This window comes from Vigna umbellata, chromosome 10, assembly GCF_029865625.1.
Source record: "Vigna umbellata cultivar VRB3 chromosome 10, Vumbellata_1.0, whole genome shotgun sequence".
Lineage (NCBI taxonomy): Eukaryota > Viridiplantae > Streptophyta > Magnoliopsida > Fabales > Fabaceae > Vigna > Vigna umbellata.
This window is the reverse complement of record NC_142174.1, coordinates 11,941,909-11,996,040: the sequence shown is the minus strand read 5'-3', so window position 1 is coordinate 11,996,040 and position 54,132 is coordinate 11,941,909. Positions and strand designations below refer to the sequence as shown.

The following is a 54,132-nucleotide window of genomic DNA, read 5'->3' as shown; positions in this document are numbered from 1 at the left end:
AAAAGTACGTTATTCTTAATGCAATTTTAAGATAATTATTATAACATTATTAAACTTATTATTTATTATAATTATAGTTGAATAATGAAAATACATTTTTTTCCTTTATCAAATTATGTTATCACGTTATTAGAATAGGGTCCCGTATTTTACTTCTTCTCTCTTTAAAGATTAAGTGTGTTTTATTTATTTTATTTCTTCTAAAATAATTGTTTATTATATTAATTTCTTCAAAAATTTTACAAAAAAAGGATTATAAGCTTATTAATTACAAAATATAAACGGAAAGGATTTGACATTAACAGGAATTCAATTATTATATATATTGTTATCTTATATTAGCAATCAATGTTGACTATTTTTCAGTTTAATTTAAAATATTAATTTTAAAATCAAAAAGTGGCTTTTCAATACAACGATTTGGGTGATTAGAGAAAAATACGTCATTATATTCTCATTAAATATGATTTTGCAACTTACAATGTTGGTATAAGTTTGTTTTTTCTAAATAACTATAAATAGTTAAAGTCATCGTTTTGTTTATTGCTATCTTGAAGTAATCCACTCACGGGTTTCTTGGACTTGTGATCAACTACGTTACTTCTCTGGTGGTTTTCATCATCTTCAATTTCATCAGGTTTGCTTCATTCGATCAATCAAATTTCCACTTTCACGTTTTCCCTCATTACTTATCTGTACTTTGACCATTATTTTACTATTATCTGTTAATTTTATACTTTTTTATTTCTTTTCTGATATCCATTTCTCTAAATTTTTCAAAAGAGACACTGTAGGTAGGAGATGATCATCTTTTTTAGAACTTATTAGGGTTCCTTTTCCACTCTATGCAAAAGCAATTGTTTTCGCAGATTTTTTCCTGTATCTCCTTCTGCTTCTTGTTTGTGTTAATATCGTCTGACTTATAGAGTTGCTCAAGTTTTGGGTTTTGTTTCGTTTTATGATGTTTCTAACTTGTTTCATTGTTTATTATCTTTAGATAATGGAAATGATTTTGAATCTTTGTTGATTGGTGAATTACCTTTTCTTTGTGAGATTATGGATATTTTATTTTAATTGAATTTTGTTGATTCCAATTTCAGCAGGAATGGCAAGGAGCTACTTCAAACAAGAGCATGATCTTGGTAAACCTTTTGCTTCCTCTTTTTTCCCCCAATTGTTCGAAACTTTTGTTGTGTGCTTGAGATATAGGTAGGTATTATATTAATAATAGTTTTCTTTCCAGAGAAGAGAAGAGCAGAGGCTGCTAGAATTAGAGAAAAATACCCAGACAGGATCCCGGTGAGAATTGCCAATTCTATTTTTCTTTGCTACTGTCTAAATACTTATGCATTTTTTGGTGATAGCTGAGGTATACATTTTTGCAGAAGACTTGTTCTTTTACGTGTTGTTCTTTTTTTGCTGCTTGAGTAGGCTTTACTTTTTTGTATTTATTATTGATGAAACCTTGTTTATTATCTATAAACAAATGCATTTAGTCCTGCTCAGTGAGTCCTGTTTGGTGAACGTAATTTCGTTAGGCATTTTTCTATTCTTAGTTTAATGGATTTCTCACCGTAAATATCTGCTGTTCCTGTTAGCGCAGTCATTTCCCCTTGCCTTGTTTTACTTTGTTTCCAGGTTTCCTATTCTTACCTTTCCCTTTACTGAATATAATATCTCTGTAAACGTAGTTGTGTTCCTCATGAGAAGGGTCTGTATTCTATAGCGTGGAAATTTGTACTGTGTTTTAGATATCTTTTAAGGAAAAACCAATTTGGACTGCTATTGTGTATAAGTGACTAATATGGAAGTATTCTATATTGGAGGTTAAGTGATTGATTACAGAGTCATTGAATGATACAATGAATTCGAACTTAAGAAAGATTATTGGATGAGCTGTACATTTGTGAACGTTCTCAGAGGCTGGATACTGAGAAGGAAGCATCCTATATTCCTATTACTTTGTTGCCATTAAACATAGTCAGACATCTAGGTTAAATTTGATTACAGAGTAATATCAATATCCATATTTAAAGATAGGTCAATTTTAACTTTCCTAGTAGATACATTGTATACGTATCAAGGTATGGTATTTTAACTTGTATTTTGCTTACCTTAACTATCATTCTCTGAAGTGCATGTCATTGATATATCTGAAATTTTGTGCTAAATTATTCTGGATATGCCTGAAGGTTATTGTGGAGAAGGCAGAAAGAAGTGACATCCCAAGTATTGACAAGAAAAAGTAAGCTGTTGCCTATATATTTCTTCTTGTGTGGAAAATACGATATTATTAGACAAATTTTAACCGGTGGCCTAAGGACTTTCTCTTTATTGATTTCTTAATTGAGGCCCTCATACACCGTTAAGTATGACCCTATTAAATATTTCCATTCTGATGTATGGAATTTAAAGTTTAGCTTAGACAAAAAAATACATTTTATTATTGTTGGATTACTAACTGTGTATAGCATACCTGTTAAAAGTGTTTCGTAATTCCATTTGGTTGCCTTAGAATAAATGCAGGATCTTATGCTTGTTGAACTATTCTAAAGTGTTGCATAAATGTGATACACAATGATAAAGCTATATTGATCATAATCACGGTGTGTAACCAGCTTGTATAAATTGAACAGATGATATACCAAAAATGGATAAAGACGACTTAAAAATTTGGCATGAGTGACTATTAGCAATACTGCAATACTTAAGAAAATGGATGATTTTGGTAGCTTCAAACAGTAAACGGACCTGAATTTTAACATGGGTAAACAAAATTATGAATTACTTTTCTATTTCTGAAAGCTTGGTTGTAATGGTTGTGTGTCTTTGCTTTTGTTAGCTAATAACTAGATTTTAGGGTGTAATGAATTTATCATTGGCCGTTGTCTTATGCCAGACAACGTATTAAATTTGTAACGTGGTTGGCAGCCGTATACTGTGTATTATGAATCTGAATGACAACATTGCAGGTACCTTGTCCCTGCTGACTTGACTGTTGGACAGTTTGTCTACGTGATCCGCAAAAGGATCAAGCTAAGTGCAGAAAAGGCAATCTTTATATTTGTGGACAACGTCCTTCCTCCTACAGGTGAACTGAGGCAAACACATGCTCATTCTCTCTCTTTTAGTATATATGATTCTCTAGATTTCTAATATAGAATAAGCCTTATCCTATTGCATGACTTGATAATTATCAATTTCTTCAGGAGCAATTATGTCTGCCATATATGATGAGAAGAAGGACGAGGATGGGTTTCTCTATGTTACATACAGTGGCGAGAATACCTTTGGGGATTTCATTTCCATTCAGGAGCCCTTATAAATTAACTGCTTATGATTTGGTCTCTCTGGTCTGTCAGATAAATTCGTTATAGTACTTCTGTCAAGAATCTTATTCTCAATGTTTTGTACAGTTGTATATAAATTCCGTGAACTTGATTAATATTAAAAGTTCTCCCATTCAGTCTTTCAACTCCTTTCTCGGTTTACATCAGGCATATATTGGAATGTTCATTGATACAATGGATCAGTAGTACAAAACTTGAATTTTAAATATCTTCAAGATGGTCCACCACCCATTGTCTCTTGTTTCCCCTTCTTTCTATCTGGATAAATGGTTAATTAGAATATGCTAGAAGCAGGGAATTGAGTCGTTCATTATATGGCAGAATAGGGGTCTAATTCGAAATGAAGTATTTCATCTTTCATTAAGCACAAGAAAAAGTGAAACTATAATAACAAAACTACTGCGTACTTATTTTGCCCTGTGAAATATTTACTTATGCTGATCATACTACTTTACATGATTTACATTTATTAATTAAAATCATGTTGCATTACAAACATGTAGAGGCATGCATGTCGGAGACAGTAGAATCTGAAGGATGTGTCATTGCATTGCTACACAGAACCTAGAATTTGATATCTGGTCCTTAGTGAAGCAATGGTTATTGTGACAATGCGTTGCTTTTGATGGCAGATGGTGTACGTTCCATGTGGCATGCTCCTTGGCTGCTGGGAAGAGAGTTGAAGGTGACGGTTTAGCCATGCTCCCTTGTCTCTAAAACTCCTCGTCCCCATTCCCCACTCCTCTGTAGGTCCCATATGTTGTCATTGCCATTTTCATATGCCACTTGAGCTTTGAAATAATGCAAGAGAATTTCAACTTCGAGAAAAATAGGATTTGCTATCGGTAGCCTTCAACTTAAAGATAATGTTTTCAATTATCTTTTATTTTATTGTGAACAACTATAAAAGTGTTATTTTGTTTTCATTAAAAAATTTGTTTTTATAAGTTGGTACATAAATTATTAGAATAAGTTTTGTTTTTTTATTTCTCACATTGCTTTATGATTTTTTTTTTATAATTATTGTTAAAGTTTTAAACAATAATTCTTTTTCTTACAATGCAAAGGTCCTTAAGAGTCCAAATTTTCTATTGAAAAACGGAATGAATAAAACTCAAGGGAAGAACCTGTTTTTAATCTCTACATTTTTCTCATGGCCGATGAATTTAATGTCGACTTAGAACGTCTATGAATTTAACTTGTAAAAAAAATTTGAATTTAGTTTCTATTGGATTTATTGTGTTGTTTAATATTAAAAGAGATGGAATCTATACTTTTTTAAGTTTGAGAATTTGATTTGTTCATGCGAAAGTACACATTTTTTAACAAGTTTAACTGATATAAAAACTAAGTACTTTTAACATGAAAGAACAGAAATTTGAAGACGTTTATCTGAAAGAATAGATATTAAAAATATGTTCATCTCTTGTATCAACTATAGCTATGTAAAGTAATTTTGATGTTTTTAGCTTTTCCCCTATTATCAGGTCACAGTCTAGTTTTGAGCCCGAATTAGCCGAAACTACTCGATCTCGCTTTCATTAAACCGACTTCGTTTTGGTTTGTCTCTAGCCAGTTTTGTGATGGCATCCTTTTCCTGCAATGAGAAAACCATCAAACTTCACCGGCCTAATATCCAACATTTATCACTCGTCTCTTCCTTAATTAATGGAAAAACCTTGTCCAACAAAACAATAAGAAGCTAGCAGTTAACGCATTCATGCAATTGCAATTTTGGCAGCATTCTACCACTACTAGTTTTTCAGCATAAATGCCATGTAGTCACTCCTTATTTCTGTCCCTTAATTATTTTGATTAGAATCTTAATTCCCCAAGAAAAAGCTAATAGTTCAGTCTTTGTGGTAGGGATTGCAAATGGGGTTTCTGTCTGGAGTGATTAAAAATAACCGAGAATAGGGGTAAGGGGACAAATGTGGACCCTTGATATCTTCATTTTCGTTTTCAAGGTTCATCTCCCAAACACATGCATGTTCTCTTAAAGAACGTTCTCCATCCCATACAAAACCTGCATTTAATGCACCCTCTATTCTACCATTACATATTTGTGAAAACCTTACTCTATAAGTCTATTCATAAGAACCTCACTCTTTCTCTGTTCCTAACTTAGACCCAGCAAACTCATCTCGGCATGACTCCTCTTTCTCTTGCCATGATCCTTCTCCTTAGTGTTTCTGTGCATGCATGCACTGCCCGATTTCCTAGTCTTTCTAAAAAAGACACCCCTCATAAGGTTGGGTTCCTAATACCAACTATTCCATTTCCGTATGCCATATAAGATCACATTGCATTAGTTCTCCGTACGGGACAGAAGATATTTTGTTCACCATATTTGGAAGCATTTGAAATTATATACAGATAGAGACTAAGATTTGTGATTATCTACAGGAACTACACAAGGTCAAATTATTGGAGACGTTAACTGCATCTAGTAGCTTGAAGGATTACAGGCTACAGGAAAATCAACAGCAGCAACAGAAACTCGCGAATAATGAATTGAACACTTGTGAGAGTTGTAGCATGTCATCCACTTTGAAGGAACCGATCGTAGAGGCAGCTTCAGGTGCTTAATTTTCTAGAAAATCTATCCTTTCCCAAACACACACAGCAGCCACGAGCTCAAGCAATAGAGAAATGAAACTTCCAATGTTTATTACTGTTCATGGTTGAAAAGGTTACTCTAAGCAGTTGTTTAAAGAATTTTAGTCATTTTCTGTTAATACAAAACAAATGAAGTTTGCCTTTATTTTCTCAGGAAAATTATCTAAAGTACGTCTACCTTACATGTGAGGTGTCATGTAACTGAGTTATATATATATATATATATATATATAGGTGCATTAATGTCATTTTATCTCACCTTCTCTCTCAGAATATAAATCTATAATTGTGTAATTTCTTATATAAATTACTCTAGCCTTATGCACCCTTTATAACAATAAAGTGACGGTGGTGGAATGGGTATGCAGGGACATCTTTTCAAATGGATTCGCCATCCTTTCACGCAGCAGAGGTAATATACAGTAAAATTTAGCTAGATTTTTGATAGAGTTATTTGCCTCCCAAATGAGAGGGGCCATATAATGGAAATGGTTTTTATTTAAAATCTGTGAAGAAGTTTATAATAGAGAAAAGTTTATTAAATTTTATAAAACTTTAATCTGTTTGAAATATGTTTTGTCCATGAATATAGATAAAGAATCTAGTTATGATAAATTCATGTCTTTCATATATTTCTGTTTCTGTTGTTCTAAAAGGATTTGTTGTGGGAGCGATACGTGTCTCTTGCTTGTGAATATTTATGAATATAGATTGTGAATGATAGAAAGCAATGAATGAGACATATAGGGTTGTGTAGGATGAGAGGGGGCCTGCACGGTCAATGCTGGGAGCTGCTCAGCATCATCACGTTGAAGAAACAATGCTTACAAAGGCCAGTGACACTGCAGAGGACATAGTTGAAATGGACTATGCTCAACCTCATCGGAAACCACCCATTCATAATGAAAAGCCTTGATTGCATGCATGCTTAGTTAGTGATTTATCGTCTGTATTTTTCGAAGAATGTTTATGCCATGTTGTAATTGGACCAAAGTATGATTACGATGTGTGCTATTTTACAAAAACATGCTGTATATTTTCACGATGATGTTTGGCATAAAGCAAGTGATGGATAAACACGAATAATATAATAACAGCCAGATTCGTTTATTTAGCATTTACGTTAGTCAAATCTACAGGCTAAAGACACCAAGGCACATGCAATGCCTCGGTGAAATGTCAGAATTCCCAGTTTTTGCATCAAAATAATTTGATTCACGTGAAAAGTGTGGACTGGTACGTAGACATGGATTGAAATAGAATAGTTGCCAACTTTTAAGGCGTGTATCAGAACAGTTGGTATTTCTCTTAAATGCTGGTCGTAGTTAAAGTCTGTACCCAACTTCCGTTTACTGTCCTAAGTTAGTTAACTCTATTCTGGCTCCAACAAATACTATAAAGCCAATATTTTCATTACTGTAGGAATATAAAAACATAGTGAGAATTGTTTTTACCGGGATCCGAAGGAAAAACCTTCGGATAGGTGATAAGATTTGATATTAAGAGATGGAACAGAGAAAAAAATTATCTCTAAAAAGTTCTCCAATGCTAAGATTTGATATTAAGATCTGGGACAGAGAAAAAATTTATCTTTAGAAAATTCTCCAATACTGAAGAAAAAAAATTGAATCTTTTAAGTAAAAAAGAGGAACTATGAGAATGTGTATTTCTTGATAAAATATTATGTATATTTATAGAGTTTTTGGATAGATAAAATTAATAAAACGATAATGTAACATCTTTATTTCATATTGTCTGTTTTAGAGTTTGTACTTCATCACATCTACATCTTTTTAAAGGTTTTCGAAGGATAAATGGAGAAAGAGTATTTAAACTTCTCTAATCTAATCTAGACTCTTAAGTGATATAAATTGGGCGTGATAGGATTGAGGAAGTCTTAAAAAAATTTCAGCCAGAGGTAGCCAAGTTGAGAATAAGAAGTCCATTTGGTCATATATGTACGAGGAAAGACCTAAAGCTCGTATAAAGTTTTAGTAATATAAACATAAATCATTCAAGTTGAGATGGGAATAAATGTTCATTTTCAATGGAGACTTTAAAAGACTCATGATTCGTCTTAGAATTCTTGTATTGATGTTACGATAGATGTCGATCCCAAATTTATTAAGTAGCAGTTTTAGGTTCAATTACTTATCCACTTTGAAATGTGTTATGAAGTAATTAAAGTATCTTTAGTATTCATTCCTATGAAACTATTAGACTTAATATGAAGATAAATATATTAATTAATAGAAAGGAATAAATTAATTAATGCAGGAAGCAAACAATGCATATCTCACATGTGGTGTAACATGCCTACATCTCTAGCTTTTAACTAACTTCTAACGGGTACTCTTTTGTCATGTTGTATTTAAAAACTTCAATAATTTCTTACTTTAATATTAGTAGAACTACTTAGATTTTAATACGAAGAGTTACAGATAACTTCCAACCGCTTTTAACCGACTGGATAAGAACCCATATCACTGTGTCCAGACACTCTATCAAGTTGCGAATTGAAGCATCTAATTCAAACATTCTCATATTCATCAATAAAACCTACAAACAAATGACTCCAGAAATCTAAATGGAAAGTAAAATTTTCAACAAATATATAGAATGTGAACTTATGATCCTGGTTGTAATTTATGTCTCCAACAAAACATAACGAGCACACGTTACAAAATTAAGCTCTGTATATGCAACCTAAATTCTTTAACAATCGCAACAGTCTTGATTAAAATCAGGTTAAAAATGATATGGTAATTCTCCAGTTTCCATTTATTCAAAAAGGTAATCTTGAGTCATTTAAACTCATCTACCATGACTTCACTCTGCAAAAGAAAGGAACATATCATCATGTTTAATTTTAAAGCAAACATCCAAATATCAGTGAAAACATGAGAACAAGTCCTGTATAAAATATTGTGTTGGAAAGTCGAATTGAACCTGTCTCCATTCTTAAGGTGCATCTTGTATATTGTTGAAGAAAGTTATGATTTTTTTAGGGTTCCTCCGATAAGTTTGGGACCAAATTTGAAACAGACCTAAATGAGAATTGTGGACCAATCCAACAGCTAGGTGAAGAAAGTTTCTGCAGTGTTTGGACCACTTCCTTTCTGAGCGTACACTGATTTTGAATGAGATCCAACATCCTGCGCAGGAGACACTCCAAAAGAAAAATGGACCATTTGCCAACACCACTGCCTCTACCCTAACGTAGACTCCAGACAAAATCAACTTCACTCATGTGCTTTTTCATCCTTCAACTTCACAATATATAATAGAGACATTAAAATATATATATATAATAAATTTTAAGTTTAATTTAACTTTACATAAATAACAAAGTATCACAATATTTCTTTACTTAGAGATTTATATCTTGTAAATGCCTGTTCCTATTTTTCATCTGCATGATGTGTTTGTTTCTTTTCAGGTGACATATTCAACGGATGTTCTTTCTCCTGTTCTACAAGCCGCAGTGTTGCATTCTTTCTTGTCATCTCAGATTGTGCTATGAAACAGACTACAACAAATGCTACTAATACAAAAAAATTCCAAACACAGCTTATAAATCAAGATGCACACCAGACCAATCCATCTCAAGTTAAGGCATCTGAACCTGAGGCCATTGAAAATCCAATTAACCAGACAAGTAAAAATGCTCGAATCCAAAAAGGAAAACCCTCGTGACTCTTGAAGGATTCTGTACAGGGCTTATAAATCACAATGATGTGCCTTCTAGAGCTGGCAAATCCACAGTAGAAAAGCCTAGGGATCCCACAAGAAGGAACACTGAAACAGGTTCAGCTCGTTCAATCCAGACAGCACATTTAAATGATGACGTAACCATGACTGATGTGAGAGCTTCTAGACAACCACATCAACCAAAAAAGTATTATTATTGGAATGGTATAAAGTTATAAATAATTTTTTTGTGCCGTTGAAGGCATGGTTTTTAGTTTTGATCTGCAAGCTGTTGACGTAACCACACTGAATTTTTGAAGTCTCCACATTTGTCCACAATTTCTTGCGATATTGCTTACCATGGTTGAATATGTAATTCTAGCTGTACAATTTTGGACAGTTAACAGGGGCTTGCTATGAAAAGATCTGGATTAAAGCTAATGTAGATGGGTCTTATAAGCTTCAAGAACATCTTACTAGCTGTGGTGGAGTTTTCCGTGATCACACACGTTAAATCTTGGAACATTCTGTTTCGGGTAACTCTTAAATGAAGTTAATTTAAAAATTGTGTTTGGGTTTGTAGCGTAACTTTTCGTGTGTATTTTAAGTGTGACACTGCAATCTCTTATTTTTCTGTCAGATCATCAGATCCAACGTCTAATGGCTTTAGTGTGCAATCTGAACTGTGGGGTGTCCTGACTGCCCTGAAGCTTGCTAAGGAGAAAAGGATTTCTCAGTTGTGGACTGTGTTCTGAATAAACGGGCGGAAAAATATGATCTTTATACTCCTCTTGTTCAGTCGATACTTGAGTTTATTGAGGGAAATTGGAAGGTTCGAATCTCTCATTGCTATCGTGAAGGAAACCAAGTTGCTGACTGGTTGTCAAAATTTGGGCATAGTAAGGAGATAGGTCTCCGAGTGGCTGACGCGATTGTTATTTTTAAAGTTAAATATAATTCTGTTTACAATCAAATGATTTTATTGAAACTTTCATTATATTAATTTGTTTATTGAAAGTTATTAACAACTGTTTTCAAGACAATCTAATGAATTTTTTTTTGACAAATTGCTACATATTAATAAACGGTTTTTATCATTATTCTCATTTATTTTGTTTTGATCGTACTATTTGTAAGATTTATGTTGTTTTTTTAATGATTGTTGATCACTACTAAAAGTCAAAATCATTTACATGATCGGTTTCATTACATGAATTTTTCATTGTATTATAAGTCATTCTCATTTAACACGAGATGACCTTGTTTTCTATTTGATTGTTGATTTAAAGTTGTTTTTTGCCCGTTCTAAAACAACTTATAAATTTATATTATAAGCTAATTAGCATTATATAAGCAACTCCAAAATTTATATTTGGCTGATTGATCCAAGTGAGTTTGAACCTTTTTCGCATGACATTCTTAAATTGTTGTAGATCCTTTTGTCAATCAATTTATATCAGCATCAGTTGCACTTCATTATTACTGATTTGAAAATAAACCTTTTCTAATATCTGAAATAGGATTATGAAAACTTAACAAAAAAAGTAGTTCCACCAATCTACGGCTACTCGTTCCGGCTACCAGAAATGCTGTGAAGAAGAAATAAAGGAATGGAATGAGACTGATTTCTATAATACATAAATCAGTATAGACAAGGAAAAATACCATCGTCAATACCCAGAATTCAAAATACTTGAATTCAAAACACATTATTAACTTTAAAAAGATTTATTCAAAATTATTATAATTACTCGTGTATAAGAACATTTTTTATTGACAAAAATAAATACGTAGCGTTGAACAAGCTCGAAATGAATTACGCTAAAAAATCACTATTTCCATTACGAATACATTGTTGAAGTTGAATTACAAATTCATGATACACAACTGTATAATAAAGAAAGAAAAAAGTTCCATGTTCACTTATCTGAAAAGTATCGATGGTAACAACTTTGAGGTAACCATATAAGTCGAATATTTTTTAGAGGTATTAAGCATAGGAACTGACTGTAAATTCCGTATCAAGCTTGGCAATTGAAATCGAAGATGGAACTGTAAATCTAAAGTAGGCTAAAATATATTGTCAAATTACAGGTTGTAAGAAGTTACAAGATTTTTATAGCCTCGTGTCTATTACCTCATGACACACAAGCTGTTGAAGTTTCGCTTATTTCTGCCAAATATACTTCGTATCTCACTTTTATATGCTCTCCCAAACAAAGTTTCAGATTTTCAACATCTGAGAATGGTCAATGTCTCCAGTAAACAAATGCGAACAAGAAAATGACAGTCAATAACATTCCTGCATATTTGATCCATTGGTCGACACGGTTTCGTCTCTCAATTAGCCTCAAAACAGAGTTAGATATCCCAACTGTATTGAGGATGTCCAATGCTTTTCTATGTGCACTCTGCATCCCAGATATATGTCCAAATGAAGAGGTATATCAACAACAATATAATGGATTAATAATGCTCCATTAATTATCACTAAGAAATTAAAACCCTAAAAAAACTGGATGCGATGAAGGTTAATAATATAGAAAACAACATGAAAAGGATAAAACCTACACTTTTTCAACAAGAGAATACGACAATGAAAACCATCAAACAAACTAAGTTTGATTCCAATTTTCAATGAGTGAAGCCCAAAAAAGAAGAATTACAAGAACACACTTTCTTGGTATTCCCCGAAATGGATTCTTCAAGAGAGATGCACTCAGTGTAAATGGAAGTAGAAGTAATGGTTCAAATTTAAAGGGAAAAGGGGACAAGAAAGTGTTATGTTTAAAACCTGAACCATAAAATAGCATTAATGAGAAATAGAGATAAAAAGCATAATTATATTTAACGTTACTAATGACTTAGTGGATATGTTTAAGAGGTGAACATCTGAAACAGAAACAGCACGAAAAGAACAATAAGATAGGAAATTGATATTTTACGCAATTACAATCTAAATTTCTTCCGTAGAAAAACTACAATTGTAGCCTATAAACAAACATAATATTTAATTTGACACCAATAATCACAAAGATATTATTCTAGCTAACCCTAAACTGTAGAATATAAATGTTGTCACAACAGAAATGAAATGAATTACCTTCAAGCGTTCTCTTTGACCATGTATTGAAGAAAGGATGGCTTCCCCAATTGCATTTGCATTTTCTAGTTCCCTGGCAGAAGCGCGAACTGAATGTAATGCTTGTGCCTCCTCATCAAAAATTCTCAGAACATGAGCAGAATCCCCATTCTAGCAATTTCAAATGAAGTTGTTATCAGCAAATGACGATAAAAATAAGCCACAAAACTAGAGCATGATGGTAACAACATACAGCTCGTCCCAACAGTTCTGCTCTCTCATTAGCTTCTCTCATTCGTTTCTGATGCCGTAAGTTATATTTATCCAAACTTGCTCTTAGTGATTCAGCCTCCTCAGCTATCTGTTCCACTTTTCTAAATAAGAAACATAATACCTTTAATGAAAATCCTCAACTAGAATACTGCAATTCCAGCAGCAGAACCCATTATAGCATAGATATAAGCAGAGCACTTCGCGTGCTGCTCTTGGCCCGACCCTGCCCGAGTGCTTTGTCGCCCAAGGTGTACCTGTAGCTCTCTGGTCTTGACCCACGGCCTAGGAGCTTTTTATTTCGTAATGTTCCGTAGGCCTCTCTCGAGTGACCTAAGCATTTAGTACTTGGATCTTTTTATCAATTAACGACGTTTGCAACGTCTAGCTTTGAGAACAATTTTGGGAATTTACATTAACATACATAACAAATTGCAATAACAAACAGAAATCAAACAGACAGAACCAATACAACATCACTCATACATTTCGAATCACCAACCATCTAATCCCTAGCACTTTTCTACATTTCGAATCACCAATCATCTAATCCCTAGCACTTTTCCATTCCATCCCAAATAACAACATTTCGCATTGAATTTTAATTACTCTCCCGATTAATTCCAAACAAAATATTGGCATCATTCTTCAAATTTTCAAGAGGCGCAACTCTGAACTCCAATAATATGGACAAAAAACACAGTAGCAATATCATCAGAAAAAGATACGAAATTGTCTGCATTCTTCCACAATCAAATATGCAATTCCGAACTCAAACAACCACCGCGCGAAACAACATGCACAAATTATTTAAAGCAATTTCCTCAAAAACACACAAATATCCTCATGAAAACAATTGATTCAACTGAGATCGGGATCGAAATCGTTCACCTTTTCCAGAGATCGCGTTGAGGTTTTGCTGTGACGGATCGCCAGAGGCGCTCAATCTCCACGCAGAGGGATTGGATCTGAGTGATGTCCTTCTTCACAGCGAACGAAAGCTCCGTTTCGGCGCCGGTGCCGGCGGTGGCAGAGTACTCGAGGCGTTCGAGACGTTCAAGACCGTCACGAGACCTAAGCAGAAGTTTTTTTGCGGATTGGTGAATCTCCGATAACGTTCCTCCACCTCCTTCCATGGCGGCGACGGAGATGGTAATGGCGATAACGTTTCTCCGAGAGGTTGCTGTTCAATTTCACAGGAAAACAAAGCAGAATAAAGTTGGTTGGGTTGGGATATTTTTCCCATTTCAGACATTTCAATTGAATTTATTTTGTCTTATTAAATTAGTCAAGAAAAAATAAAATAAAATTGTACTTTCATTGTGATTTTAATAAAATAATATATTTTCTAAATTTTCTAAACAAATATAAATATATATATATATACACGCGCGCGCGAACCCGTGTTATTTAACTTTTTTCTATTTTTGCTTTATTTTATTTATAAAATTCTTTTTTGTAATTTTTCAGTTCTATTTTACTTTTAAATTTTTATATTTTAAAATTTTAATTTTCAAAATTTAAAAGTTTTTTCAGTTTTAGTCAACAATATTTAAAAATAAAAAGCAAAATAGATTATTTTGTATAGAAGATGTGTGTCATTTATTAAAATCTACATGGATTAATTATAAAATAATGATTTGGGAGTATTCATGACTTTTAACAATAAAAAAGTTAAAGTTATAAATAATCTTTTTATTAATCGAATTTTATTTCATAAGATTACCATATATCTAGTTTTTTTTTCGAATTTCTTTTCAAGTCTTTTTCTATATTTCTAAACACATTCTTATTTTTTTAAGATGAAGAAAGGATAAGATCAATCATAATAAAAAAAAATTACATACCCAGGTTCACTTTTTTAAGATTGTTTTGGTTTTTTGAACTACGTGAAAGTTAAATGTTAAATGTGCTGATTATTTATAATTATGGGATATGTTTAATTTTTTATTTGATCTTTAATTTTATAGCTAGGTAATTGTAATACCTAAAATTTTAAAATATTATTATTTATCATATATAATATAGTTATATTATATATAATTTTTATTTCAGAATATATATATATATATATATATATATATATATTAATATAGTCTTTATAAATTATATAATATTATTCATGAAGTGTGAACAATTATAATAATAAGTGATAGTAATATTATTTTCTAAGAGCATAATAATACAAATAATTATAGCCTTTATCAATAAATATTTATTATAATATAACATGTACTGTTAAAATACAACAAGAGGAAGCATCACTCAAAAAGTTATGAGTCAATAAATATAATAATACGTAGCTAAATTGTGAAAAACATGTTATTTTATCAGGTAGGGTGTTGAACAATTTTTTTAGTCGCTTTAAAACCAACAAACCTAAATTCTTCACTGTATAGAAGTAAACATAATTATTTATTTATTAAAAACTAAAATTAGGAGGGGAAATAAAATGAATTATTAAAAACAAAAGAAACTGAGTGCAAATGCATGATTGAATCTATCTGAATGATGTATGAAAAAAAAATCTCTAATCCTAGAAAGCATATGCAGTGAAGAAAGAATGTATAAAGTCTAATCAGCTAAAACTTGAATATGGAAAATCTGAATCATTAAATGTAGGCTTAATTACCTACTTAGTCCCCATGTTAGGAGGTAATTTTCTGTTTAGTACCCGGTTTTAAAAATGTAGGCATTTGGTACCTATGTTTTGAAATTTGTATCAATTCAATCCTATCCAGTTAATGGCGTTATAATTGATGCGAGAAATTAAGGACGTTAGTGAAGATGCATTCAAACATTTGATAGCTATTCCACCCAGGCTATCATTAACGTCCTTAATTTCTCGCATCAATTACAACGCCGTTAACTGGATAGGATTGAATTGATACAAATTTCAAAACATAGGTACCAAATGCCTACATTTTTAAAACCGGGTACTAAACAGAAAATTACCTCCTAACATGGGGACTAAGTAGGTAATTAAGCCTTAAATGTATGATTATGAATTGAAAATGCAAAGAGTAATATGTAAAACAAAATCAAAATCTAATTGGTAAATGTTGTGCTAATTTTAGCTCATGGTATCATTTAAACCGATGTAAACACTTTTTGTTATTTCGTTTTTTCGGAGCAACATTATTTAGTATGTTATGTTTTCTTTTTCATTTTAGGTTTTAGGCTTTTAGAGGGTTTTTGTCCAAGACATTGTCTTGAAACTTTTTCGTTTTTTCCGAGAGTTCAACTGAATCTTGGGTAGTAAGCTTACGCATTTAGCGAAACTCTCTCTTAGACGCTTTGACTTATCAGTAGTTTAGCATTGCGTTTGGATATTTGAGTTAGGTGTTTTTATGTTTTCTACAATTCTAAGGGTTTTCCTAGGTTGGGATTCTTGAGCCTGAGTCTTATGTTTCATTCTATAATGTTTTTAAATTTTTATTTCGTTTAATGTTAGTTGGTTAAACTTTAAAACATGAAACTTTAAAACATGAGAGTGTTTAGATGTATAGATGATTTTGTTTTAATTGGGTAATCAATAATTTTTTCCACACTTGAAAAATAGAGACCTCTCTTGAGTAGGGCGTGACAAAAATAACTGATTTATACTAAATTACAATTAATTGTACCATATTATACTTAGAAAAACTAATCCATTTTTACTAAAAACTAACGCCATAAGCCAAAAGGACCATTTTGAAAATTTTTTAACAAAATATGAAGACTAAGTAAACTTTTTTAAAACGTAAGACGACTTTGAATAAAAACTCCAAAACTAGAGAACAAATAATATATTAAACCAATAATTTATAAGATGAAATTTACTTTTATTTATATATTATAATTTAATGTTATTTCTAATACCAGTGAAATCTCGAATGAGATATATTATCACAAATATTTGCACATGTAAAACACCATAAATACGTGTTAGTATGATCATGATCAAAATTTCTAGGTACTCTACTATGGCTGTACTAGAGCATACATTTTTTTTCCTTCTGTGTGTAAGTATTTTGCTTCTAAAAAAGCTTTCCTTTCTGAATGGTCCTTCTCCTACTAATATCCCTATGCATGATTCTTCAAAGTCACAAATCATGTTTTTTTTTTCTTACCCTCAAACACCTTTAAGCGCATAGTATGAAGATGATCGATCAAGGGGATTCGAATCCAGTTCTTCTGATAGAACAGTGTTCAAACATGAATTTGTTAGTAGCATTAAAATACTTGTAATGTTAAAAAATTTAATTTAATTTAATTTATATAAATGAGGTATATCATTAGTTATTTATATATTATAAATTAGTTCTTTTAGTTAATGTGACACATTTAACATAAATTTTTTTACAGAATTTATGAATTTGTTGAAGTCTTTAGAAGATTAGAATATTATCAAAATTTGAAATTAAATCTAGATTGGAACCGAAGTTAGTTTGTTTTAAGAGCTTTTTGTTTTGCTGATAGAATATTGTTTGATGAAAAAAAAAAACTTTAACATGGCTTTATTGGAAATAGATGTTGCCCTATTGGGATCACTTTTTAACTAGAACAAGACCAAGTTTTTAGTTGCTACCTTTTATCCCAATTGCTCTATGTATAGCGTTTCCCTTTAGGATTTCTTCAATTGCTTGATATGTAAAACTTTATACGGCTATTTAGTATTGTTTCTTCCAACATTTTCATGAATTTCTTCCTGTATTTATAATTTTTTTATTTTAAATTATATTATTTAGAGTATAAATTTGGAATGAATATTTTATTTTATATTCTGAAATGCATAATTTAAAATATAATTATTTTATTTTAGAATGTACAATTTAAAATATAAAAATATTATATTTTAAATTTTATAATTATATTTATTCATATAATATAAAATATATTTTTTGTTTGATATTTTAAAATATATTAATAAAAATATAAAAAATATTTTTTAAATTATATATTTTGAAATACTAAATTTATGGAATTGCATGTTGAAATTATGGAAGCACAAAATGAAAGGACACTATTTACTTTACCTCACCCAAAAATACAAGGTCTACGAAGAAGATCCACCAAAATCAGTTAACTTGCACAAACCAAAAAAAAAGATAAGAAAAAAATGCACTGTGGGCACAAAGATTGAGTTTGGGCCCTTGAAAGAGAGAGTTGTTATTCACACTCCTCTTTTAAAATTAAGACTGATGCTCCCTTCATCATCTCATATTCTCCCAATACCTTCTCAATTTTTTTAAATTTTAAATTTATCCTTTTTACTTTTTATTTTTTAAAATTCTAATCCTATTCCTAATCCCCTCTTACTTTCACTTTTCCTATTCTAATCTTATTCCTAATCCCTTCTTACTTTCACTTTTCCTTTTACTCTCACCAGCAAGCCCCCGTCCCCTATTGTCATTTTCTCTCTTTCTCTTAATTTCCACCTCTTTTAACACAATATTTTTCATTTCCTTTCAAATTTTACGAGATTCATCGAACACCAAGTAATCATCAAAGAGAAGTTAAGCTCCTCCGACTTAAACGGTTTGATTTACAACGGCAAGAGTTATTTCGTGATGATTCAAAGTTTCAAGTTTAAGCATAGATTTTCAAATTTGAACATAAATTTTCAAGTTTGGTTATTTAAAGACAAAGAAGTAGAGAATAAATTTTTAGCAGATTATATTATAGAATCATGATACTTCAAAACCACCAGAAGTTATAAATCTTTTACATTTATACCATGGTAAAAGTAAAAAGGGTAAATTTAAAATTAAAAAAAAAATTGGAAAAGTGTAGGGAGAAAATTGGGTAAGAGAGGGAGCATCACTCTGAAATTAAAATGTTATATAACCATCATGTCTATAATAGATTAAAAAGTCTTAAAAGACCAACTATAATAATAATTACATCACTACTACCATAATCTTCTTCATCACCACGTACGGCAATAACAATTAAAAAAGTCTTAACCTAATTATTATTTATACAAGTAAAATTAGTATATTTTGTTTTTACAATTATATATTTTAAAATAGTTATATTCATTCATATATATATATATATATATATATATATATATATATATATATATATATATATATATATATATATATATATATATATATGTGCGCGCGCGCGCGTGATAACTTAAACAAATGTTTAAAAATAAAATCACTTATGTCAGTCATCAAATCTCATATGTTCTTAAAAGTCATTGTGATTATAATATTTTAGGTTAATCATATTTTTTTAGGAAAAGCTATATTAATTAGTCACTGCCAAAATTTACCAAATCAAATTAAACTATATGGTGATAATAATGATATCTCTGAAAGCAAAATTTTACCATATTTTCATCTTTTATTTCTCTAAAATTGATAGAATGTATATGAACTAGACTTCAAGATATTGAAATATATTAAGAAAATATAGTATTTATTAAGTGTTTAAATTTCAAGTTGACTATCCTTAAACAATCATAATTAGCATGCCTAAAATATTATAAAGTATAAACAAATGAATATAGTGTGAAGGTTAAAGTTAATAAATCACTTACAAAATATATATATATATATATATATATATATATATATATATATATATATATATATATATATATTTAAAAAAAAAAGTGAGGAAGCCAAAGTCCCAAACTATCAACTGTTTTAGGGTTTAGATTAGTGATAACTGATCATGGTTTTTTTTATTAGCCAAAGGATAAGTGATCATGGTGGTAATAGAATGATTTATATAGAAATTTCTTCAAGATTGTTTTTATAAATATTTTAGAGATTTACTTGCATCAAATTTTAATTTTAATCATTTATTATTTAAAAATTTAATAGAACGATTACTGTTATTAATCTTTTGAAACGTAACAAATGTTCCTTGAGTTATTATCTAATGAGGTAAGACACGTGAATATATAATTAAGTTGTTCATAAATATATATTAAATTAATCATACTATATATGTTTTTGTATTATTTGAATAAATGAAAACGTAGTGTGATTCTGTGTTGTGCTGAGTTCCTTGTTTCTCGCAGGATGATAAGTAACATGAAACTGCGAAAACACAAACTGTCATCAGTGGCATACGTGGTTATTATACCTATATATAAGCGGAAATTAATACATAGGGAAAACCAAACTTACCGCCCACAGAAAATAGATTCATCTGACCCAACTATGGAATTGTGGCAACCTAAATATTCCGCCACAGAACATTCTTCTCCTGTTCCCATCGTTGAAACTTTCAATATCATGACTTTTTACTCTCTAAAGGTCGTATTTGAACAAAAGGTACGCTAATTAAAAGAACTTCCCGAAATTTGTCTGCAATTAATTCAGTTTAATTTAGTCAACGAACTGTAACTAAAAGTATAAATAATACCTTTTTAATTATATTCTCACTACTTATTTTTGCATGTGTTAGTAATTTTTGCATGACAGGCAAAAATTGGTGCAACTTTGGGTGGCTACAAATCTAACTGTGGTAGGCTGTGGTAGAAACAAGTTCATAAAAGTCATCGAATAGTCACGCAAATGACATCAAACCTACATGTTCTTCTTTTGCCTCTTGTACACGCATAATGTAGTGTTTGAAAAGGCATTTTGATTCTGGATCCCCCTCTGAAGGCAACCTACTGTAGCAAGAAAGTTTGAAGAGACCATGAGCAATAGAGACACATGGTGGAATGGCCCCACAAAGGTTTAGATCCCAACCACCCACATCTCATACTAACAACGTAGAAAGGTAACAATTGACCATTGAAAAGCATTTGCTTCTTCCAAAACCATTTACTTTAGTCCCAAGTTTTCTGTGCTCATCGCTTTCACACAATTACTATAAATACACTATATATGTGCATGCCCTTACAACACAACAACAGATAAATCCATCTTATAATCTTCATTCACATATTTTTGTTCTAGATAATCAAAACAATGGCAATGCACAAGAGCAGTTCCGGTTCAGCATTGGGTCCAGGAGGCTTAGACCTAACTCAAGCCTTCTTTAAGTCCGTCATGAACGCTGCACCTTCTTCTCCCACAAAACGCCACACCAAAATCTCCGTTATTGGTGCCGGAAACGTCGGAATGGCCATAGCCCAAACCATCCTCACTCAGGATCTCACCGACGAGCTTGTCCTCGTCGATGCCATTCCTGATAAACTCCGCGGCGAGATGCTCGATCTCCAGCACGCCGCCGCCTTCCTCCCCCGCACCAGAATTCAGGCCTCAACCGACTACTCCGTCACTGCGGGCTCCGACCTCTGCATTGTCACCGCCGGTGCCCGCCAAATCCACGGCGAGTCCAGGCTGAACCTCCTACAAAGGAACGTCACCCTCTTTCAGAAAATCATACCCCCTTTGGTTCGTTACTCTCCCGACACCATTCTCCTTATCGTTTCGAATCCCGTGGACGTGCTCACTTACGTGGCATGGAAACTCTCTGGTTTCCCTTCGAATCGTGTCATCGGGTCCGGCACTAACTTGGACTCCTCACGGTTTCGTTTCCTCATCGCCGATCATCTTGATGTTAACGCTCAAGATGTCCAGGTTAATTACCTTTTCAAGCATTTGATTATAAATAACCTTAATATAGTTCCATCATTAGATGAATGTTGGTTTCTTATAGGCTTTTATAGTGGGAGAACACGGTGACAGCTCAGTGGCTTTGTGGTCTAGCATTAGCGTTGGGGGTGTTCCAGTGCTGAGCTTTTTGGAGAAACAGGAAATTACGTACGAGAAGGAAATGTTGGAGAGCATACACAAAGAAGTTACAGAGAGTGCTTACGAGGTTATAAGTCTGAAAGGGTACACTTCTTGGGCGATAGGATACTCGGTGGCAAACTTGGCACGAAGCATTCTTAGGGACCAAAGGAGGGTCCACCCTGTGTCGGTTCTTGCAAAGGGTTTCTATGATATCGATGGCGAAGTTTTTCTTAGCTTGCCTGCGCAACTTGGAAGAGGAGGGATATTGGGTGTCACCAATGTTCATTTCACTGAAGAAGAGAAACACAGGCTTATGAATTCAGCTACCACAATCCTCCAAGTTCAGAATCAGTTGACTATTTGATCATTTCTTAGATATACTCCCTTTTGTCCTTTTTCTTTTTTCCCAAGTTTTTCTAAGAGGTAATTTAAAAACAATAAAACATATTTAATCCATAAATACCTACAATAAAAAATCTCTATTCAAGAAGAAATAGATTATAATTGGGATTCAAAATATGTAAGAACAATAGCGTATCGTAATGTTTTTCTCATTTTTTTTTCTTTTTCTCTATATATGATATCATCATGTTGCAATAAGCGAGATATTTTCTATGTAAAATTTCAGTGAAATATTTTGTGCCAAATCCTCTTAAAATATAAATGTATATAATTGGAAAAGTTGTGTAATGTTGATGTTACAATTAACTTAATTTAAAATGTTTATACATAAATACATATATATTATTACCGATTTGAAATTTTGTATTAAATTATTAATCTTCCGAAATTTCTTTTTTTTTTAAGTCATCATTATGTTAATTTAATAAACTGATAAATTTAGCTGATAGTTATAATTATATTTTCTTAGTTCTCGCTTAAAATCAGACCTGCGATAAATTTCACCATATGACAAATGATATTACAGTTTATTTTGTAATAAGTTAGCTAGTACATAAATCAATCAATTATTTTAGTAATAGACTCGCTAATTCACAGGTATATGAAACTAACTAATTATGTATTGATTGATCTATTTTAATTTTTTATATAAAATAGCTCTCTATATGGGCTAACAATTCAAACTTACGTAAAGTAAAATCAAACTTACGAATGCATTTATTAGGCTTATTGGTCAAGAAGACATTTTTTACAAGCATCCGGCAAAAATTTTAGTTTTGATTTATCGATTATAAAAGTATAATATATTTGTTCAATCTTACATACAAGAAAAATAAAACAATACCTCAATATATTGAATATTGATTGAATTTATCTCAATATGTATATCTTAAAAAATAATTTAACTAAATATTTATTTTCATTGATTTTATTTTATTTTTTCATATGAAGTGTCGAAGAGTAATTAAAGAAACATTTTAAAATGAAAATAATAAAATTAATTTCTACTTCTTAACCATTTTAAATTATTATGAACAAACTTTTTTTCATTGTTAGAGACAAAAATAATATTGACATTTAAAAAGTATGGGCTTTCATGTGGAAAACATGGGAGTACAGAAAGAACTTTTCCTTGTTACCGTGTGGATCATACCAACATTCCAAGAGTTATTATTGGGCCCAAGTGGTTTATATTTAAGAAATTATCGTACTTCCTTATATACGAGGCCAACCTTAGTTAATTATTATTTACATTCATAATTCCTAACAGGATATATTATGAAATAGAAAACGTACATAAAAAAAACTATAAAGATTAGTAGAATGATATCGTAGGAAGATTTAAAATTATTCTTTGAATAAATGATTCATTTTCTTAATGAAACAAAGCGAATAGAAAGGCATTAATAAAATAAAGTAAAATCGATAGACCCTCCATGCAGGGAACCAAATATTTCATAGGTTATGTCTATCCCTCTTGATTTGATGGCACTAAACCCACATGCCAGATTCACTCTTCCGAAAAGGTGGTCTACAAGGCATTTCCCATATGGAATAACTTAAAAAAATTAATATTCTTATTGTAATAGTAAAATATATTTGAAATGATTCGACTTTACAAGACATAAAAATAGGTTTTTTATTTTTATATTTTTATTTGAAATTATTTTTAATGTTAGTTAAAATAAATATTTACATGAAATTAACTTATTAAAGAAAAAAGTAAGAAATTAAAACATTAAACATTAAAAACTTATTTTATGGCTAAAACTAAATTGGTATCAAATACAAAACATTAAGATTAGATCAGTTAATTAATGGTTTTTTATCGTTGTGTCCAAAGCTATTTTAAATATCAATTTTTTATGAGCACTATTTTAAATATAAACGATCAGCCAAATTCATTTTAAGGATTGAAGAATATGTATTTTACAAATATCAACTTGTTCGTAGGTACATATAACAAAATTAAAACGAAAACTTCTATAGATATTTCAGTTACTTAGATTCCAATGTCTCTATGATCATAAAAGATAATTGAAATTGAGTGAATGGAAATTCTTAAGTTTTTATAATATCAGGCTTCAAAGAGATATCATGATTATTTAGAACTCTTTCAACCTTAATTCACTATTTAAGTTATGTATCTTTAATTTTTGATAAAATGACTATTATGCACCGTGGTAAAAATATCGATTTAAAATTTGTTGAGTATTTTTTTATTTGAATTTTAAAAGTTTATGAGTATTTCTTCTATTTAAATTTCGAAATTTGTTTGATTTTTCATTCAATTTTGAAATTAGATAATCGAATTTCTTCAAACAGTGTTTTCAAAAAACAGTTGGAGAGAGTTGAGTGAATATTGATTTTGTTTTAGTGAAAGTGAAAGATTGCAAAAGGTCCCCACCCTAGTTGAGTTGGGAATCTGAATTCAGGTATTTCCACATGTTTCCACGTATCAATTTGCATATTCCGCTAAATTCCCACTTTGCCCTCTCCCCACACACTTCTCAAATTCCAATTAACCCAATATCAAACCGACCAACCATGTCTCATTATGTTTCATGTCACATGATTAATAGTATATAAGTCAGTATTATCTCATAAATCATTTTTATAAAGTCAACTTAAACTTAAAACTCATTTTTTAACACAATATCAAAACATAATTAAATTATAATATATTATAACAAAGTTTAATATTTTTTAACAAATAATTAATGGTCAATTTCTCTCATTTTTTTATAAGTTTTTCCCTACTACCATGTTTATCACCTTTTAATAATTCCAAACAAACTACTTATTTATTATCCATTTCAACGCTACTTGTCTAGCTAACCATATCCAAAACCACCGTAAGCACGTCTTCAAACACATCACAATTCAAGTGATGGACACATGCTCATGAACTTGTGAGCCAAACAAACACATTCCACGAGCATCGACAAATACCATTACATTGTTTATCTCACCCCAGATATACTAGTATATACTTTATACACAATAACAATCAATTATTACTAATAATTAATACCCAATCACATATATAGTCAACCCTTTTATTATCCAAAATTATTAACATATATTTCGTCATATCCTTTTTTTTTAATCAATGAAAAAGAAAAAATATGAACGACCAGGTGAGAGATAGAGATTCAATGCGCCTACATTTCTTCTTCATCTCATAATACTATTTTTTTAATGTGATATAATCTATGATTACGAAACTTGTAGTAATGACAACCTTGTTAGAAAAAAACATAGCACAAGTCTAATAAAACAATTGCGCAATTCCTTGCCTAAAAAAAATAGAGAAGGCGATAAGGTTAACATGTTTATTGATTTCTCATGTACTATAGGTTCTCCTCTCTCTTCCATTATGTTTAATTTTGATATTTGTTTATGATTATATTAGTAATTTGTAGGAGACGAGGGAAACAAGTTGTGTAAATAATATGATGGTAGCTTCTTATTAAAGTGGAATTATTGATCCACGTGTTGCGTTGAGCAGGTAATGGATCTTTTGAAGAACGCGAAAAGCCGATTTGTGAGAGCTTCCTAAAAGAGCCAACTATCATCTATTCATTAATCAAACTCATTATATTAATTTCTTCCACCCAATCACTGATAGTCTTCAAGAGAAAACAGGTTTGAAATTCTCTGTAAAAGGCAACAAATCTTACGTGTCAATGTTGCTCTTTTGCCTTATTTGTATTAATTAATCAAATTCACACATATTTAGAGTTTGACTTCTGACTTCAGTCATTAGATGTTAAATTAACACAAATATAAAATGAAATTAAACTCCAAATGGATTATGTCACTGGCCGCCCAATAAAGTACTTTCGTCATTATTCCTGTTTGCCAAAACTCGACTTCATTAAGGCTTTTTAATTTCGTTTAATTACTTTTGTTTTCATAAGGAAAATAGTAATAAATTAGTAGCATCGACATCAACCACATAACTATGCTTCCTCAGAATAAAATTGTGGTTATAATAGACCCGCGTGTCCATGTCCCAAATGCTTATCACCATTCATCGATGAAAACTTATCTTAGTTTAAATGACGAAGAAGGAAAAAGAAAAAGTCTTTGCTGAAGTGTATATATATATTAAAAAATAAAAGTATAATTTAATTAATTTATTTACGTAAGAAAATAGCTCAAAGAACAATGAGGAAAAATATAAATATTTGTTATCACTTTAGAATAAAACTTTTATTTTAGAATAAACAAGTGTCGGGGAAGATGGGGTGCAGCGGACTTAGATTCGTGGCATATTTAAAATTATTATAAAACTTAAATCATTGTCTATAAAAATTACACGTTAATATCCTTATTACTAAAGAAAATAGAATACGCTTTATCCCATTGATAAGAGATTGACTTGGATCACCGAAAGCTGTAAAGGTTGTTATCGATATAAAAGCAGTATTAATGTGGCTTTAAATTTGATATATATACCTGTTCTAATTTATGTGAATTTGTGAAACAGAGAAAAAATAATATAACAAAGAGAATGAGAAAGGGAGTTGCTTTAAAGTGAATAAAAATAATTTAAAACTACTGATGTAATGAATATATTTTTAAGATTTGAATAATTATTATAAATGGAATATTAAGAAAAGATGTAGAATAAAGATCAAAATGTTTCGTCACCACCACGTCAATCTCCTCCTCACTTGTGTTAACGTTTACTAATATTAGCATATTAGTTTTGTTTTTTATTCTCTTTTTCATCTACACCCAGTCATAATATATTTTTTCTTTCGTATATATACACACACACATATATCTATATATATATATATATATATATATATATATATATATATATACACACATACATACATATATATATATATATATATATATATATATATATATATATAATCGGCATTTTTTGAACTTAAAATTAGAACATATAAACAGTGAATAGTATTGTTATTTATGAGAGTAGGTTTTCTTCTTTTTAATGCAAATAGTTGGTCACATGTCATTTCTTTTTAAATAGGATATTAGACAATTTATTTGAATCGACATACAGTATTTTATTATATTAAAAGTAATCATATAAATTTTTGAAAGTGTTTTATTTACACTTTAAACCTTATATAACTCTTTAAAACAAGGTTTTCTTTTTCAATAAAAGAGAGGGAGAGAAAAAAGGATGAGGCATGTTTGAGGTACTTCTATTAAAATATATAAACCTTTATAAAGTCAAACATAGAGATAAAATTGAATGAAAATGAAGAGATATCCTCTCTTTCTCATATGCAGAAACTAAATTCATATGAAAAGCAAAAACTATTCATAGAACAAAATGTAATTAAATTATATTTAAAAACTATATAACTAAAAATATTTCCCACTCTCTGTTATATTATATTTTGGTTTGTAATTACATTATATTTACAAAATTTGGATCTATTTAATGAAAAAAAACATGGAAAAACATAAAAAAACATTTTTCTCTTAATTTTTTTATTATAAAATAGAAAAATTAATAATTATGTTATTAAATATTGAATTTCTTGATTTTTCAAAAATAAATTATATACCACTTAAATAAAGTAGAGATAGTATATACATAAAATTAACTGTTTTCACACTGATTAAGAACTATACATAATAGTTTTTTTTATAAAGTTATCCTCAAATTACATTTATTGATAATTATATGTTCAGATTTATATATTAGATAAGATTGTTTTTTTAAATAGTAGTATCAAAAAAAGTTTAATCAATTAAAACTTGTTATTTAGTTTTACATAAGTTTTTTTCTTATATTTGACTATAGAAAAGAGAAATATTTATTTTTATCCGTCTCAATTCTGAAAAGAGTTGTTCTGTGTTATCTATTATTTAGAATTTTAATAGTATATTTATTTATTGAAATAATTTTTAAATAGTTTACACGTTACATAAAAAAAATAATAAATGTTTTATCTTTATTCGTTAATAGATATAAAAAAAATCTTAAATTACAAATTAGTTTGGTACCGAAGAAAAATATTTAGTTGTGAATGAATTTGGTTATATATTGTTTTTGAAGGACATAAGTTTAAATAATTAATTTAATAAATTCTTTTATTTATATTATAATATTTTTTTATTTCATTAATTTGGTGCATTATTTTATAAAAGTAATGACTTTAATTTCTTTCATTAAATTTGTGATGACTGTGCTTTTATTGAGAAAATAATTTGAAAGAAAGTGAGTGAATAATAGAGATGAAAAGAGAATTGTGGTGAGGTTTATATTAAAAAGTTGTGATTGGAGTAAATTTAAGATGAAAATTTATATTTAATGTGATGAGTATAATAAAATAAAAAAACTGTTTTAATAAATAAAAATATATAATTATCATTTTATTTTTAAAATAAATGTGATATAAATTTAAATATAAATATTGAAAATTATATTAAAATGAATTGAACATGTCTTATTTCTCATTCATCAACTAGTGCATCCACAATGTGAAAACTACTCATCTCATAATTGAAATCACTAACCCCATTTTGCATGTAATTGTTTTTTTTTATAAGTTAAGGATGCAATGGTTGTTTTGGAAACTATAGTGTGAGCCTCGTAATAGGTTCTGCACGAGAGAATCGATTCTCGTATCCATAAAATTGGTTCTCATGTCCATCTGATTACACATTACATAAGCTGAAACAAATATACATCCTAATTGATAATATATTGCCATCCATCCAATGCAAAACACTATACTGCCTTGTTGTTAAGTGTAACCAAATTGGATTTTTTTGTCATAATATATTACGGAAAAAAGAAACTAATAATAAAGCTTAATAATTGGCGTATCCTATAATCAATAGCTAACTTGGTACTATAAAGCTTGCTTATCTGGTAGCTATATTCTCGAACTCCTACAATCATCATTCATATTCAATCAATACTATATTGTTAATGTATAAACTCATACCATAAAACGGTTTAAACGATCCAATTTTTGTGTATTTTCCAAGATTAATAAATACGATCAGATTATAGTTGAAATTAAGATTTTTTTTAATAACTCACATGCTTAATATTTCACCTCTTACTTTTCTAAACATTCTTATCACAACACCTTTAAATGGACAAAAATACTCATTAACAAGAAATACATATACTAAGGAATATTCATAGGTAACAACACCTACAACAAGGTCATGCAATAAATTATATCATTTCAATGTCACATGTATAAATACCATTACCTCAAAGTATCAAATATACATAAAGCTTCGTTACAAAAATATCTCGGATTTTTTTACAAAAGAGGTAATTTAATTTGAAAATTGCACATTTGAGTCTCCTTTAAAATAAATTACCAAAGGGAAGTCCTGTTACACATTGACGACATTGTTTGGGAGGTTATTTTCTCTTAGCTTTTTCATCACAACGATCACTCCAAAAATCCAAAATATCAATATCAGCATTCAAATCTAGATGTATCTCAAGTTCTGGTCCCATTTCCATTTCTGATCCTTCAAATTCTAGTAGTTACTTTTCGAACCCATCATATCCCCATTATTTAAGATAGTATATTTTCGGAACCTCCAACATTTTAACACTATGAAAAAAAAGTTCTCTATATGAAACTATTATCATACAAGTCCTTGCACACCATTAATCATTTTCACAAGTTCATCAGCATTATCGCAATTTTCATGAACATAAAATTACTTTGTGTTTCGGTGTGAATTGTGAGACCGAGACACTAACCTTCGACTGGTGCGCTTCGCTTGTCTGCTTCCAGTTTAGACCGATCGGTCACCTTCAGTATTGGCCGCTCGGTTGTAAAAGAGGGGAGGTACCTGCAAAAGACACTCCGACACTCAAGTTAGGAGCGGTTTTATGAACTGTTTGTTACAGTTAAATATTGAAGTCCTAATAGGACGTAAATAGGGCCTATTATAGTATGAGTTGAATCTGACTTTACCTCAAACCTAAACCCTTATTTATAGAGTTTAAAGGAATCTAAATTAATTTACCTCTTAATGGTCATTAATGCAAACCTTAATTGTTTAACGGTAGCCGTTATCACATTCATTATGCGTTAACTCTGCTCAATAGCTGTCGAGACCGATCGGTTTAGGTCTTAGGAGTCCATAGTAACACTTTGTATCTTAAGCAAAGCTCGCACTAACCGTTTATAATGTATCCATATTCATCTTATTTTATTTCAATTACAGATTTCATTAAGAACAATTTATAATATGATAATATTTTAATTCGTTAACTACTAGCTAGTTTAGTTTGTGTTAAGTGCTAACTTGCATAATCTACAGAAAATTGTCTTTTAGTGGTATGGTTGCGCGAAAAAGGTATCTGGGCGAATTTGTACGGACCAATTATAAACCTATTGCAGAATTACATGTCTAATTAATCTTCCATTACGAATAGGAGCTTTTTAAACTTATAACAAAAAGGAATACAAAGTACAATTCATATACCGATATTGAAAGTTTACAAACTCACTAACAAAATATTGCCTTCAAATAGATTCACATAGAATAAAACTAGAATACTAAATTTTTAAATATTACTCTCAAACATCAAAGGGAATGAATGAGGAAGAAAATTAAATTTGGCAACTTGTAGGAAGTTATCGTTATATTGTTTTCATTTTGTCGGATGTCATGATTGACATATTAAAATTTGTGCACATATATAGTTTAAATGAAAGGGTGGCTATATGTTGAGAAATTGGTTTTATAATTAAGATTTAGAAACCCTGGTCGTGTCGTGTGTGGCCTTGATCTTGCTGTATATAAAGCTCCAAAACTCGTGATTAAAAGCCAACTTCCTCTTTTGTATTACTTGGAAAGCCTTTCACTTGCAACGATGTCTAGCCTCCCTACCACTCAAGGCAAAACAATCCCAGATGCCTCTGACTACAAGGGTCACCCCGCAGAGAGGTCCAAAACCGGTGGCTGGACTGCATCCGCCATGATATTAGGTCTCAAAAACCTATCTTTTTTATAAATAACACTTCAAAAACAGGTCTCAATAGATTCCCATCTTGACATGTTTTATTTATATATATATGTATGCGTATCAGGAGGAGAAGTGATGGAGAGGTTGACAACACTGGGCATCGCCGTGAACTTGGTCACATATTTGACAGGGACAATGCATTTGGGTAATGCTGCCTCTGCCAACGTTGTAACCAACTTCTTGGGAACCTCCTTCATGCTCTGTCTGCTTGGAGGCTTCCTCGCCGATACTTTCCTAGGAAGGTCCGAACCAGCTTTATCGCAACACTTGCAACATTATTAACTTCTTTTTTTTTTCTTAGTGTGCCGTCACCAAAGTATACGTGCCTGTGAGTTCTTATTGGAATTTTCGTTTTCATTTTCCTCAGATACCGCACCATCGCCATCTTCGCAGCAGTTCAAGCCACTGTAAGAAACGCCATAACTTTTCTTGTTTCAATAGTAAAACTTACGATGCAGTGATAACTGGGGTGAATCTTAACTCTGATTAAGAATAGTATAATGAAGACAATGTATATTGGTTCGATCGACCGTACTGATATGAGTTTCTTTGATGATGTTTATAGGGTGTTTCGATATTGACGATATCAACCATAGTTCCCAGCCTGCACCCTCCGAAGTGCACGGAAGACACCGTGCCACCTTGCGTGAGAGCGAATGAGAAACAGTTAATGGTGCTCAATCTGGCGCTTTACGTAACGGCTCTTGGCACTGGTGGTTTGAAATCGAGTGTGTCAGGGTTCGGTTCGGATCAGTTCGACGATTCGGATAAAGATGAGAAGAAACAGATGATAAAGTTCTTTAACTGGTTCTACTTCTTCGTGAGCACAGGGTCTCTGATGGCAACGACGGTTCTTGTATACGTGCAAGACAACGTAGGAAGAGGATGGGGTTATGGTATCTGTGCGGGTGCGATTGTGGCGGCTCTTCTTGTGTTTTTGTCGGGTACGAGGAAGTACCGGTTCAAGAAACTCGTGGGGAGTCCACTCACTCAGTTTGCAGAAGTGTTTGTGGCTGCCATAAGGAAGAGGAAGTTGGAATTGCCATCTGATTCCACGTTGCTCTTCAATGATTATGACACCAAGAAGCAGACCATGCCGCATAGCAAGCAGTTCCGGTAAAAAAACTTTCACCAATCGCCATCTTTGTTCTTTCTTCTGGTTTTGGATTGATAGATATTTTTCAATGATTCTCTTTAGAATAGTATTAAATAACTTTGCTGGAGACACCTCCTGGAGTAAGCCGTTTGACTTTAGAGTAATCATCCCCTCACGATACGTCGTCAATCATTCTTCTAATTAAATGTAGATTGATTGATGTTCAACTAAAGTTTTTCTTGCTCAATCTGAATCTTCTGGTTTTAATAAATTCCTAAGAAACTATTTGCAATTATAATATTCTGTTGTTCTGTGCAAGTTCTCGGTTGTCATTGCTTGTTAACTTTAGTTTGCTAAAAAGAAGTATTATTTTAATGGAGAAAGTTATTGTGTGTATATATATATATATATATAACTTGAAGACGGGAATAGAAAGATATCAGGGAAAGGGATAAAAAGTAGTATGTGTGAAGTGATCAGTTTGAAATTTTGGATATGGAAAAACAGGTCTTTTTTTATTTGTTGGTTAATGTGAAAAGAAAAGCTTTTTTTATTCCCACCGGTAGTAATAAAGGAGAATTTAGAATTCCAGTTACAAGTTTTATTACTTCCTTACCTGGAAGAGATTCCAAGCATTGGTCCACGATTTATATTGTTTTTTACTGGTTCTGGATGAACCGTATTGGGTCGTTTTTCCAGATATGAGAATACTTTTTTCATTAATTTTACTTAAGGCAGGTGATTAAAGTTAAAAAAATAGCGCAGAGATGCAATTAAGTGGTGTTGAAGGGTGGCTTAAAATATATGAATGAAGAACACTTAGGAGGATAGTTGGAATTGGTTGAAGCGTGAATGATTGGGGGAAAGAATGGAGTAGATAAGAATGTAGAGCCAGATATGTAGGGCTGGTTGGCCATGAAAAGGAAAACCAATAAGTTATCTTGGATCATTTGGTCTGTGGTCTGAAATGAAGTCCACCCCACGAGCTTGGAAGAGAAGAAAAAGTGTATGGTTTAGAATATTTTGGCATACTTACCTTTGGAATTTGGATACTAAATGCAACATGATTGTCCATAAAAGTTAGATTGCATTATAGGCAGAGGAATCAGAATCCAATCATCCCACGTAAGAGTCATAGCAACGACAAGGTTATCTCCAAGTGGAGATTCACGCCTCATTTCTCCTTCACTTCTCACCGTCACACTCTGCCACCTCTAACAGAGACAACATTATGTCTACGCTAAACCTCGCTCAACAATTAATGTCCCTGCTCGCGTTCGTGTGATACATTATCGTACTCTAATACTAAACTCGCATTTTATTCGAGACATGCAAACAGTGGAATGATATAATTTAATACAAACACAGTACATCATAGGCTAACTATTTTAATGGTCACGCAGAGGCACGACTATTAAAATGAGTTACGTTTTTTCCATGAATTTTGCTAAACTTGATTCCGGGCAGTTAATATTAATATTTATTTTTCATTTGTTGATTGAGCAGTTTCTTGGACAAAGCTGCAATCGTGGATTCATCCGGTGGTGGAATGAAGATAAAGTGGTATCTTTGCACCTTAACAGATGTGGAAGAAGTAAAATCGGTGATAAGAATGCTTCCCATATGGGCAACCACCATCATGTTTTGGACTATCCACGCTCAAATGACAACATTCTCGGTGTCACAAGCGACCACCATGGACCGTCACATAGGAAAGACATTTCAAATGCCCGCAGCATCGATAACCGTTTTCTTAATCGGAACAATTCTCCTAACTGTCCCATTTTACGACCGTTTGGTTGTTCCGGTGGCAAGGAAAGTGCTGAAGAACCCACATGGGTTGACCCCTTTGCAACGCATAGGAGTTGGTTTGGTGTTCTCGGTGTTTGCCATGGTGGCAGGGGCACTGATAGAGATAAAGAGACTGAGATATGCAGAGTCACATGGTTTGGTAGACAAGCGAGAAGCAAAGATCCCAATGACGGTGTTTTGGTTGATCCCACAAAATTTCTTTGTGGGGGTAGGAGAGGCTTTTATGTATATGGGGCAGTTGGACTTTTTCCTTAGAGAGTGCCCCAAAGGGATGAAAACAATGAGCACAGGGTTGTTCCTGAGCACACTGTCTTTGGGTTTTTTCTTCAGCTCCTTGTTGGTGTCTATAGTGAACAAAATGACAGCACATGGTAGGCCATGGCTCGCAGATAATCTTAACGAAGGGAGGCTCTATGACTTTTACTGGCTTTTGGCTATACTCAGTGCCATAAATGTGATGTTGTACTTGGTTTTTGCTAAATGGTACGTTTACAAGGAGAAGAGGCTTGCTGAAGAGGGCATAGAATTGGAAGAAACAGATGATGCTGCTTTTCATGGCCACTGAATCTTCTCCCACAAACATTTTCTCTTTTTCTTCTACGAAATTTTCCTGCTTGTATCAATATGCTAATCGAGTTTTCACTCTAAAAAAAGGAAAAAAGAAGAAGGGCTAGCATCTGGTTACCATATAAATAAGCTTGTAAGTTGTAACCATTTTGTATCTGTTTATACTGTGGAAAAGAAAAGGCAAATAAATTGAAATTGTTAACTCCAAGTTAACAAGGTGGTTTAGCGATGTGATCGATGTCTTAATTATACGCTTATGTTCCTTATGACAGTTAAGTCAGACCAACATTTATGCTTTCTATGTTACGATGATTTGGGAAAGATGATCTAGGAGAGATGATTTGAATGAATTTGAGGGTAATTTTTTTGTTGTCTTTTGAGTGAATTTGTGAATAGTTGAGAGTGGATTTGGAAGTAAAGTTTGTAAAAATTAGTGTAGGATTAGATTGATCTGACAGATAAAAAAATTTGTTTAATTATTAGAAATTGAAGATTACCAAAATATCCTTAGAAATTAATGTGATATAAAAAGATAATTGTTAATGTTATATTTAATTGTAAAAAAGTTTATAAAGAGTAAAACATTAATATTAATTATTAAAATTTATTTTAAAAATGCAAAAAATTATAATTTAGTAAAATGAAATTATTTTTAAATTTAATATTTTTTGTAATATAATTTATTATCAATTATTTGATAATTGTTAATATTATATATAATTGTAAAAATTATTATAAGAAAAAAAGAAAAGAAAAATTAATTTTTAAGATGAAAATAAATTGTATTATAATAATAATAATAATAATAATATGTTTATTATGCACCAAATAGTGCTTCGGTTTGATGGAGGAACAGGCGACGCCATCATAGGCGGGGGATCTGCCAAAGATGTCCGGAATCTGTAGATCTTGACGAAGAGGTTCGCGATCTCCTCACCGATTCGCGGTTCGAATCCATCAGCTTCCTCTTCCTCTCATCTATGGCCGGATCTCCTCCCTCTGACGATGTTCAAAGGGCATTCACACCCTTCCTCCACCTGCGTCTATGTCTGCGTCGACGGCTGTAAACACACTTCTGCTAACCCACTTTTGGCGACTGAACAAGTATTCCAGGTATGGGGAACCGGTGACTGGAACCGGAACAAAGAGGTGCCCTCCGCAGAACTGGATATGAAGCACGCAGACTCGAGGCGCAAAATTATAACAACCTTGCCTGGAACCGGATATGCGAAGCATGTAACCGAATACTCCTCCTTCGCAAATTCTTCCAAAAGCTGGAACCGGATACGCTTAACAGTGGAACTGAATACATGAAGATCTCTTCTGCTTCAATCTTTCGTCTTCTTCATCCGGTTGCCTCCTCATCATCAACCGCCTTCTTCCTCGTCCAAACGTCAGTTAACACACACCAAACTTATCTATGCATGCCTTTAAAATGGTCATGGAATTATAGAAATAGCACAGGGGCATACAGGACTTTTCGGTATAAATCATCCCAAATCTTTACAAGATTGCGAGATGCTAAAAATAATCCAATCTCGCAAATCTTTGTTTTTCCCTGCTTTTCATTCTTTACAAATCAGTTCAAGCGAACAACGTTTCTCACACAAATCTATCTTCGGTAATTCTCGTATACAATAAATCAGCGCAAGCGAACACAGTGTTAAAGTAGGACAAATGCAATGGTAGGTGCCGACGAGCTTATAATTCATTAGTTATCATTAATCAGATATCCCTTCACACACATTGCAACCCAACAAAACTGAATATTTATCTATCTTTTTATACTTTACATTTACTTTTTATTTTGTTCACAAATTTTTTCTTTATGTTTTTAAAATGTTATTTTGACACACCTTTACACTTGACAAATTATTTTTTTATCTTTTCATAAAAAATGTAGATATGTCAATTTGCTCTTTAAATTTAAATTATTCAAGTAATTATAACTTTCAAAAATTAAATTAGTTTTAATTATTTATTCTTTCAAAATCAAGTTGGTTACGATTTAAACAGCAATGTCAACGAAATAAGAACACTAAACCTATCCTTAAATATATTTTCAACCTTGATTAATTTTTCATTTTTTAAATACTTTCAAAAATTAAATTAGTTTTTAAATATTCTATTAAAAGATAATGTGTATACATTGAATTTTTTTTAGAGCTGTAGGGAAATTTCAAACAAAAATTATAAAAATAGGTAAATTAGAAAAGAATTACGTTTTTCAATTGGTTTTGAAGTGGCAAGGACAAAGAAAGATATCTTGATGAGCCCGTAAAAAAAATCATTGGAATTACTAAGTGACACGAGTCTTTTTGGATGCAAAACAAAATCTATACCTACTAATAAGATTTTAGCAAACTCACTAGAATTATTTGATGATTGTTTTAGGTATAGATATCTCATAGGAAGACTTATGCATCTCACACACACACGACCTAATATAAGTTACGTTATGCATTATCTTGCACAATTTCTTTTTATGTTGACAACTGTTCATCACAATGCTACTCTAAGGATCGTTCGCTACATAAAAAAATACACCAAGCTTGGGATTATTTTTCCCATCTAATTGTGATCTTCAATTAAAGGCTTATAGTGATAATGATTGCACTTCTTGTCCTGACATAAGAGATCCGTTATCGAGATATGGTGTGTATCTTGGTTCTTCACTCATCTCATGGAAATTTAAAAAACATAACACGATCTCTAGAAGTTTACGTGAAGTGGAGCATAGATTCATAGTAGTTGCAATTGATGAAGTTTAATGCTTTACTTTTCTCTTACAAGATCTCTAAGTTACTTTCAAAACTCTAAGTTACTTTTCCATGTCTATTTGAACTTGGAATATATGAAATGAAGTAGAAAAAAACATATAAAAAAGCCTTATATGGTTTATTTCTACAAAAATGCAATCAATATTTATTAAATTATATATTTTAGAAGTATATTAGCGAGTTATAATGTCTCCAACGTCATCTTTAAAAAGTAACTTTTAAAATGATTAAACTATTTGAAGGGGAAAGGAGATGACAAACTCTATATTTTATATTTTGTTGCTCTCTCTTAAATAAATGTTTTAGGTGCAATATTAAACTATGCTTAGTTGAAATTCTTTAACAATTTCATTTGTCTTTAATGAGGGTATTATATACATCTTGTGTTAGTTAGGATTTCTTAATTTGAATATAATAATTTGTTATTCTTTCTCAAGGAATGACATGAATTCCATTACATGAAACATCATTTTGTCATCATATTTACTTTTTAACTCCATTTTGTCTTAGTGATACTTAATTTTCCATGTCTATTTGAATTTAGTATATATAAAATAAAGTAAGAGAAACGTAACAAAAAAACCTTTGGTGGTTTATTTCTACCAAAATGTAATCATTTAGCTAATAAATCAATAGCCATTGGGGCGAGTGTAGCTATAATAGGATAAAGGGATATATCCTTACATTAGCTAATATGCCCAACTAATTACAGACAACCACAACAAAATCATATAAAAAAGAAAAGGCAAAATTATGACATTCTAATGAAGAGATAACACTATGATCTTTGAAGCTGGATTTCCTCAATTTGTATATACGCACATCCAACACCAGGTAACAATTTCAATTTGAGATCATTTATCTTTGCGCAACAGTAGTAACCTTGACCATGTATGTGGTTTAAATTCACAAAGCATCGTGCATAACAAATGGTGGAACTTAACTGTGCTACCTTCCTCATTGTTCATATATCACCAACAAAGGATGACCATTTCAGCAATTTCTCCAATCCCACTCTCCCATTCTTGAAAACACACACGGCATGCAACGACATTAAAGCTAAGCTCCCCATTGGTTAACCTTCAGGATCATTATCTGCAAAGTGTCTCAGGCATTATTGCAAGCAAAACAATGTTTTTTTAACAGAAAATGGGTATGTAGTTCAAATCAAACAACTTTGAAAATATTGAAAGTATAATGATAAGCATAAAACTCCATTTGATATATTCCAAAATCTTATAACATTTTCTTATATTTTTCTTCTTTTGTATATGATGTTAGATAAACTTAAATGAGGGTAGTTTATCGTTTATTGTATTTTTATCATTATTTTTAAATAATTAAGTTTTTTATTCAATAAATTAGTGTTTAAATTGTATAACAATAACTAACTATTCACGAAGTTGGATATAGTGTATTTTGAATCTTTGTGATTTCTACTGTTCAGTATATGTCTTTTTTATTACTTCTATGTTTTATTTTTAATCCTAACTACATGAATTAATTGATTGCATATATGTAGGTATCTAATTATTGGATACAAAGTCAAAACCTAAATAGAATAGAATACTAATTGATTAAGCATCTAATGATAGAGTTTATCATTAGTCATTCATAACATTAGAATGATAAACTTAATGCAAACTTATAATAAAAATTGCTAAGACATAAGACACTAGGGTTTTTATTACTAAAGTTTAGACTTATCGTTAAGATATTAAGATTTGGTATATGTGGTGTGAATGATAGAGTAGGAATTAGAAGTATATTGTTTAATATTTTTCATATTGATTTGATGCATGAAATCTAACCCCAAGTCTTTACCATATTATAATTTCATAAATTTTTATTGCTTTCTTAGTTTTAGATTTACATTCACATCAACAATTTTCATTCTTTTAAAGTTCTTACCCTTAATTAGTGAATAAACATAAACTTTTTAATAGGCCAAGTCTATGTGGGAAATGTTATCTAGACTTATCCATTTTATTACTTGTACGATTTGATACACTTGTCAATCTTGTAATAGCGGGGATAATTGGGTAAAGCAAGTCGGGCTTCAAACTCTTAGAGACAAGCTTAGAAGCATGAGGATGAAAGAGACTGAAGGAGTGGTCGAGTAGATCTCTCGAGTGGAGATCATGGTGAACCAGATTGGTAGAAATGGAGAAACACTATACATTAGCCGAGTGTGGAGAAAATTTTGAGGTCGTTAACCGATGCCTTTGATAATATAGTATGTGCTATTGAAGAGTCCAATGACTTATCAACGCTCTTGGTTGAAGAGCTTACTTGGTCACATGAGACGCACGAGCAACAGAGAAGGAAGAAGAATGAAGAGTCCCTTGAACTAGCACTTCAAGCAAAGCAACCATAAAGGGAGAAGCTCAGAACACTCAAGGAAAAGGATGATAACAAGGAGGTAAAGGAAATGGTCCTGGTGGTAGAAGGTATGGAAGGTAGAAGAGAAAGAACTGTCCAGCCAACAAAATTAGTAAGGAAGAGGACAAAGTCCATGGAGAGGAGGTTGTTCGAGCAACTCAAATGTTGAGTGCTTCAAGTGTGGAAAACATGACTATTACGCAAAGGAGTGTTACTCGGATAAGTGTTTCAATTTGGTAAGGTCGGACACTTTGCAAAAGATTGTCGGTCTAAGAATGAAAGACAAAAGACAACCAGCCTTCTCACAGAAGATGTTGAAGAGGAAGCACTGTTATTGATGATGGGACATAGCTCGAGAGTCGAGAACAAGCAAGGGAAGAACTTGACAATAAGGTTGAGTTGCATGGAGAACTCAACAAGAAGGTTGAGTATCGAGGATAACTCGACAAGACAGATAAATAACATTAAGAGGTTGACAAGACATCTAGATAGATCAATGGTGCATTTGGATAGTCCGGTAAGGTGCATAAAGAGCTCATATTGCTCTACGAGAAATCCAAATAGCTCGGTTAACTCGGTCGAGCAAGAGGAATACTAAGATATATCAGTAGACTAGATGCAGCTCGAATAGCTCGATGGAGCATGTAGATAGCTCAAATAAGTTGGTGGAGCAGTTGGAGAGCTTAGATAGCTCTAAGAGACATTTGGAAATCTTAGTGGTGCATCTGTACAACTCGGATAACTCGAACATGAGCAGAGACAAGCTTGTTATTCAAAAGTTAGAACTTGTAAAAGGTGATTTGCAACAACAAACTAAAAAAGAGGTTAGAGGAAATGCAAAGTTACAAGGAAGCTTAAAAAGAATAAAGTAGGCTTTGCATAAGCTGTGCTTGAAACTTGAACAAGTTTTAAGATTGCAAGAACAGTTGCAAAGTCGAGAAGTGGCGACTTGCAATGGTTGAAAAGATCAATGCAATTGAGTACAACAATAGTGAGATGGTCCAATCTCAAAAGGAGCTCGATCAATTGACAATAACCTAATTATTAACAAGTCGACCACAAAGACAATAAAGAACCCAATAAAGGAGAAGTCAAAGTTAAGAAGAAGTCATCCAAAGAGAAGAACAAATAGGCCACTAAGATAGCAAAGAACCCGATTAAGAACAAATTGGTCACCAAGAATGAAGAGAACAAGTCAGCCATAAAGAATGCAAAGTTAAACATGAAGAAAGTGAAGAACCCAACTATTCATGAAAAGAGCAAGCACAATGTGAGATGAGTTACTACACGTGGGAAGCAAGGATAGAATAACTGAAATGATGAATAAAAGAAACATTTAAGTTTACAAGGAGATTTTGTTAGATAAACTTAAATGAGGGTAGTTGCGAAAATGCAAAAGATGAGAGTGATTTTTAGAGATAATTATGGAGTTCATTGAATTGTAATTTGATAGTAGTTGAATAGATGTGTTAAGACTAAAAGTTCATTCATAGTATTTTGATAGTAGTTGAGTAGCTGTATTAATTGTATTTTGGCAATAGTTGTATTAAATGTGTGTGCTTGAAGGACCAAGATAAAGGGCCTTTAGATAGTATATGTATGACTCAAAGTTTCAGGCAAACAAATCATAATACTAAAGATTGTTTATTTAGAAAGACTTGTGAAAATATGAAACATTGTGTGAAACGTTACCTGAACCACGTTAAAATGCACCAAATGAATCGGCAGACTCTTCATTGATTTCACTAAATATATCAGGGCATCCGTCCCAGCTTCGAAGCTCTCTCGCTTCCCAGTATCCACCAATGTATCGAAAGGTTCCACTTTCACCTTCTCTTCGGAACCACCTAGGCTTCCAACCATTTTCTTGTATTTTCCTTGACTGTGGATATATAAACAATGATCATCATCATCACTACACTGGCAAAATATCACTAAAACATAGATTACAACAAAAACAGCTGATGCACAAACAAATAACAATTAGTAAAATCTACAACTTTGTTTCTCTTCATTTTCATTTTATATTTTTCTCTTTCTTTCAATTGCAAACTCAAAAGTTAGGGAGACAACGGTATGAACAATTAAAAGGAAAAAACAAAAGATGGAGAAGTGAATGGTTTAATATAGGTGATGTGTTTAGAAACAAATGACAACTTCTTGGTTTTTCTTGGGTACTAAAAGCAAAACTTTATCGTTATAGACGTGGAAATCGTTCTTTTAAAATCCTCCATAAATAATTAAATTAATAATAATTAACTAATTTTTCACTCATTTATTTTAAATTAAACAATTTAATTAGATTTGCCGAGAACCACAGATCTAAATCCTGGAGTAACCTAAAAGAGGAATAAGAGGAGGAAAATGGGTGTTGAAAGGAGAAAAGAGACATACCATTCTCTGACGCTTTTCCAGCCTTTGTTTCTCCAAATTAGCCTTGTCGTATTCCCCATTCTCTAGATGCCGTTGATCAGGTCTAAGCCTGGAATCCGTAGGCGGGAGATTCTCCTTTAATCCGTGATCAAATACCCGTGATCAGAAAAGGCTATAAAAAACCATAAGAGACGCATATATAAGAAGTGGAATGCATATCAAATAATGATATAATACATCATACTATACCTTCAGTCCCGGAGTAAGCTCATTCAGAGTGATAGCAAATGGTGTCAAATTATACCGTGTCACATTAGGAGATTCCATCGTCCTTTTCCACAACAAAGATGCGTTTGGTGAATTCAAATCTTTAGGCTTCACATTTACATTACCACTCATATAGTACATGCTGTCATCCCACTTCCCAAACAATGTCGCAACCTTTTTCCCCGTTACATCTTCCACATATCCATGTACCTAATTCAAAGCACGGTATTACACACTCAATCACATGTTTACCAAAACTCACTCAATACATAATTTGGTACTTTGAAATTTGGACACATTAAAATAATAATATAACTTTTAAATTAAAATAATTCTAAAATTTAAATAAACAAAAGACTGAAGTGAAATAAATAATTTTTAAATATTATCCAATAACTTACTTGGCGAGGATTTCGGTCGAGTATCGTCTGCTCTTTGAACTTGAGTCTGCACGAATACTTCCGATTGCCACGTATATCCATGTTCCCATGATGATCACAGTATATTTTCCCAAGGATGAGATTATAGATCGTGGTGGTGACCTAACACAAGAAACAACAACAACAACAACAATCATATCATTAATTTAGAGAAATATTACCATGGAATTTAAAGGCAGATGAGTAGTACAACCGAGCTGATTGGCGGAAAATAATAGATAGTGATTTTACAATGCTTACCTTGCTCCACTGAAATATTTCACCATCATTGAACTCTAGGGTCAGAACACCTACTGGATCAAGCTGAATTGACCTTCCCCGAAACTTTGAATGGATGTTGCTGTCAGCCCAAAACTTCCATCCTCTACCTTCGCAGTGGCAGGCAATGAGTGTTGGATGATGGCTGACCTGTTTCAGACATAATGACTGAAGCATCAACAATATTCGCAAGTTGATGAATTCCTCATATTAATATACTAACACAAAAATACATACCAAGTTAAAGGCATTGTGCTCTATGTAAATTAAGCAATCACCATTACATAGACTGAAATAAACGGCTTCACATTCTACTTTTCTAATGCAAATATGTTTAATTTGTGGGAAACTTTATGAATATTTTACTAGCCCAAAGAGATTCCAAAAGTAAATTCGACCTCATCCCATCTTAGTCAGATTCCAATCTTGCATCTCTGCTTTAGTAAATTATAAGGAACTAACCTTCTCTGAAAAGAAGCGAATTCCTTTCTCGGGGTAATCAGCTTCGTAGGTTTCACCCAGTAAAGGATTAAAGGGTTTACAGTTACGACCTTCAGATGACGCATAACCCGAAACTGCAAAGGCAGCAACATACAGTGCCCGAAGAAGACCGTTTCCCTGAAAATACGTATTCAAGGGGGAAAACAATCAAATACAGTGATGTGATTGATTTCGACTTTGAAACATAGTATCGTTATTATTTTTCTCTACCACAAAAACACTCATTTGTGACAAACAAGTTCATAGAAATTATTATAGCATGGTTATTCCTCTGTCAAATTTATGATTTTAACTTGAATCATATCATCATTGAGTGCAGGCTCTGCATATATGGATTAGCAACGCAGGTATTTCTCTTTTCACATCGAGTTTAACAAAAGACGCAAAAGATACTAGCTTCTGCAGAATCCAGATCCAAGGGTAACAGACATGTTACCAAACATACAGTGGATTCTGCATAAAAAGATCTAAACTAGGAGTCTTTTGCTTACACTCTTATAAATAAAAAGAGAAAACTCAAGAAGAAAAATGACATTTTGAAATTCAACTCTTTCTAAACAACCAAATAACAAATCAATTTTAATAATAAAATATTAAATTTGATAAATTATTACTATTATTATATAACAACATATTTGCTACATAAGTACTTGTAGAATGGTTGTATAAGTATGGGTTTCAAGATATGGGTCCTCACTTGGAAATAGGGCACGGGTAGAAATTTCAACGAAGAGAAAAACAAATGTAGAGATTGTTTTCCACTTTCTAATGATTTGGTCGAACAGGTAAGTATAAAGTGATTTTATTTTCATATTATCTATCTGCTCACTCTATTCGAGCTCAACCAAGCATTCTCCAACGAGAAAGACAAAAATTCACTAAATATTGCTCCTAGCCAATCCTTTGAACAGAGGTACTCATAAAATAACTCATTACCCGAGCTTAGGAAAAACAATAATATAAAGGGCAGATTCATTACTTTGTTTTGAGGCAACTGAGAAAAAATATTTATTTGTGATCAAACAAATTCACAGAAATTGTAAGGTATGATTAATTTACTACTGTCAAATTATGATTTCCCCCTCTCTTCTGTGTGACCTAAAGTGAATGATTAGAACTATAAACATAAAAACAAAGAAGCTAAAGGAGTACAGTAAGGTTACTTAATCTGCATATCTCAAGACATGGAAACAACACAAAAACATTCACGGATAGAGTTGGAAAGAAAAGTTGTGATAAAAACATCATGTCCTTTGTTCAATACTTTTTTAAATTTGTATTGGCAGCACTTCAACACCGGTGAGTGGCAAAAACAAGAGCAAGATGTATATCTTACTGATTTTCCGTACTCGTGAGCTAGATCCAGTAGATAAGAGTACTCCAAGTCCTCACAACATTTTTGTAGGGAAGATATAGGCTCATTAAAGTATACCGGGAGACAAACTCTCGTGAGATCTTTTCCCACGTTGTCCTTGATCATTGACCAAAGACTAACACCCTTCTCTTTCTCAACAGGATCTGGAAGCTTTTTTCGTCTTGCTATCTGAGGGTGCTTATAATTACAGACCATTTTCTCGGGATAAATGTTCTCTGTATCAGTGCATTGCGTGCTGGCTTCCCTACACCTGTCCACTTCATTTATAGCTCTTTCTGACTCACAACACTTGCAATCAGGCTCCGTAAAACAATCTCTAGTATCATAATATGAGATTTCATCTTCATCTGATACTTCCTCCATCTCTTGTTTCTCAATATCATCAGATGATTCAGTTGTACTACATTCTGAAACCAAAAGGTTCATGTGAAAATAATAGTACATCTTGAAAGGACAAGTTCATAAACAATGAAGGTTGCAGATAGATTCATTGTAGACAAATTTACCGAAAAACATGACAGAGTGTCCATTCATACTTGTACACAGCGATGGTGCATATGATAATTCCAGAATCTAGCGAAGTGTGATAAATGAAATCAGCATGCTCAGGAAGAATAGTTTCTATTCTGGTTGAATGAATAAGCAAATCATGGATCCTCAAGTTCTCACAGTTGCCTCAATGGATAGAGGCATATGAGCTGGGACCATAAAAAATATTAATTTTTCTAATGGGTTGACTTTCGAAACAAAAATTTCATTTGAACTGAATCTAAAAGATGAGATAAAATAATGAATGATAAATTCTCTAGAGATCGGCATGAAGATGCTGGTAAAAATTCTACGGATTGAATTAAAACTCTAGAAATTCGAAGAAAAAAAATATAAATACACAGGTCCATGTTCCAAGGTCATTTAACCAGATAATTTTCATCATTCAAGAAACGGTTGCAATAACAAAATGATGTCAGCAATATTCCTCCTGTTCATATAAGACAGAACCATTGGTCCCTGTGATAACTTTCAACACAACAAAGATTCCGCATACAAACACATGCTCATTAAATCAAAGAAGAAAGACAAAAGTAACAGCATATGTATAAACAGAAAACATCGGTATATATTGCAGTACCACTATATTTTCCACGTCCAAGACTTGAAAACTCGTTCTTTGTTAACTGGTATTCACCATCGTGTATTGCAGTGGCCTCAGGTTCAGTATTAGCTGCCTGTTTATTATGATCAATAGAAAATTTGTTGAGTCACGTACCGTAAAGACCTTTCACATTGAGAAATTACACTAACACAGAAAACGGCAAACTGAGATGATAATTGAATTGACATGTAAGTCCGTGAATTACAATTACATTTCATAGTGAGGGAAGAGGCAAAAAACAATTTATGCCATCGACCAAAGTCACCAATGACGTGACTCTTCTTAAAAGACATTGGAAAAACCCACAAAACATGCCATGTGGTCTTCAAATTTTTATTTTATTTTTGTACTTGGTTCCTGATTGTATGATAACAATACTACTTCAGTTGAATATGTACCAACTCAAATAGTCAGATAATTTCATCATAATTATCCAAGAGCGACATACCCCCTAATTTTTCCATGTGTTTGACAGAACTAAGAAGCACAGCAATTATTATGAATAAAATATATGCATAGGATATATAAAACTATATAGCTAAAGTATTGAAAGTTTATGTACACACATTTAGTTAGAATTAGAAAAAGTGGTACGCGTGACAAGACAACAGTCTCCTACATGAAAGATAGCTTCTAAAATATAATTGATGGTAAAGGAGACCGAAAAGAAACTTTTGGTCATTAAACAAATATAATTCCGCGATTATTTTATCAAACTATGTACTCGACCATCCAAGCAGACCCGGTCATAAAATATAAAACAAAACAGCAGAAAACTTTAGAGATCAAATGACCTGGAATCGTTAAATTATTGCAGAATTCATAATCTTTGACCACATTTAAAATGATAGGGAGGGATGTGGTGGGGGAATAATAAAGTAATAAATACCCCACAGTTCTTTAAGCATTCAAACGAACCCAATATAGAGGAAGATAGTGACAAGCACTCCAGAATAAAGGACAAGGTAAGAAATGACCTCCAATTGCCTTATTGTATCAAGCAAATTAGATCGCTCTTGACAAAGAACTTCAAGTTGTCCTTGCATTTCGGAGAACTCTGAGAGCATGATTTGCTCGCACTCCTTTACAAGGTTCTCACTCGTACCCTCTTCAAGCAAGCGTGACTTAAGCCTGTCGGTTGACACGGATATATCATTGGGTGTAAGCAAGAGATGATCATTGAGGGCTTGATGAGGATACAGGCCACGTGTCGAAACCAATGCCTGTATCCACGCTACCCGATCATTCCTCGAATCAGTTCTCAGATGGAGAGTTTTCGTTGCTGTAAATATATAGAAACGCCGATCATCTGACTTGCTCTCTCTAAATGATGAAATCTGCTAAACATTCACGCAATATAATTTCAATTTCAGTGCACCAACAAACTCACTCTATCCAACTTTTCTTTTTATTGAAGAAGAACAAATAGGAGGGACAGAAATTACAGATAAGAAATAAAATTAAAATTATTAATAATAATATAAAAATAAAAAAAGAACTAACAAAGACTAAAATTGTAGAAAAAGAAGAAATAGTGATATTAGTGTTCATTGAAAAAAGAAAGACTATTAGAGAGTAAAACGAACAGTACAACAACAAAATCTAAATTGTTACAAAGAAAAAATACACGGGCAAACAAAAAGTAAAGACGCACCTACCACCTCAACCAAAAGAGGGCAAAATTTTTGTAGTTAACAAAAGAATCTTATTAATAATCAGAAAATGCAACTGAACACACATGCCATGCAGGTTTTTGTTCAAACCAGTGTACTATGTATATATTATGGAATAAAAATGAATGTGTTAGAATAGCTCAAGAAAGAAGGTAACAAAACATTATTTACAGCCTCTTACTTCCTTTGTTTTGTTTCTGCCCCTTTTATATAAAAGGAGAGAGCTGGCTTATTGATTTGAACAGCATAGGAGCACCATACAAGTTTTTCCACTCTCCTCTGAACCAAACCCCACCCAAATTGTTGCGATTCCCACAGTCTATTTGTTAAAAATAAAAGTATTCTGATAAACCCAATAAAACTGAGAGACCTTTCTACTATTTGATAAGGTCGCTTAAAGTAACATCCAAGTCATTCCAATTTATAAACCTAAACCCATGCCAGTCCAAGATCCCTAATTACCTGCCGTTGGATCATCCCACAGTTTGACATTTTTTATTCCATATATTCCAATATAAAATGACTCCTCTTTCTAGGCTTGCATTACCGTTGAGGCAAGCAAGGAGAAACCAAAAGTATGCCAACATTGCAATTTATCTCTCCAAATTTTTATAAGCTACAGGAACATGCTCTAGAAAAATGGAAAGAGGAAACCAAAGACAAGTGAAAAACGTACAGGAGAAAATAGTAAAAGAATAATAAAAAGAAGGAAAAGGGCAAAAGACCCAGGTGTTAAGTGTTTCATGTTTTAAACTGAAATGGTAAAGGAGGTCAGGTAGAATTGGATGAAAAACAGGTGCCGAGAGGAAGCTAAATCGTAGAAATGCATCGGACCGCAAGTTAATACCTTACCTAGGGCTACGACTTAGTCTACCGTACCCTCGATGGCCACCTGTTGATGTGACTCACTCTACATTAACAACCAGTTATTAAAACCACACTGAACTGAAATCCATCATCATCATATTCTAAGGTTGATTAGAATAATTTCCACTCTCCCAGTAAACTTTTTTTTTCAGATAATAAATATTGAAATTAGATAGAGATTATTAATTGCAAACCTCCTGTTCCTTTGAATTCGCAACTAAACCCACTTAACAGAGAGTAAATCACAGTCACAGCCAACCATGGCCTAAACATGCAGATTTACACCACATTGTTCCAATAGAAAAAAAATAAACAAATAAATACATAAATATATATATATATATATATATATATATATATATATATATTGTTTTTTCCTTTATCCTGTAAAAAAAAATCACATTCAGGTGAGTGAACAATTTTAATGGCAAACCTTGGTCTCATTAATCACATCACCAACAAAACTGAAGCACGGATAGAGGAAATTTCACATATGTGAAATGGAATGTCATTACTATATTTATATTTTCTTAAGTTATCTTTCAAGGAGTTAGAGTTGGAAAACAGTGTAACTGAGGAGTCAGATCACACGGGCAATGCCTGCTATGATCCTTCATTGATTTTCAGGATCAGAAAGAAATATAACAGGAACAAAAATCAACATTATAAGTATGTGTAGAAGATTAAAGTTACCTTGAGATGGACTACACGGGAAGAGGAAGAAGCTTTGCGGTGTTTTCGTCGTGTGGCGGGGGCAACTCTGTCCACTCGTGCGAGTCGGTTGGTGGAAATCTCCCCTATGAAGCTAATGTCGTCAGAAGAAGTGAGGAGGTTGAGATTCTCCGGACATCTGATCTTGGCATAAGAGAGAACACCGTTCCTGAGGAGGAACCATCGGGATCTCCAGCCTTTGCCGTAATTGGTCCACTTGTAGAGAACGCCGGCCACCGTGGTCTCCCATCTTTGAGCAGCATTGCCCAGAGATCCCACCGCCGGAAAGCTCCTCGTTTGAAAAAGTCTCGCCGCCATCCGCTCCGGGGAATGGTTGCCGATTCCAGGACTCTCCAGAGAGATACAACACAGTTGGTGCATCTCTTTCACTCGCATTTTGTCTCCCTCAAAATACTTCTTCCTAACTTTGGTTCCTTCTATTTTAGATTGATTCAACGCGAGGGTTCTACTAACACCTGAATTATCTTTTTCATTGATTCAGTGTTGTGAAAGCTAGCAAGGTTGGAAGAAAATTAAAAGGACATGGAAGGAGGTTGAGTGATAGATACATTAGTGTGAAAAAAGTGTGCAGAAGAAAAAAAGCTTATAAATTTATTCGAAGAAAAGAATGAGATTTGTATATTCAAATGAATAAATTAATGTGTTGAAAAAGAGGACTGCAGGCAGGTATATATATTAGTTGGATTTGGCAAAGGCAAAGAGAAGGGGGCAAAGTAGTAATAAAGTGAAAACAAGAGGGTTTTTTAATCGAAAATGAAAAAGATAGACTGATGTGAACTACTTGTATTTAAATAGAGGACAAACTTGTCCTAGTCCTGAACCACAACTAGAAGAGATATTTGATTTTCTATAGTCAGTGATAGAGAATTGAAATAATTATATTGATATATAAGGTTTGAAATAGATACTGCATTTATAAAAATTAGTTGAAACTCAAATAAAAGCTTATTTATAAAACTGTATTTATTATGGAACTTAAAAATCAAATATTTATAATGTAACATTAGTGTATTGATATGTGTCCTTCTTGTAATATATAAAAGTCTTAATTATTGATAAGTCCTCTTTATTTATAAGATGACCATACTAAATTATTAAAAACTTTAATATACATTTAATCATCACACCTAATTTTCATACATCATAAAACTGTCTAGATTTTAAAAATGAATATTCTATTATCTACCTTAAAATAATATAGGATAAGAAATAAAAAAATTAGTGATTTTAGAATTTCAAAGAAGATAGATAAAAAGAAAGTTTGAAGGGAACAAAATCAAAATGTGAATTATAAAGAAACAGAAAAAAAATTATACAAAGTTAAAATCAAAAGTAAAAATATATGCAAGTTATTATTATATTTATTAATTGTTAATTCTCTGTATATATATATATATATATATATATATATACACATGTGTGTGTACACGAAAAAAAAAATAAGTATATACAAAATTATTACAAGTTGTAGAAAAAAATTAATTATTTATTTTTTTTCATTATTATAATAATAATGATAATATTTTTATTGTTATATTGGTGTTTTAATTATTTATTAATAATAATAAAATAATCTCACTTTATAAATATTTTTCTCAATTCCCTTTTTTCTGATATATAATTTTCCCTTTTTTTCCTTTTATTTTCATCTCTTGTTGTTCAGTAAAAAACGTACCAACAAAAATCAAAATTAAATTTTAAAACTAATGAAAAAAAACATTAAAAATGTAATAAAAGTAATTTTTAATATCATGAAAAACAATTTAAATATTTAATAAAAAATATTTAATTTTACATTATACTAACCATAACCATTTGCGGTTTGTGGTCCATCATATCGTATTGATACTTAATTGAAGATAAAGTTGGCTAAAAAAACTAGTAATAAAGTCAGTTCAGACTTATCGTTAAAATAAGTAATCTTAAATATTTGACAAAGTTAATTAACTATTTTGATATTTAATTATTTTATTAAGTTTGAAGTTTGTTTTGCATTTCTGTAAATATGTGTGGAATAAAATTTGATTAACACTAAATATGTTAAGTGTTAATAATTTTTCCTTTTCATGTTCAACCATACACAACCAGCCACGTTGCGAGAAAATTATAACTTAACAAACTAATTTAAAAGAAAAAAATAACCAATATTATAAAATTTATTTATTTTTTATTTCATAAATCTTCAACCCCTATTTCTATTCATATGGAATGGCATTTTGGCAGAAGGATTATCCAACTATTTATTTACCATCAAATTTGTTTGTTTATATCTAAGGTTTATATCTATGTAATTGCAATGAAAAAGATTGAATTTTTATATTTTATTATCATCTTTTAGTTTAATTCCTAAAATCTCAAAATCACCTATGAAACTTCAAGAACTTCAACAAATTTATAGACGGAGAAAAAGTTTATAAACTCTATTTTGAATCTTGAATTTAATGTTTTTTTTTTCTCAACGTGATAAAACTGATAAAATATAAAGTTATAAATAAAGTAATAACGAAATAAACTTGACACTTTGTAATTCTAATATTTTTTATAACAATTGGGTCATATTATTAATATATATATAAAAGTAAAAGTATAATATTTTTCAAATAATATATAAAAAAGAAAAAAAAACACATTTACTTTCTTTGTGAATCTCTCGTCCTCCTGGTGGCAGAGAATTTTATTATTTTTTTCTCTGAAGGTCTCCCTTCCTTCATGGAGTTTATTGGTAACCTTCAAATATAGGTGCCATTACATAAAAGGTCCAATTGTAAATAAATATATATATATATATTAAAAATACAATAATAATAATAATGATTATTATTATTACAATAATCACTCCTTTTTTACAATATGCAGCATGCAGGTGGTGAAGGAGGGTCCTGTGTAAGTACATGAGCTGTAGCTAGTTAGCGGCATCAGAAGTAGATAGCGAAAAGTAGCAGAGTTTATGATGCACATCTCATCTGGTACTTATTATTTGTGTATTGATTTGCAGTGGAATCTATGTTCAAACTGTACTATAGTAGCATATGGTCAAAGTTTTTGCACAAGTAGCAATTCAAACACTGATTCAATAACCCCTAGCTTATAGCTAGGCCACATATACTTTACAGTAATGCATACTCCCTTAAGCATAGATACGTAGGCTCGTCAAAAGTTCTTCTTTTAGGTCTGGATATGCCTCAACTTCATTTACCTTTCTTCCTGCATCAATATCGAGTGAAAATGGAAACCAAAATATCTTTTTTCAAACATGGAAACTTCTTCTGAGTGCTAATTAATGCCACCTAAGCCAAACAAAAATAATTAGTCAAACAAGGAACAGGACAGTTAGGAGGAGATTCATATTAGACTGTTTTTTAAGGAAAATGAGAGAGTAGTATATGAACTGTGACATTGTGTGTTTCTTATTTCCCAAATGGTGAACAAGATTTTTAATATGTTTTTTATTACTAAAATGTATTGTTATATCATGTCATATTTATCTTAATTTTACTTATAAAGAAAGTGAGTAAAATCGGAAAACTATGCGTACAGTGTTTTTTATTTTTCACAAAGAAAAGGAAAGACAGTTACTATATACTATAAAAAAAATGTGTAAATTAAAATATCATAACCCGATTACAAACATGATGTGGTTAAGTAGCATTTAAAGTAATGTAATAAAGCTGGTCAAATTTCTCTTTTATAAATTCTATTTTTCATTAGTTTAAATTAGTTGTCAAAAGTATACATATTTGGGACTTTTTATCTGTTTTCTTACTGATGTTAGCCTAATAGTCCAATAAAAAATAGCCATGTCACATTACTGCTTTGTATAATTTTTATTGATAAATCACACAAAATAGTCACATTATTAAATGCTTTAGAAAAAGAGACACTTTAAAAGAAAACTAAAAAGGTAAAATTGCTTACAAATATTGTCTTTTAGCATTTTATTTTAATTTTTAAATTTCTTGGTTGTTTCTTCCTCTTCACATCTCATCCTAAAGACAAACACAAAATGGGGAAACAAATAAAATAAAAACAGAGTCCAAAATATAATGGTGTCATATATTAGTGAGACCAAAATTATCTTTATGCCATGTGTCAGTATTTAGAGTGTTAAAATCTAGGTCATCCCATGTGTGTGATTCCATTCCAATTAGTTAGTCCCAATCACAAGTCTCTTCTATGCACTATGTCATAATGATGCTTTTAAACCAAAAGCAATGTTCACAAAACCAGCACGACCCTTTCAGTCTACATTCATATTTTTTATTATTATTATTATTGATCCTGAAATAATTTTGGACTAATAACATCAATAACACATAAATAATTTAAAATATTTTCAAAATATCATTATTTTTATACTATATACTAATTTTGTAAATAATATTTTCAACTCATTCTTTTTTTAAGGTGCTGGCACTGATTACATGGAAGAAGGAATTATTTTATTTTGTTTTATTCAATCGATAATAAGATACTGATTTGCCAAAACCCTTTTACTTTTTGTTTGATTGTTTAGTTTTTTTCCAAACTTAAAAACTGGAAAGGCATTTTTAGGGGAATATGAACTGGGGATCCCACATGCTAAGCTCATGCTGTAAAAGGAGCAGAGAAGAAAACGCGTTGACATCATCAATCATCATGCCATCATACATATAACTATCTCTTTCATAACTGAAGTGAATGTAATTTTATTTTATAAGATTAAATTAAATTTAAAATATTATTACACTATTAAGATAT

The 54,132-nt window shown here is 31.7% G+C and overlaps 6 protein-coding genes across 11 annotated transcripts; 4 read left to right on the top strand and 2 right to left on the bottom strand.

Annotated features, from left to right (window-relative positions):
* The first annotated feature begins 517 nt into the window (after window positions 1-517).
* On the top strand, window positions 518-3,475 carry ATG8F (Ubiquitin-like superfamily protein). 4 transcript variants are annotated; one of them, XM_088100711.1, is made up of 6 exons: window positions 518-637; window positions 1,104-1,142; window positions 1,232-1,299; window positions 2,193-2,245; window positions 2,973-3,091; window positions 3,210-3,475. In XM_088100711.1, exons 2-6 carry the CDS (start codon window positions 1,106-1,108, stop codon window positions 3,323-3,325), a joined length of 393 nt encoding a protein of 130 aa, XP_087956837.1. In that variant the 5' UTR covers window positions 518-637; window positions 1,104-1,105; the 3' UTR covers window positions 3,326-3,475. The 4 variants fall into 4 exon arrangements, with proteins under 4 accessions (XP_087956837.1, XP_087956836.1, XP_087956835.1 ...); XM_088100710.1 differs by having other exon boundaries at window positions 522-637; window positions 1,101-1,142; XM_088100709.1 differs by lacking the exon at window positions 518-637 and adding an exon at window positions 831-879 and having other exon boundaries at window positions 1,101-1,142; window positions 1,244-1,299.
* Window positions 3,476-5,299: 1,824 nt separating this feature from the next.
* RGF6 (root meristem growth factor) lies at window positions 5,300-7,062 on the top strand. The gene is made up of 4 exons (XM_088099885.1): window positions 5,300-5,601; window positions 5,757-5,931; window positions 6,338-6,381; window positions 6,727-7,062. Exons 1-4 carry the CDS (start codon window positions 5,500-5,502, stop codon window positions 6,883-6,885), a joined length of 480 nt encoding a protein of 159 aa, XP_087956011.1. The 5' UTR covers window positions 5,300-5,499; the 3' UTR covers window positions 6,886-7,062.
* Window positions 7,063-11,693: 4,631 nt separating this feature from the next.
* Window positions 11,694-14,261, bottom strand: LOC124847656 (membrin-11-like). The gene is made up of 4 exons (XM_047325200.2): window positions 13,903-14,261; window positions 12,995-13,115; window positions 12,763-12,912; window positions 11,694-12,070 (listed from the first exon to the last, which is right to left on the bottom strand). The coding sequence occupies exons 1-4, from the start codon at window positions 14,145-14,147 to the stop codon at window positions 11,909-11,911; spliced, it is 678 nt and encodes a 225-aa protein (XP_047181156.2). The 5' UTR covers window positions 14,148-14,261; the 3' UTR covers window positions 11,694-11,908.
* A 6,625-nt stretch (window positions 14,262-20,886) lies between these two features.
* Window positions 20,887-22,346, top strand: LOC124847659 (L-lactate dehydrogenase B-like). Its single transcript, XM_047325203.2, has 2 exons — window positions 20,887-21,551; window positions 21,631-22,346. Exons 1-2 carry the CDS (start codon window positions 20,937-20,939, stop codon window positions 22,069-22,071), a joined length of 1,056 nt encoding a protein of 351 aa, XP_047181159.1. The 5' UTR covers window positions 20,887-20,936; the 3' UTR covers window positions 22,072-22,346.
* An 8,527-nt stretch (window positions 22,347-30,873) lies between these two features.
* On the top strand, window positions 30,874-34,823 carry LOC124819518 (protein NRT1/ PTR FAMILY 6.3-like). Its single transcript, XM_047291059.2, has 5 exons — window positions 30,874-31,081; window positions 31,184-31,361; window positions 31,487-31,526; window positions 31,685-32,235; window positions 33,722-34,823. The coding sequence occupies exons 1-5, from the start codon at window positions 30,967-30,969 to the stop codon at window positions 34,590-34,592; spliced, it is 1,755 nt and encodes a 584-aa protein (XP_047147015.1). The 5' UTR covers window positions 30,874-30,966; the 3' UTR covers window positions 34,593-34,823.
* A 3,122-nt stretch (window positions 34,824-37,945) lies between these two features.
* On the bottom strand, window positions 37,946-50,037 carry LOC124819510 (oxysterol-binding protein-related protein 2A-like). 3 transcript variants are annotated; one of them, XM_088100290.1, is made up of 11 exons: window positions 49,357-50,034; window positions 47,101-47,463; window positions 46,100-46,196; window positions 44,932-45,377; window positions 43,557-43,712; window positions 43,077-43,244; window positions 42,798-42,938; window positions 42,379-42,606; window positions 42,151-42,264; window positions 41,449-41,638; window positions 37,946-38,469 (listed from the first exon to the last, which is right to left on the bottom strand). In XM_088100290.1, the coding sequence occupies exons 1-10, from the start codon at window positions 49,768-49,770 to the stop codon at window positions 41,459-41,461; spliced, it is 2,307 nt and encodes a 768-aa protein (XP_087956416.1). In that variant the 5' UTR covers window positions 49,771-50,034; the 3' UTR covers window positions 37,946-38,469; window positions 41,449-41,458. The 3 variants fall into 3 exon arrangements, 2 of the variants coding, with proteins under 2 accessions (XP_087956416.1, XP_087956417.1); XM_088100291.1 differs by having other exon boundaries at window positions 47,101-47,460; XR_015782581.1 differs by lacking the exon at window positions 37,946-38,469 and having other exon boundaries at window positions 41,602-41,638; window positions 42,151-42,301; window positions 49,357-50,037.
* Window positions 50,038-54,132: the final 4,095 nt, after the last annotated feature.

What these genes read in the sequence shown, in the direction of transcription:
- ATG8F (XM_088100708.1), top strand. Translation starts at nt 846, where the DNA reads ATGCAAAAGCAATTGTTTTCGCAGATTTTTTCCT. An exon ending in AATACCCAGACAGGATCCCG is followed by an intron (nt 1,300 to 2,192) that starts GTGAGAATTGCC and finishes ATATGCCTGAAG; the next exon opens with GTTATTGTGGAGAAGGCAGA. An exon ending in CAACGTCCTTCCTCCTACAG is followed by an intron (nt 3,092 to 3,209) that starts GTGAACTGAGGC and finishes CAATTTCTTCAG; the next exon opens with GAGCAATTATGTCTGCCATA.
- RGF6 (XM_088099885.1), top strand. Translation starts at nt 5,500, where the DNA reads ATGACTCCTCTTTCTCTTGCCATGATCCTTCTCCTTAGTGTTTCTGTG. An exon ending in AAAAAGACACCCCTCATAAG is followed by an intron (nt 5,602 to 5,756) that starts GTTGGGTTCCTA and finishes GATTATCTACAG; the next exon opens with GAACTACACAAGGTCAAATT. An exon ending in GATCGTAGAGGCAGCTTCAG is followed by an intron (nt 5,932 to 6,337) that starts GTGCTTAATTTT and finishes ATGGGTATGCAG; the next exon opens with GGACATCTTTTCAAATGGAT.
- LOC124847656 (XM_047325200.2), bottom strand. Translation starts at nt 14,147, where the DNA reads ATGGAAGGAGGTGGAGGAACGTTATCGGAGATTCACCAATCCGCAAAA. An exon ending in CAACGCGATCTCTGGAAAAG is followed by an intron (nt 13,116 to 13,902) that starts GTGAACGATTTC and finishes TTTCTTATTTAG; the next exon opens with AAAAGTGGAACAGATAGCTG. An exon ending in GTCAAAGAGAACGCTTGAAG is followed by an intron (nt 12,071 to 12,762) that starts GTAATTCATTTC and finishes TCTGGGATGCAG; the next exon opens with AGTGCACATAGAAAAGCATT.
- LOC124847659 (XM_047325203.2), top strand. Translation starts at nt 20,937, where the DNA reads ATGGCAATGCACAAGAGCAGTTCCGGTTCAGCATTGGGTCCAGGAGGC. An exon ending in TTAACGCTCAAGATGTCCAG is followed by an intron (nt 21,552 to 21,630) that starts GTTAATTACCTT and finishes GGTTTCTTATAG; the next exon opens with GCTTTTATAGTGGGAGAACA.
- LOC124819518 (XM_047291059.2), top strand. Translation starts at nt 30,967, where the DNA reads ATGTCTAGCCTCCCTACCACTCAAGGCAAAACAATCCCAGATGCCTCT. An exon ending in GCCGATACTTTCCTAGGAAG is followed by an intron (nt 31,362 to 31,486) that starts GTCCGAACCAGC and finishes CATTTTCCTCAG; the next exon opens with ATACCGCACCATCGCCATCT. An exon ending in CCGCATAGCAAGCAGTTCCG is followed by an intron (nt 32,236 to 33,721) that starts GTAAAAAAACTT and finishes TTGATTGAGCAG; the next exon opens with TTTCTTGGACAAAGCTGCAA.
- LOC124819510 (XM_088100290.1), bottom strand. Translation starts at nt 49,770, where the DNA reads ATGCGAGTGAAAGAGATGCACCAACTGTGTTGTATCTCTCTGGAGAGT. An exon ending in ATACAATAAGGCAATTGGAG is followed by an intron (nt 46,197 to 47,100) that starts GTCATTTCTTAC and finishes CATAATAAACAG; the next exon opens with GCAGCTAATACTGAACCTGA. An exon ending in TGGACGTGGAAAATATAGTG is followed by an intron (nt 45,378 to 46,099) that starts GTACTGCAATAT and finishes TTTTGGTTTCAG; the next exon opens with AATGTAGTACAACTGAATCA.